The following is a 60,948-nucleotide window of genomic DNA, read 5'->3' as shown; positions in this document are numbered from 1 at the left end:
AGCATTTCTAGAAATATATCATAACCAATTAATTTTAGATGTGAGCAAGGATTTAGCTACACAAATATTCATTAAAGCATTGTTTATACTAGCAGAAGTTGGGAAGTAACCAGAAAACTCAACTGGGATTGGACAAATGTTGGTCCATCAATACAATACATATTTTTAAGTTTATATTAAAAATTATTCTTTGGGGAAACCTGGGTGGCTCGGTCGGTTAAGTGTCCAGACACTCAGATCTCAGGGTTGTCAGTTGAAACCTTAATGTTGGACTCCACACTGGCTGGGTATGAGCCTACTTAAAAAATAGTGATAAATAAATAAATAAAAATGAGTCTTTGGAATATTATTTATTTATATGTGTTAAAAAACAAAATTCAGCCCAGTAAATGAAGATATAATTGGCTTTATTAAATGACTCATGAATTGGGCGGCATCTCATCTAGCAAGCAGAGGGCAGCTCCTGCAGTTGTATAAAATGGAAGGCTTTTATAGGAACAAGGGTGGGGCAAGAAAATTACAAGCAAAAGAAAAGAAAGGATTGTTTCAGAAGGGATCACCTTCCTTAAGTGGGGAGGGCAAGGGGTCTTATTATACCGATTACCTCATTACCTCACCTTCCTTTGGGAGATAGAGGAGGTCCAAGAGACAGTTTATCTCCTTAGTGGTGTTCAGAAAATTCCTGACTGACGGGTTCAGACTCAATTTCTGAGGGAGGTTGAAACTACAATTAGATTAGGTATTAAGCCCTGGTTTACCGACTTGGGGATTTAACTCAAGAGAGGCTATTTTGTGGGCGCCTGGGTGGCTCAGTGGGTTAAAGCCTCTGCCTTCGGCTCAGGTCATGGTCCCAGGGTCCTGGGATCGAGCCCCATATCGGGCTCTCTGCTCAGCGGGGAGCCTGATTCCTCCTCTCTCTCTGCCTGCCACTCTGCCTACTTGTTCTGTCTGTCAAAAAAATAAAATCTTAAAAAAAAAAAAAAAGAGAGAGGCTATTTTGAGTCTGTGGTTTTCCTTTTAATCTATGGAATTGTGTCCAACAATTTATTAAGTGGGGGGAAAAAAAGAAAACAGGTTGTAAAACTGAATGTGCATTATGACTACTTGTAAATTTTAAGAAATAAAATTAAATATATGTATACACATATTTGATATATATACATATACCTAACACACACATACAATATACATAGAAAAGACTGGATATTTATACACAGCAAAATGTTAACATTTGGTGATTATCTCAAGAGATTTTTGGATTTTTTTTATGATTTATCTAAACTTTCTAAGTTTTCCAAATGAATATCTGTCACTTATTAAAGTTTTTTGGGGTGCCTGGGTGGCTCAGTTGGTTAAGAGTCTGCCTTTGGCTTGGGTCATAATCCCAGGGTCTTGGGATCCATTCCCACATTGGGCTCCTTGCTCAGCGGGGGGCCTGCTTCTCCTGCCTCTGTCCCTCTCCCCACTTGTCTGTGTGTGCGCGTGCATGCCCTCTTTCTCTCAAGTAAATATATAAAATCCTTTTGAAGATTTAAATTTTTAAAGATTTTTTTTAAAAAAGATTTTATTTATTTATTTATTAGACAGCGAGAGGGAGAGAGCACAAGCAGGGGGAGCAGCAAGGGGAGAGGGAGAAGCAGGCTCTCCATTGAGCAGGGAACAGCTACGGGGTTTAATCACGGGACCCTGGGATCACGACCTGAGCCAAAGGCAGACTTTTACTGACTGAGGCACCCAAGCGCCCCTATTTATTTATTTAGAGAGCACCCGTAGGGGTAGAGGCAGAGGGAGAATGAGAGAGAGACAGAGACAGAGACAGAGAATGAATCCTCAGCAGGCTCCAAGCTCAGCACAAAGCCTGATATGGGCCAGATTTCATGAAGCTGAGATCATGACCTGATCTGAAATCAAGAGTCAGAGGTTTAACTAACTGAGCCACTCAGGTGCCCCAAATATTTGTCACTTATAAGAAAAAGAACAAAGTCATTGGGTAGCATATAATGGAACTTACAGAATCTTAAAGTCACATGGGTGAAAAGCATAAATAAGTTCAAAGAATGAAATTAAATGAAATAAATTTATGGCTAATGACTCCATTGGAAGTAAGAAATGTTCACAGACTGCCTCAAATGTGGCTGAAGTAGCTATGGTAGGTAGCTATCATAGACAGCTACTTCATAGGTATCATAGGTGCAGCAACCCCCTTTTATAAAACCTCATGAACAGTGCAGAGGGAGAAAAGAGGAATTGAGACAAGAAAGGGACACAGAAATTGCTGTCACTGTCAAAGACTGGAAAAGAGACTAAATGAATTATCACTCTGACCCAACAGGACATTTCTGATGGTCTTGTTTTAAAGTACTCCACTCACTCACTTATCTGATCCTGATTGTGCACAAGGCAATAAAACAATGGAACACCACCTAAGAACCTAAGACTGTATTTGACATCTTCTAAGATATTCCATTTTTTCTATTTATTTGTACCAAACAACTCTGAGATGGGCCATCCTTGTTTTCATTTTCCTCCTTACAGCATCTGTCTATAATTGTTGTGCTTATCTTTATCATCTTACTCAAAATGCACTCTGGTTACCAGTGATTTTTCCTTGGGTAAATACTGTGGCTTTACAAAAATGTTTCCAATTCATCTTGACCTATCTATGAACATAGACGTAATCACTAAGGCGTGATTGCCCCAATCTCCATTCTACTCCTTTTTCTAATTCCTTTGGTTACAGGTTGGGGTTCTAGTTCTTTTTTTTGCTATGAAGACCAGTGTGATCTTGGACAAGCCTCTTGTGTCCTAGTGGACACAACTGATATGTGTGAAGCCACTCTGTACATTGCAAAGCATTTCAAAATATGATAATTAAAGCAGATGATCTCTAAGTTTCCCTCAAGGTCTAAAATTTTTAGTCTATATTTTTGGTTATATTTTTAGTGAATTCATGTGATCCAAGAATTGCATTTTGGCACATTTTAGAAGACTCCTTCCATTACACCAAAGCTGCTGCTGATTCAGTAAGTACAGAATGATTTGTACCTTTAATAGTAACACCAAAAACAGGTAATTCTTCAATTGCTGAAGTTGAAAATTACCAGAAATGATGCATGATTTTAAGGAAAAGGCTGAGTTATAGTCTGTGCCTAAAAGCTTTATTTTCTATGTTAACCACCCTTCAACTTTTGCCCTTCTAAAATCTGACAAATTTAAATCTTTTTTTTTTTTTTTGACAAATTTTAAATCTTAACATGGAGGCAACTGAAATCACATTTGAAAAGGGTATGACTACTCATACAGCATTTTGGAGCATTTTGCTGGATATTGTCAGTGTTGGAATAGTGACTACACCAGGCAGGAAACAAATGAGGAGGCTCACAACATATATACGTAGAATCATCAACAAATCTCAGAGGTGGAAGGGCTTCTAAAAGTCATTTAGACTGGTGGGTCCCAGAGGGTTTGATTTCAAAAGCTTATAAAAGTTCAAAACAAACAGCAACAACAAAAAAGAAGGGCAAACATAAAAATGTCAGTTTTTAATTTGACAAATAAGTATACCAACAAAAGAATAAAATAACCATCTATCATCAGCGCCATTTTATAAAAATGGTCGCTTAAATGATATGTGTAGGATAAACTCTCAGAATAAAGTACGATTTGAAATTAAATAAATGAAGGTGCACCTGGGTAGCTCAGTCCTTAAAGCATCTGCCTTCTGCTGGTCATGATGCTGGGATTGAGTCCCAGGTCCAGCTCCCTGCTCACTGGAGAGCCTGCTTCTCCCTCTGCCCCCCACCCCTTGTGCGCTCAATCAATCTCTCTCTCTCTCTCTCTCTGTCCCTGTCAAATAAATAAAATCTAAAAAAAAAAAAGAAGAAGAAGAAGAAGAAGAAGAAGAAGAAGAAAAAATGCATTATACAGCTCATAGTTTTCCAATATCTTTATGGAAAACTGTTAGACTTGACCCTCTCTGTACACATACCTTTGGGAATCCCTAATCTAGTGCATTCTATGCACACCTCCACCCCCCCACCCCATCCTATCTCCCACAATGGAGCAACTGTATCCTCACTACACCAAAAAAATCCCTTTAAAGGTATACCCCACCCAGTGTGGGGAACTCCTCAGGCTTTGTAGTCCATTAAATTTTGGAGTCTGTGGTAGAAAATCAGCATAAGAGCTGCTATCCCTGGGAACTTCAAGATGCTTACACTGGGTTTTTGTTTTTTTTTTAAGACCAGACTCTTAACAGCAGAGATTTTTAAGTAGGCCAAACGTGCCTTAGAGTCACTAAACAAAAATGTCTAACAGTGCTGATTTGGGAGTCAGGAAGCCTGGGTTTTGGTAGTGCATCAAAACTCCATTCTAAACCTTAGGGGATCTGTTTTCACATTCAACACATTTGGATTAGAGCTTTATGAATTAGAAGTATTTAAATCGGCATTAGAGTAACATGGAGGAATTTCAGTTATCTCTCAGGATGAACTCCACTAATTATTCGATAGCTTTCAAAGCTGCAGTTAAGTCTACATTTTTTCCACTTCCATTTTAATGAAATTATTTTGAGAGATTCCGTTTAAATTTTTACAACCGAGGTTTGATTCATTCACCCGGGGTTTGATTCATATTACAGACGACAGCATCAACTACAAAGCTTTCTTTTGTTATCATTACTACCAGGCCATTTCTTCAGGTCAAATTTTGTAAACCAAAATGTGGTCAAGATTTGATTTTTTAATCGATTTTTAGTAAAAAAAAGAAAAAAAAATTACTGTATAAAGGTTAACAATAACTTTTAACGTTTACTGCTTCAAACGTTATCAATTTTATTTTGTAACGGTTCTTTCCATCCTGTTTTTTGTATCAGTACTGCAGTTTTCAACATGACCAAGATATGATTATTTATAGAGGTTTCTTTGGGAGGGTTGGGGCGGGTGGGAATAATTTCTACTATGGCTTTTTCAGGGTTGTAAATTTTATTCTGTTGAGACATCTGCTACTAAAATAATGAATCGGGCATTAGGGTTTTTTTCCCCTTTGGGGACCAAATTTATCAGTGGAGCAACAACACAAAGGCATAGGATAATTCCTGCTTTCCCTCTTTTCCCTTTCGGTAAAACGATTCTCCAACACTCTGTGGAGAGCAGAATCCTAATGCTTAAGACTTCATCAACCGCTCTCCGCTAAAACCGGGAGCCAAGACTAAACCGAGCCCGGCCAGGGATGCTTTTCTCTTCCTCTCCACCAGAGGCGACAGCCTCTCGCAAAACAGAATTGGGCTGGAACAGGCTGGTCTGAGGGAGTGGCCCAGAAAAAGATCAAAGGTTAAAAATCGCCTTAAACAAAGAGCAAAGGGCAAAACTCCCAAGGAAGCCAGAAGTTCCCATCCTCCACGAAGAATGAAGGTGACTCCTCCCTAACATGCTCTCGGGGCCCTAGGACGCGCAGCCTTTCAGAGACCAGGCGGGTCGGACGTGACTAACAGGTAGCTGAATCCGAAGAGCCAACAACCGGAAGTGGAAGTGAGCCCCCGGGCGGGGGTGAGGAGAGGCCACCTCACGCCTGCGCAATCAGCAGGTTTGCAGTACGCATGCGTGGTTGGGCGGTGACGGGATGACGCTTGGAGCGTGGGCCGTGACTCTCACGGATCCGGTTCCGCCCTCCCTCTCGTTGCCGACCCTCCGGGGCTAGCGCCCGAGATCCCTTTCCCAGAGTGCTTTGCGCCGTGAAGAAGCGGCTCCCGGGGACTAGGGGCATTTTGTGTTGGCTGGAGCCGGAGTAACAAGATGGCGGCGTCGGCGGAGTGACAGGGGTCCCTCCGGGCGGGAGCCGGCGGCAGTGGTGGCAGCGGTATCGCCGCCCTAAACCACCGCGCCCCTTTTCCAGCCCGCGACGTCGCCGTGAAAGCGAGCCAGCGGCGGCCGCCCAGAAACAAGTGGCCCAGGCTGGTAACCGCGAGAACCCCCTCAACAAACTGCGGCCTGGCGAAAAGAAGCCTGAGTGAGCGGCGGCGATCAGGTTCCCCTCGGCCAATTCTGGGCCCTGTAACGCCTTGAAAGAGCCAACGTTTTCCGTTTCCTGCCGCCCTCCTCCGCAGCCTTGTTCCGCGGACGAGCCCCAGAGGCCTCCGTCCCCCCCTCAGAGGTGTCGGGGCTTGGCCCCAGCCTCCATCTTCATCTCTCAGGATGGCGAGCAGCAGTGGCTCCAAGGCCGAATTCATTGTCGGAGGGAAATATAAACTGGTACGGAAGATCGGGTCTGGCTCCTTCGGGGACATTTACCTGGCGATCAACATTACCAACGGCGAGGTAATTACCCGGGGTGGGGTTCACGACCACGCTGCGCCAGTCCTCACCCCCCCACCCCAACCCCCGAAGTGCTCGGGCTTTTCCCCATCACACGCACGTACTGGGGAGGGGAGTCCAGAGAGAGGGAGCCAGTTTTCTTGGCTTTAGGAGCCTCCCCCGCTCTCTTTCCCTAAAAGGCAAAAGAACCCGACAGAAGGGTTGGGAGAACCCATGAAGTTTCACAGCTTGTTAAAAATGGACCTTAGTCGAACTTTTTAAGCTGTCGTTTAAGGTGAGATCGGCAGAATCGTATTTCTCTAATCCCCATGTTTCCCCACTGTATGGATTTATTTCATTGGGGTTCTTGATTTCGATCGTCAGTTTCCTTCAAAACCTCTCATTACGTTTTTTGGATGAATCATTTTTTTGCACCTTGGAGGACGTGCCGATTTCGTCACTACCCCCTGAAGAGGCCTTTGAGGCTAGTTGCCTCGTTTTATAATTACAAGGAGAGTTTTCTCTTCTGAGCCTCTTATTTCTCCTCCTAGTCTCGAGTTTGAGCTTTGCTAATGTCTCCCCTCCTCCCAAGTGACATTGAATCATTGAATCCTTAGGGATGTTGATGCCATCATCCCCTTTCTCCCCTGCAGGAAGTGGCAGTGAAGCTAGAATCTCAGAAGGCCAGGCATCCCCAGTTGCTGTACGAGAGCAAACTCTATAAGATTCTTCAAGGTGGGGTGGGCATTCCCCACATACGGTAAGAACTCGTGAGCACACAGGCGGTGCACCGAGGGAAGTACGGCATGGGGGTAATGGGTAGAGGCAAGCAATAGCACCAGCTGAATCCGGGCCTTGTTATCTGAGTTCCCTGGGTTTACTAGCGCTGGTGGTTTCCTGAGAACCGAAAGACACCACAGTCACTGAGTCAATTTTTAGTTTGGCAACTTCGTTTAGAATTTCAGTTGGTTACACTCTGCTCCATGTAGCTTCCGTCATTCTTCTCGAGGCTTTCATTTGCAGTTAAGTATGCGGGTCATCTTTGATCTCTACGCGGCAGGGTTGTCTGCTGCTTTCTTTACACCGGCACCTCTGATGTTCTTAGGTTTATCCAGTGAAGTGGATTTGAAGGTGCCAAGTGACCGGGTTCGGCCAGTTCTGGTTGCTATTGGAGCTGGCTTGGGAAATGGCTGCTCTTTTGTTGTGTTTTTGTTCCAACATGTCTTCCTCCTCCGCTTAGAAAATGGCGGAACGACGTGACTCAACCGCATATTCCTGCCCTTTTCTAGGCTTGGGTTCACAAGTTACTCTTCCTTGATTGGCCCTTTAGCTGCTCTGAGTGGATTAAACCTTTGAAAAGCCAAGAATAAAGGTTCGGGCGGCGGTGGGGTTCAAGGAAAGAGATGGCATAATGACAGTCTGTTTGTGATCTCTGCAGCAGATGCGACGTGAAATTGTTAAATTATACTATGCAGAATCCGTCATAGTCCATTTAAAAGTGTTAATTATTTTTTCTTGAAGGGTAATGTTGGCTGCATTTCAGCTTGTGTACTAAATTTTTGTGAGTAATGGCAGAGGCAGTTTGACTACTACTGTGTTGAAATTGACTCAAATCTGATGTGTTAAAAAGATTAATCACGTAACCACAGTGTGATAAGTAACTTTAACCTGTTGAGTTACTTGTTCAGTAACTCCTCACCTCGGGGAAATTGTGGCCTTTGGGGGGGATGGGATATTGGTGAAGGCAAACAGCAGTAGTAATCAGGATAAAAGATGACCACAAAAACATAGTGGTTCGTTAAATGGTTAACTTTAAAGATTGTTAGTTTGACTTTGAGATTAGAAAGCATCTTCCTTGAATAGGGACTAAAATGTACTGTAAAGCCAAGCAGTTTTTCAACACACAAAAATAACATTTGTAAAAAAGTACCAGAGACAGTTAAGAATTAAGTGGAGCAATAGTTATTGTAATCTCTTTATCTGCTCGACTTTGTTTCTAAATCTTGAGTTAAGGACTAAATTGCATATATTAATTCAGATGTGGAAACAACCAGAGTACAGTGCTGATAGATATTTTTAATGGAGAAGTTGAATGATAAAATATTCTATTGGTTGTGAGAAATTATTTAGAAGAAACTTCCAGGTTTATTTTGTAAGGTAAATTAATGTGAAATCCAAGATGATGGGAGATTTTAAATGATTCCTATCCCTCCATCCCACCCCCCAAAAAGCTGCTGGGAAAAATGAATGTCATTCTGGGAGAATGAAAAAAAATTTTAAAGAATGGAAGTCTTACTAAAATGTCTAGCTTTTTATTCCTTCAAAGGAAAAAGTCCATTGCATTAGCCAAAAAATTAAAACGTCTTTTCTTTTGCCTTTAAGCATAATCTCTCCATCCCTGGCCCTCATTGATTTGCTTTCCATCACTAGTTTTCCTAGAATTACACATAGATACAGTCATACAGTATGAGTTCATTTGTGTCTGATTTCTCTCACATAATGCTCTTGAAATTCATCCATGTTGGGAGGTTTTAGAAATTTCACAAATCATGTGGAATTTAATGTATTAGAAATAATTTTCAAAAAGCATTAAAGCATCTGGCATTTTCAGTGCTAAACCCTTTTATCTGGTAGCTTTTATTTAAAGGCAGTGCTGATACAGACCATCAAGAGCTGTAGTTAATACACTGAGTAAGCATGAATAAATGAAATTAACTTGTGAGCAAAATAATAGGCATCTATAATAAGATGTTGAGTGCAGAGAGAGTTGTAGTTATAAACTGTGGGTGGAGCTAAAGAGAGATTAACCTGGCTTTCAGAGTAATGCTTCCTGGGAGAGGAAGTGGGTTTTCAGGATCAGGCTCTAAGGAAGAAAGCTTGGTTGAACTGGTTGGGGGAGGGCAGCCAAGAATACCGTGTGGCTTCCTGGAGTAGTCTCTATTGCAAAAGGTAGTAATTGCATGAGGGTGGGGAAAGAGTAAATTTGCTTTAGGAGTGGTAGAGTATGGTACACAGAAACAGTAGTGGTTCATTGGTTGTAAAGGGTGAGAACTGTTTTTCTCCTGAAGTGAAAAGGGTAGGAAGGACTTTACATAAGCATTCTTTATTTGGCTGGCAACGTCCTCTTGTCCCCTCAGTTTGTTCTCCACTATTTCCACATCACATCTATATAGCATACAGGTAAATATTTATTTGGTAAATACTGGACTAAGTTGACTTTAGTTTATCGAGATTAAATGAAGCAGTCATGTGTTATTCATTGTTTTAGATGGATATAAATAATAAAAATTTTAAATTTGGGGTGCCTGGCTGGCTAAGTTGGTAGAGTATGTGGCTCTTGATCCTGGGGTCATGAGTTCAAGCCCTGTGTTGGGTGTAGAAATGACTTGTAAAAAAAAATTTGGATTTTGCTGCAATTACACTTAACTCCATCTTCTCCCCTGCACCCCGCAGCCCCTTGAATTTACTAAGGTACTTTGGGATATCCTAAAACAAGGGCTGAAAAATGATCTGCCCGCGGAGCCTAGCTAATCTTTACTTGGTAAGGGATCTATTGTTATGCAGAAGCATGACACTCAGTGTAAAGAGCCGAGTAAGGGTGGTGTTCAGACTCCATATTTTTAGGAAACGGAGGACATTGTTTAGTTAAGAAACTGAAATCTTCAATTGACTTCTGGAAGCTCATTAAAAATCTCTGTATTTCTGTTACAACCTTCTCTTATCTTCGTGGTGCTCATTTTGAATTGAATTCATGTGATCTCTAAAGAAGCATTTATGATAGCAAGCTCTAGATCTATCATATGGTATTGACAATGAACTTGGGTCAGTTAGTCCTTCAACAGTTCTTTGGGCCTGTCAGTTAGTTTGCTGATCTGTTAAATGCAAAAAGGATTTTACCATGTTACCAATTTTCTAATTCTTACGCAATAGAAAAGAAGGATACTCGACAGAAAGGTTTAGAGTTTCCTACTCTTCTAGAAAAAGTTTTGCATACTGAGCTTTTGGATAGGGTTTTATTTGAACAGAGTTCCCTACGTAAGTCACTGGCGTAGTTGATCTCAGAACTTCTGGCTCTGAAATTTTGAGACTTCTTTTTGGATGATAGTAGCTAGAAAGCATTTCATCACAGTTTAATGTTAGGTCTAGATCTTACTTTTAAATCTTATATTTTAGTATAGAGACCTCTCTCAAGACTCTAAAAAATGCCATCTGCATCAGATAAAGTTACCAGTTACCATTTAGAAGGAATTAAATTAATGGAATATATTTTTATAGGGAAATGAATAAAGAAGATGGGAGGGGGAATGGAAGAATTGTTGCCTTTTTGCCCTTTCAATGTCAAGTATTACAGAAGATATTTATAAAGTACTAGTTAATCCTTTTTCAGTGTTAAAAGCAGCTTAAATTTTAATACTCGCTTTTTGGCACTGAGCATATATCTTGCAGATAAGTTATAACGCTTTTATCAGAGAACAAAGATGACATCTGCACTGGATATGTATTTATTACAGATCACTGGGTCCTTGAGAAATGTGATTCTTAACTCAGTAACTGAATCCCTATAGATACACTATATGTAGTGTGTATATATATATATACACAATATATTAAAGGTGCTTTATATCGGCATGTAATGGATTTCTAGTTATTGAATAACGTAACGATGCTTAAGTAGCATTTGTGAGCTAAATGAATCCTGAATAAAGCCTAGTATCTCACAAATTAGAATTCTGTCTCTGAAGGGTTACTAGAGTCTCCTAACTGCTCATTTTCTCAGCCATTTTCTGAGCCATTTTCACCTTTTTGTCAAGGTCAGCATGCCTGCTCACATACCCCACACCTTTTTTATTTGATGCTACAGAGCCATGCTATGCCTCCTTCACTTAATGGCATTTGTCCTCATTCAGAGAAAATGAAAAACTCTTCTGTAAATGTAAGTAACTTGTTTGTATTATTATTTAATTGGATGCTTGTAAGTTTTTCAGTAAATTTGTTTTTTAAAAAGATCATTTCTTTTAGAGAGAGAGCAGCAGGGAGGGGCAGAGGGATCCCCATTAGACCCCCTGTGGAGCGGGAAGCTCAATGTGAGGCTCAGTCTCACAACCTCAAAAGCCATGACCCTAGCGGAAACCAAGAATTGGACACCTAACTGACTGAGCTACCCAGGTGCTTCCCTCTAATAGTTCTCAAAATATAAGTGAATACCTAGTTAAAATGAAGGGTTTTGTTACTGTTTTTGTTTCCAACGCAATCCGAGGTGGCTCTTGAAATTTAAATGACCGGTAATCACATAACATGGACTAATGCATGTTTTAATGCTTTTTTTAATGAGATGTAATTTATATATAGTGAAATGCATAGCTTTCATTGTGCATCAGATGAGTTTTGACAAATGTCAAATGTATACACTGGTATAGCCCACACTCCCTACTGAGATAAAGAATATTTAATTTTTTTGAATACTGCTAATCCATGGTAAACTGCATTTTGTGGTAAGATAGGGTTTTTTTTTTTTTTTAAGTTGGTCTTTTGGATCATATTACATGTTTTTTGTTTTGTTTTGTTTTGTTTTTTTCTGGATGTGATGTTGAGTTGTCCGTATGCAAGACTGTAGGTTAATGTTTCTATCTCCATGAAGTACACTCCAAGTACGCCCTACGACTTGCCTAATAAAATAATCAGGTGGGGGTGGTGAACAATGCGTGGCAGTTGAGATCTTTGCCTCATTTTCCCTTGTAGAACAGGGATACTGCCTTTTCCTTGTCTGAAAGTCCTCAGTGGGGTATGTTTTACGGGGACTTTGGAAGTGTTGTCCAAAAACGAGTTAGCTGGAGAGTACATTCTCATCCTCAGTATAAAAGGAAATGGTAGGAGCATTGTATCAGAGTCAAGAGTTAGGGATCCGCCTGCCACGTCATCTAGATTTCAACGTAGAATGAAATTTGAAATTTGTAACGTCAGCTTTCATTTAGAAAAGGGATTCTTAAGATCATAAGGTCTTGGGAAATTTTTTTTTTAAGCTTTTATCTATTTATTTATTTGATAAAGATAACCCAAGCAGGGGGGAACAGGAGAGGAGAAAGATGCTAGTACCTCACAGAGCAGGGATCCGAGGGAACCTGACTTGGGACTCAATTCCAGAACCATAACCCGAGCCAAAGGCAGACGCTTCACCAACTGAGCCACTAAGCACCCCTTAAGGTTGTTGGTTTTTTTTTTTTTTTTTTAATGCATTATATAAATTGATGAAATCGGGGCCCCTGGATGGCTCAGTTGGTGAAGTGTCTGCCTTTGGCTCACTCATGTCATGATCTTGGGGTCCTGTGATCAAGCCCTGCATCAGGCTCTCTGCTTGCTCAGCTGAGAGTCTGCCTCTCCCTCTCCGTTGTGCTCTCAAATCTTTTTTTTAAAGATTGTATATCTATTAGTGCTTGCACAAGCAGGGGGAGCAGCAGGCAGAGGGAGAGGGAGGAGCAGGCTCCCCGTAGAGCAGGGAACTGATGTGGGGCTTAATCCTAGGACCTTGGGGTTATGACCTGAGCCGAAGGCAGATGTTTAACCAACCAACTGAGCCACCCAGGTGCCCCTCAAATAAATAAAATCTTTAAAAAAATAATTGATGAGATCAGTAGGATAAACTGGCTCTTCATTCTCTGATATGGTAACAGTTTGTTATGACTTGAATATATAGTTGTCTTTTATTTATAATGTTAATACATAGTACTGAAATAAGTGAGTAGTTGGTTGAATACAGTGTGGCTAAACATTCTTTTTTCCATGAATGTGCAAGAAAGAAAAGTAGAATTGACCATTCAGACATTGCACAGGATCTTAATTTAATCATTACAACAATCCTGTAAGTTGGGGTTTCATACAAAGTGTGAGAATCAGAGTAGTCAATTTGCCTAAACCCAAAACATTTATGTTGTTATCAGTGTGTTATTTAAGTAGATCTTAACTGCATCTTCAAAATATACAGTGGTTCCCAAACTTTGCTGCCCATTGGAATGATATGGAGTAGTTTTAAAAAACGACATATGACTCCTAACCTTACATACTTTACTTTAATGGGTTTGGGGTAGCCTTAGGCATCAAGTGTTAGAAAACTCCCCCAAGTGATTCTGATACACTGCAGAGTTAGGGACCATTTTACTGTCGCATATTTCCAGGTTATAATGGTACTTTCCTGCCCACACCCACCCCCTCCCATCTTTTCTAGAACTATAATTTGGTAAGGCTAGTTTCTTAACTTAACCTGCTGTGAATTAGGAGGTAATTCAGGAAATCCTATACCAGGAAACATGGCACTGGAAAGTACACTGTGATCCCATATAATCAAATGCTTTGATTTCTGGATAGTATCTAACACCAATATTTGAAACCATCCCAGAGGCATTCCTGTAAGAAAGCATTCTGGAAATTCCTTGAGGGGAAAGAACCATTTCTTGCTGATAGAAGTATCTTTTACGTTTCTTGGCATAGTGTTGGGTAAAAAGGAACTAATGATTCTTAATAAGGAAATTCTGCTTTTATTTTAACATTCATTCATTCATTCATTCATTCATTCATTTTTTAGAGAGAGAGTGAACAAGTAGGGGAGGAGCAGAGGGAGAGAGAATCTTAGGTAGACTCCGTGTTCAGCGTGGAGCCCAGAGTGGGCCTCTTATCTCATGACCTGAGCCAGAACTAAGAGCTGGGCACTTAACTGACTGTGCCACCCAGGTGCCCCTGTTGTGTGCATTTACTTTTTAATAGAACCCTGTAGAGAGTTTGGCGTCTGCTACATATTTACAGAACTTTGGGGATACCTGATGTATGCATAGTTCCTAATGGGAATATTTGTCATCTCTGTAGTGCTTAGTTTTTTGTTTGTTTTAGTTTTGTGGTTTTTTTTAAAGGTTTTAATTTATTTGACGGAGAGCACAAGCAGGGGAAGCAGCAGGCAGAGAGAGGGAGAAGCAGGCTCCCCTACTCAGCCTGAGCAGGGATCCTAACTCGGGGCTGGATCCCAGGAGCCTGGGATCATGACCTGAGCTGAAGGCAGTCACTTAACTGACTGAGCCACCTGGGCACCCTGGTGTTGCCATTTTTGAACTTCTGTAAATATTAATACATTGTATCCCTCTGTGAATAAGGTTAGCTTCTACTCTTCAAACAAAAGCTCAGATGTTCAAATGTGTCTTAGAAACTTTGTACAGTTCCTCCCACAGTACTTTCTAAAGGATAAGCAAGTATTTCTTTTATTCAGTCAACATACCTATATGAGTGTGCCTGTTAGGTGTCAGGCATAGTTAAGATACTGGTCATATTTCAGTGAACAGAAAAATTTTGTGAGACTTTTAATTCTTTTTGAGCATATGCCATGCATTTGGCAGGTAGTTGTGAATTGGTCTCTTTTGCTGAAAATTAGGAGGAAACATGTGTAAATCTCAGACAGTGTGAAGACATGTTTCCTTAACATCAGAGGGATGAGTATAAGTCCTAAACAGTATCCTGAACCATCTAGAGAATGCTTTGATTGGTCAGGTTAGTGGGACCCCCATTAGGGTTCTCTGTGAATCATACTTAGCATTTCTCAAACATTAACAATGCATAATAATTACCTACAGAGCTGTAGCACTTATTTGCAGTTTCAGGCACGTAGTAGGTTCAGTTAAGTGTTGAATCAGAGATTGGAGAAACAGATTTTGGGAAAAGGTTGTGGGTTTTTTTTTGTTTTGTTTGGCTTTTTTTTTTTTTTTTTTTTTTTTAAAGATTCTGTTTTTGGGACACCTGGGTGGCTCAGTCAGTTAAGCAGCTGTTCAGGTGTCAAGTCCTACATGGGGCTCCTTGTTCAGCGGGGAGCCTGCTTCTCCCTCTGCCTGCCACTCCACCCTGCTTGTGCACACACATGTTCTCTCTCTCTCTGGCAAATAAATAAAATCTTTAAAAAAAAAAAAAAAGATTTTGTTTTTGAGTAGTCTCTGTACCCATTGTGGGGCTTGAACTCGCAACCTTGAGATCAAGAGTCTCATACTCTATTCTGACTGAGCTAGCCAGGTATCCTTGGAAAAGGATTTTTTTTTAAACAGCTTTAAGGAGATAATTGACATACATAAATTGTCACCTATTCAAAATATACAGTTCATTGATTTTTAGTGTGTGTTCAGAGTTGTGCAGTCATCACCATAATCTGATTTTACAATATTTGTTAACTGGTAAACAAGAAAATAAAGTGATCTTGTTTTACTATGTCTCAAACATGCTGGCTTCTTTGTAAGTTTGTTGTGAATACCAAACTTCAGGCACACTAACTCCCATCCATCCCTCTACCTGGCCATCTTCCATTTTATACTTTCAAGAATTAACCATGCTTCTTCATCAGAAAAGCTTTCCTTAATGATTCTGTCTAAAAGATGGATTGGGTTGCCATAATTTGGACCTTCTCAGAACCAGTCTCTCCTCCTCACTTCTGTTTTGTTTGTTTTTAAGTAGGCGCCATGCCCAGTCTGGAAGCCCAATGTGGGGCTTGAATACAAGACCTGAGATTGAGACCTGAGCTGAGATCGAGTTGGCTGTGGGGCGTCTGGGTGGCTCAGTCATTAAGCATCTGCCTTTAGCTCATGATCCCAGGGTCCTGGCTGGGATTGAGGCACCCCCCCCCTCAACACACACACCACTGGGCTCCCTGCTCGGTGGGAGCCTCTCCCTCTCCCACTCCCCTAGCTTGTGTTTCCTCTCTCACTATATCTCTCTGTCAAATAAATTAAATCTTTTTTTTTTTTAAATATTTTATTTATTTATTTGACAGGTCACAAGTAGACAGAGAGGCAGGTGGGGGGGTGGGGGAGACATGGGGAGCAGGCTCCCTGCTGAGCAGAGCCCATTGTGGGGCTTGATCCCAGGACCCTGAGATCATGACCTGAGCTGAAGGCAGAGGCTTAACCCACTGAGCCACCCAGGTGCCCCAAATAAATAAAATCTTCCCAAAAAAGGAAAAGAGCCGCTTAACCAACGAGCCATCTAGGCGCCCCCATCATGTGTTACTTACTTGGATGCACACACTGCTGTAAGCTGTGAGAGCAAGAATTACAAAGTTTTATCTTGTCAGGTACTATAAATACTGAATGGATCAGTAATAGTAGCTGGATAGTGGTATGGCCATATATAAAGCAGTACTGGATAGTGGTATGCCCATATATAAAGCATATTTTTTGGTTTTTTGTTTTTATAATTTTTTGGGTTAAGGAATGGTTACATATCTTTAAAGGCAAAGGGCAAGGCACAAGGAGGCTAAGGAGTTTGCAAATGTTACAGCATCAATTCAAGGCTGTATTGTGATCAAAGGATTAGTAGTAGTGGTTTTGGAGGATTGGGATGAGGAAGGAAATCCAATTACCTTAGTTAATGTTAGTATTGATGAATAAAACACGCATTTGATGCCCAACTTTCAGATCTCACTCTGTGGTCTCTTCACCTTAAAAATTAGTTTTGATGGGTGCATGGGTGGCTCAGTGGGTTAAGCCTTTGCCTTTGGCTCAGGTCATGATCTCAGGGTCTGGGATCGAGCTCCACATTGGGCTCTCTGCTCAGCGGGAAGCCTGCTTCCCCCTCTCCCTCTGCCTGCCTCTCTGCCTACTTGTGACTGTCAAATAAATTAAAAAAAAAAATTAGTTTTGAGGATGGGGGATAAGTGATGGGGTTTAGAGAGTATACTTACCATAAGAGCAATGTATAGAATTGGTGAATCATACATTGTACACCTGAACCTAATACAACACAGTATGTTAACTAACTGGAATTAAAATTAAAAATTTAAAAAACAAAAAATGTTTCACAGCAGGGATTTATTTATTTATTTATTTAAGATTTTATTTATTTATTTGACAGCGAGATCACAAGTAGCAGAGAGGCAGGCGGTGGGGGGGGGAAGCAGGCTCTCCCTGCTAAGCAGAGAGCCCAAGGTAGGGCTCTATCCCAGGCAGAGGCTTTAACCCACTGAGCCGCCCAGGCGCCCCTCAAAGCAGGGATTATTAACCTGGTAGGGATATCCCCCATTCTAACCTCACAAGGGGTGATAGGAAGAAAATTACATCTTTTTTTTTCCTTTTTTTAAGATACTATTTATTTAGCAGAACACAAGCAGTGGGAGCGGCAGGCAGCAGAAGAGGGAGAAGCTGAGCAGGGAGCCTGATGCAGGACTCAGTCCCAGGGTCATGGAATCGTGACCTGGGTTGAAGGCAAACTCTTAACTGACTGAAGCCACCCAGGCACCCCTACATCTTATCTTCATGAACTTCTAACTGAATCTAGTAAGATGGTCCCAGACTAGGATGGTTCGTTGTATGGCTTTTAGACTTTATGGTGCTGTGAAAGTGGTATGCATTCAGTAGAAACAGTGCTTTGAGTTTTGATCTTTCTCCAGGCTAGCAGCGTGTGGTAGGACACTCTAGAGTGTCCTACCACGAGAGTCGGGAGGCAGCTCCTGGTCAGTCAGGTTATCACAAGGGTAAACACCTGGTGTATTTACAACCATTTTACACCCATACAACCATTCTGGTTTTTTTTCCCTTTCAGTACTATGTTTAATAAATTGCATGAATTACTGAACACTTTATTATAAAATAGGCTTTGTGTTAGAAGATTTTGCCCAACTGTTGTCCAATTTTAAGTGTTCTTAAGTACATTTAAGGTAGGCTAGGCTAAGTAATGACGTTCAGTACATCACGTGTATTAAATGCATTTTTGTCTTAGATATTTTCATTTAGGATGGGTTTAACAGAAAATAACCCCATTGTAAATTGAGGAAAGTCTGTATATGTATTATAAATATTGGGCACCTGGGTGGCTCAGTTGGTTAGGCAACTGCCATCGGCTCAGGTCATGATCCTGGAGTCCCCAGATCGAGTCCCGCACCGGGCTCCTGGCTCCATGGGGAGTCTGCTTCTCTCTCTGACCTTTTCCCCTCTCACATTCGCTCTCTCTCTCTCAAATAAATAAAATCTTAATAAATAAATAAATAAATAAATAAATAAATAAATGTAGGCGGGAAATCTCCACTAGTTTAGCAGTACCTGTGGCTTTGTCACCACTAGAAATCACAGATATTTCCATAGCACATTATTGTTGCAGATATCTCAGAATATTGTTTACACTCATAATTTTCATAATTAATAGTCCTAATTAGGTCTGTCCCTATATCTCATTAATAATGAACATGTACTTTACTGTATCAAAATTAAGTAATCTTAGTGTGGCTGAAGTTCCCTGTAATTGTTCTCTTTTATAATGCTATGTATTTTATTTTCTGCATATAAAATATTCTGAGAAGGAATCTATAGGTTTTATTGGACTAACAAAGGTGTGAGATCTATGGTAATCTTTCTGAAAAGATTCAGAAATAACTGGTATAGGAGTACTTTACCTTGACTCCCCAAATTATTCAGACAAGTTCTTTGTCGTGACTAACTACATTTGATGCAAGTTTGGTCACTCATTTGGTAGATTTCCAATATTTATTTTCTTTTCCCTTCCTAGCCTTGTTTAAGTCTCAGTTACTTACATGCTCACTAATGCTCTCCCCAGGCATGTGAGATTGTAAAGATGGGAAAATCAGCCAGTTAAAAAAGGTTGAACAGTTTGAAGAAAGATTTAAAAGTGAATTAAAAGATGGGATAAATATATCTAAAATTTCTTGGTATCACATTTATCATCATTATTACTTTGCCATCCCTACAGCTCAAACTGGTCTTTTCTTGATTGCTTCATCTTACAAACAGTTGTCAGTATGGAGAAATCAGTCTGATCTGTGCTTGTGTTTATAGTTCTAGGTATTCCACAGTGTCTGTTGATTAAACCTGATCCTCCACTTCCTTAGAATAGCCAGATAGCATTGAAGATGCCCTGAATCTCGAACCATTTCAGAGGTATTTCTGCAAGTTACAAATCCAAAGGATTATGGATAAAAATTATGTGTTACTGACCTTTTAAAATCTGAAGTGTGTTTTTTGCTTATTCTAAAATTTTTTTTTTAAAAGATTTTATTTATTTATTTGACAGAGAACGATCACAAGTAGGCAGCGAGGCAGGCGGGGGGTGGGGAGGAACGCAGGCTCCCCACCAAGCAGAGAGCCTGATTCAGGGCTCGATCCCAGGACCCTGGGATCATGACCTGAGCCGAAGGCAGAGGCCCAACCCACTGAGCCACCCAGGCACCCCTTTTAATTTTTTTTTAAATTAGGCTTCATGCTGATCGTGGAGCCCATTGCGGGGCTTGAACTTAATGATGCTGAGATCAAGAGTTGGATGCATAACTGATTGAGCCATTTAGACGCCCCTGATTTGTATTTTGAATGTGATGTTGCAAGAGAAGGAAATAGATTGATCCTCTTAAATTTTTGATGACAGGCGAAATCAAGTTTCAGTTACTAAGTTCTAGGTACCTTGTATTCAGAGTAAAATGGAGACCACAAATCTAAGGAGCAGTTATGGGCAAGGAAAGTTACGGAGATTGAGAGTTAACACAGCAGTCTTGTTTATTAATAATTAATAGAAAACCAAGAGGTAGCCCATATTTAGTCCTGTGTCTAGTTCTCTTTGAAAAGGGCTGAAGATTTACCACGAACCAGAATGTACTTGAAGCTGTCTTGCATTGTTGGTTGTTTTCGTAATGAGTGCTATTAATAAGATAGAGCTTCATAAGTACTGACAATTTTAGGTTAGAGGTTATAGTGCTAAAAACTCAAGTCTTAGATTTCTGAGGCTTTCAGAAGTAATCAGATGAATGCAGTACCAGAAGGATGTGAGACTCAAGTATTCAAATTGAGAGTAGAGGGGTTCTTTTGTGGTTGAGAGTGGCCTTCTGTTAAAGTCTGGTAATTTAGGGGGTGGGTGGTGGTGGGGATCAGCTAGATTGTACTAAACCAGATCTTATTTTCTACCCTCATGAAAAGGAACATAAAGATTGGATGATGATGGCTTGGCATGAAAGTAAGTTTGAGAGATGGTGTCTTGAGAATGGAGATGCTATTAGAGCTCTGATTCAGTGTTCCTTCTTTTTAGTTGTTCAGTGAAGACTTTGACATTAATGACGTAAAGATGGGAAGATAAGCGCACAGGTGTGCCTGTTAAGAATATCACTTGTAAACGTCTATAATTACTTGGCTAATTTAAATCAAAGATGAGTAGGTGCTTCCTGATGATTTTATACTTCAAGTACTGAGTGGTTTTGTTGTCCTTGTTTCGTTTTCCTTGTGTGCCAAATCAAGCACTCCCCAGGCTTTTAGAGCCTCTAATCTGGCTTTTTATTCTTTAATTCAGCAAATGTTACTGAGTATTTCTCGCAGGTAAGACATTGTTCTGGATGCTGGGAATATGGGGTTGTGAATGAGACAAATGCAGTGGCTGCCCATGTTGTATTAGTGAGGACTCCAGAGAAACAGAACCCATGGGTGATACAGAGATAAGCAGAAAGATTTATTATGATGCATTGGCTTACACCTGGAGGCAGAGAAGTACCATAGTTTGAGGTGTGCAGGCTGGAGGCCTAGAAAAACAGTGGTGTAGTTTAGGTCCCAAGCCTAAAGGCCTGAGAACTGTAAGCATGGATAACTGAGGGCGGAAGGTGGATGTCTCAGCTCTAGCAGACGAATTTTCCCTTCCTCTGCTTTTTAGTTTTATTTCCTTTTGTTCTGTTCAAGCCCTCCACTTGGGGGTAGGTTATCCTCTTTACTTAGTCTGTCACTCAAGTGCTAATCTTGATTCAAATGCTGATCTCTGGAGACACCTTCACAGACACCCCCAAAAAATGTTTTACCAGGTATCCTATCCCAACATTCTTACTTAGCCCAGGCAAAAGATTAACTAACCATCACACCTATCAAACTGACAGTGTGAGTGGAGGACCTACATTAATTAAACAAGTCTTCCGTTATTATTATCCTAGTCATAGAGATGAAAAACATATTTTAATGCTTTAATCTGAACTGCATACTTGTTTATTTGAGAGGGTGAGAAAGCATGAGCACGGGGAGCAGCATGAGAGAGGGAGAAGCAAGCTCCCAGCTGAGCTCAGTCCCAGTACCCTGAGATCATGACCTGAGCGGAAGGCAGATGCTTAACCGACTAAACCACCCAGGTCCCTTAAACTGCATATTTATGATAATTATACTAATTTATGGTTCTTGGAAGCCCTTAGGTCTCATAGTAATACTTAAAATATTTCAGTCATTTTATTTCATTTCTAAGTTTTTTTTTTAATTTCCATAAAGAGATAGGCAGAGAAAAATCCCTAACATCAGATCTCCAACTATAACACTTAAAAAAAAAAAAAAAGATTTATTTATTTATTTGAGAGGGAGCGTGTGAGAGGACTAGTGGGAGAGGGAGAACGAGAGAGAATCTCAAGCAGACTCTGCTGAGCATGGAGCTGGAAGCAGGGCTCGGTCTACCATATATACTTATTTCACAGGTGACAGCCTCAGCCAGAACCGAGGTTTGGTCACTCAACTGACGGTGCCACCCCGCACCCCTCCAGCCATGACACTTCTAATTGGTCACTATGTCATTCTCTTCCTTCTCCCACTCCCCCATTTCTACAATGAGTATTGATGCCAAGGCTAATCTTAAAATGTTGATTGAATTATATTGTGTCCCCCACCACACTCTACTGATAGTTCGCCCAGTTATTTAAAGAATTTAAAGCTCTTCAGCTTGGCTTTAAAGAGTCTATAATGAAGCCTTGAATTATAAGTCACCTTGACTTTCCTCTTAATTAAGAGCCTGGAGTTTATTCTTGCCCCTGCCTAGCATGCCCCTTTACTACTTTCCTTTTCAAAGTATTATCCCTTTGTCAAGATCTAACTGGTAATAGACCATTTTTACAAGGCTTCTTTGGATAAATTTAATTACCATTGATCTTTTGGGTTTCTGAATTCTCTTAGCACTTTTTGTCAGGCCCTCTTACATTCTCCTTTTCATGTGTCTTAATTTTTTAACTAGGTTTAGTTTGGATATGGGTTTAGAGGAAGGGAAATAGGAGCAAAGAGGTGGACCTTGCCTTTTTTAGCATCCTCTTTAGAACTTAAGGTAGCTTTCTTAATGCTTTAAGTAATGACAGTTATATAAATTTTAAATTCATTCTTTGGCCTTCGACTTTGATTGGTCAGGCAACTCTAGGTCTGAAAGCATTAATTTAAAACAAGTAAGTGGGGCTCCTGGGTGGCTTAGTGGGTTAAGCCCCTGCCTTCAGCTTGGGTCATGATCACCGTCTTGGGATAGAACCCCGCATGGGGCCTGGGGGGGGACTCTGCTCAGAAGGGGGCCTGCTTCCCTCTCTCTCTCTGCCTGCTTGTGATCGACCCTACCTGCTTGTGATCTCTCTGTCAAATAAATAAATAAAATTAAAAAAAAATAAAACAAGTAAATGGAAAATGAGACTCTTGTACTTTTTTTTTACTTTCATCCATTAAATTACTTGGTTTTTCTGCTTGTTTTGAAACTTTGTAAGAATAAGGTCCAAATCAAACCAGAGTTCTTTCTTTAATTGCATAGATATTTGAGTACCTACATTGTGTGAGGTGAACGTGATAACCACTACACTACGGAAACTGAGTACCTACATTGTGTATGTACATCACTTTATCATATACTAGCAACATACACCATACATTAAAAAGGTCTAAAGATAATATCTTGAGTTTTTGTATTGGTTGGTTTCAGATTTTCTGCAGACTTAAATGATCTCAGAGAATCAGGTTAGTGCTTGCTTGCTCATTATCCAGGTTCTTTGAAGACAATTTCAAACAGTAAGGTCTGACCTATGAGATATGGAGACAGAAACACCACAAAATGACAGCACCCGCATATTGTATTGTCAATACAATATGGTTTGATTGTGTATACAATTGTAAAGTCAGAAATGGAGCAGTGTGGAACAGGCTACTTGAGGAAGCTTTCTTTGGTGTCTGGGTGTTAGGACTTTGGGGTTGAAAGTAGAGAGTTAGAAGCTCATTTAGAATAAGAGTGGAAAACACAGAAGTGAGGGTAGAAACTGAATTAAGTAGGATTTGGATGAATAGTAGACTGTTCTTGGCTCTAATCTGTGTGTAATAATGTCTGGATGAGTTAGAGAGGTGGAAAGCACAGATGGGAGAGTTGTGGGTTAACTTTAGAGAAATAAGCTATATATTCCTTGAGACCAAAAGGAAGTATGAAAGATAGAAACACACCTGTCACTTAGGTTTAAGGGGTTTCGGTACCAATCTCTGTACAACAGGAAGACCTAATTCAGAAATACATGGTTTTTCTGTGGAGAAAATGCGTTCGAACATTTCTGTTTTAGCTGCCTTTTATGGACTGTTTATTTATTTATATATATATTTTTGATGTATAGAATAGCAGATCTGTCTTATACACTTAACGCAAGTAAGGAGGAAAATGCCCAATAACTTTATTCTTTAGCATGTTTCTGAAATTCACCTAATTCTTTCCAGTTTCTAATTATTACGAGAATATTCTGTTAAAGGCTAATTTTGCAGATGACTTCTCAGAGTTCTTTATGAAGTCCCGTGTAATTGCATGAAGAAAGGAAATGGGAATTTTTGCCTTTTACATTTCGGGTTGGTAATTGGGTTAGATGGATGGTTCTAAAATTTGCTCAACTGTTTTAGTTTTCTTAGTGAGATATCCAGTGGAAATCTGTTGTGGAGAGATGAAATGTGGTCTAAGGAGAGTTGGTTTTTGCTTTCCCCTTTTACCTTTATCTTTTTGTGCCCTCTCACTGCCTTAGCTCTTTCTGGATTTGGTGGTGGTGTTTTGTTTTGTTTTTGATGCTGAAAAATGGTTTATTAAAGCACAGGGACAGGACCCTTGGGCAGAAAGAGCTGTTGCCTGGATTTGGTGTTCTTGTATGGAATATTTCTTGAAAAACCTAGATAAATTGGGGACACCTGGGTGGCTCAGCCATTGACCATCTGTCTGCCTTTGGCTCAGGTCATGATCCCAGGGTCCTGGGATCAAGCCCTACGTGGGACTCCCTGCTCAGTGGGAAGCCTGCTTCTCCCTCTCCCACATGCCCTGCTTGTGTTCCCTCTCTATCTGCCTCTCTGTCAAATAAATCTTTGAAGAAAGAAAAGGGTCTTTGCTTTGTAAGATTGGTAGTCTCCTCCATTTCTTTTTAGGAAGTAGTATCAGGTGAGATTAAGGAGGTCATAGGAGTCAGTGGCAAATGGATATAGAATTCAAATGCTTTGGTAAGAGGAGTGTCAAGGTGACCATGCAGGTTCTGTATTCTATCTTAATATGGCAGTGGGACCGCTTGACAGAAGAAACTTTTTTATTCTTATTTTGTGTTGGGCAGTATAGTCAGTCAATGGACTCATCATCTGAATAGAGGAAAATTTAATCTTTTTTTTTTTTTTTAAGATTTATTTATTTATTTATTTATTTGACAGAGATCACAAGTAGGGAGAGAGGCAGGCAGAGAGAGAGAGATAAGGCTCCTTGCTGAGCAGAGAGCCTGATGGGCTTGATCCCAGGACCCCGGGACCATCACCTGAGCGGAAGGCAGAGGCTTTAACCCACTGAGCCACCCAGGCGCCCCGAGGGAAACTTAATCTTAAATAAAACCTAACTGGGGCACTTGGCTGGCTCAGTCAGTGGAGCATGCCACTCTTGATCTCGGGGTTGTGAGTTCCAGCACCATTTTGGGTATAGCAATTAAAATGTAGATTTAAAAAAATACATGGTACCTTTATTTGTTTACTTACTTTTAAAAGATTTTATTTTATAAGTAATCCGTTTACCTATTGTGGGGCTCAAACTCTCATAACCCCAAGATCAAGAGTGGCATGTTCCACTGACGAGTCAGCCAGGTGCCCCATAGTAACTTCAATAAAATAAATAGATAAGGAAAACTATTATGTTACTAGAGCTTTTTAGAAATTTAGTGATAGTAAGTGCTAATCACCTTTTCATAAAGCTCTCCCTTTCTGTCTTTTGTTAGGTGGTATGGTCAGGAAAAAGACTATAATGTGCTAGTCATGGATCTTCTTGGACCCAGCCTCGAAGACCTCTTCAATTTCTGTTCAAGAAGGTTCACAATGAAAACTGTACTTATGTTAGCTGACCAGGTATGTGAAATTTTGATGAAAATAAAAATTGAGAATACTAATAATTTAAGTGTAATGTAAATTTTTATAAACCAGAGTGCTATGTAACCTTATGTTCAGCAAAAATAAAAAAGACATAATAGGTATGTATACTCATTCAAGTGTACTACTTTAATTCAGTTTAATAGAGGTTTTCCTGTGGCATAGGACAAAAAAGGGTTATATTGGTTGCTGACCTGTAGAATAGTAGTTTTCACATTGTTTTATCAGATGGAATCTGTATTTTAGTGAAGAATATAGCAGGTTTCTTTATAAGATTTTTGAAGAAAGGGCTTGATATGTAAAAATGCTGTGGAAGAGAATAACATTTTTAAAATTTAGATTGGACGTCAAAATAAAATGAGATGATACACTGGCATTTGAGGTAGAACTTTTAAAAGTATAAATTCAGGGGATTAGAAAATAGTGTTCATTCTCTGTAATCAGAGCCTGATATTCCAGTAAGATTAACATAAAAACACTGAGTGGCTCAAGGAAATATTAGCAGATTACGTTGTTTTAATTGTGGAATGTTAAGAACTCAAACGTTGAAAGTTAAGATCCTCCTCATACGTAACATGTAAATGAATCCTAATAAAAGAGTTTATATTCCATAGGTTCTGTAACACATAGGTATTCATAAGTGAGCATTTATTCAGGGCCTTCTGCTTTACTTAGCATCGGAGGGTGCAGAGAAGAGTAAGAACTCTAGTCCCTTTGCCCTAGGAGTGTATGGTTTAGTAGAGAAAAAATGGAAAAGGTACAGTGTTCAAGGTTTTGTGATAGAAGTCTATACTGGGTACACTGGTAATAGAAAAAAATGTATTTCAGGGAAGGGGGTTGCAATAAAGCAGTGTTGTGGTTTAAGGAGTTAGCTGCTAAGCGTTGGCTCTGTAGGTGATAGAGAACACTTGAAGGTAAGTAGTTGGTGCCATTTATTATCTTTGGCCACACCTTTTCCCAGTGAATCAATGATCCTGGTTTAATGATGGGTCTCAGTTAGCCTAGGACAACTAAGTACATTAAGTGAGAGAAATGTTCTTTTTTTCTTCCTTTAATAAAGTACAAGTTGCTGCAATAACTAAATGTGCTGTTTGGACATTGCATATATATCTGCTTCCTTGAAATTATAGTTTAAGTTAGAGATTATAGATTTAAGAGACATTTTGTCAAAGTTCAGAATCTGTATGGTATTAAAAGCTCTAGAGAAAGTGGGGACAATAAAAAATAGAATCCTGACAGATATACTGAGAAGAGCAAGAACATATGGGTAGAAAGATAAAGTTAGTCTTTGGTTATTGAAAACATTTTCAAATACTTTTAAGTGTCTCCCAGAAAAGATAGACATATTTGATAATTTGACAGTTTATTCTAGAAGTGATAGGGGAAAAAAGTGATGCTGTAGTAACAAGACAGTTTTTTTTTTTTAACAAGGCAGTTTTTTAAAATTGAAAATTATTTACATAACAGATAAAAAAAGATTGTTATATGCAAAGAATTCTTAAAATTGATTAAAAAAGGGACAAGCCAAAAGAATGGACAGAATACAGATTGGCAGTTCCAAATAATAAATGACCAGACTTTCAAACTGTTAGCGAAGAAGTGAGGTCAGTACCTGTCATTGGCAAAATTTAGAAGGAACTAAAATAAGTTTGCCAATGGGAAAAGGAATATTCTGAAGTACTGCTAGAAACTGAATTGTTAGAGCCTATTTTAAGACAGTCTGGTGCCACCTATCAGAATGATAGCTGCATCAACCCAGTCACTCTCCATATAGTTGTATGGGGTTTATAGCCCTTAGAAATAAAAGCAGTAGTAGGTAAGGATATATTTAATTTAAATATGTTAATAGCATTATTATTCTTTACAGTGGGAATAATGGTTGGGGAAAACTTAATCTATACCGTAGAATATTTATGGCTGTTAAGAACTGTGCTAGGGCCTACACCATTTAACTTGGCAGAATTTCTAAGAAATTAAGAAAAGGTTGTAAGAATGACACTCTCATCAGTTTTTGAATGTGATTACTTGTGTGGAGAAAAAAACATGGGAGACTTCAAAAAGCATCTAAGAAGTAAAACCTAGCATGTGTATGTCCCCATGTTTTATGTTTTTGTTGTATGCTACTAACTTCCAGGAATGTTAAGTTAATAAAAAGAAGCAGACAAGAATAAAATGAATAGGATGCTTTTATTTCAGTTTAAAACAATAACAGCTTATATCTTTGAATTGATCAACATCTCCATGCCCATATGTGTGCCTTGAGTTCATCAGTGTGTGTAAATAAGAGCGTGGAAATGGGTAATGGCATGCTTTTGTAACACAGGTTACCTTGGGGCAGAGAATTGGGTGTGGAATGTTGATGACTTAGCTCTAACTGAAACAAGTCTAAATTTATTACTTTTGTAAATTAAAAATTGCAAACACCAATCCTTCCTGCCAGATTAGATGTTGTTATGTTTGTAATCAGTACTAGAACATGCCAGAGAACAGGGCAGGTTTATACTTGAGTATTCATCAAACTAGAGATAAATGAACAGCCTGTTTTCTCTTTACACAAAAAATTTTGTTAGTCAAACAACTCTAAATGAAGTTGTTAAAATATACATGTGATCTTGCAAAATAATTGAATTATTTGAAATAATTGAGAAATAATGCGTTGCTTTCTTGTATCATAATTCAAATTACATAATTATCTCTCACCCCCTCTTTTTTTTTTTCCAGATGATCAGTAGAATTGAATATGTGCATACGAAGAATTTTATACACAGAGACATTAAGCCAGATAACTTCCTAATGGGTATTGGGCGTCACTGTAATAAGGTTAGTCAAATGTTCTTTGCATGAAAGAACAAAGAGTTAAAAACTCCCAAGAATTGCTTTGGTAAACTTTCAGTCTTTAAAAAGTCATAGGAAATTGTCTTTGCTTTTGATGATTGCTTTAAAAGATTGTGCTAGAAGGATAATCAGCTAACTCTATTAACTTAGTAACTTGAAGTAAATTTTCTCCCAACTTACCCAACCAAGGTTAATTACTTGTATGGAAATAAAAAATTCCCAAGGGCTTTATACTGAAATGTAATATCTGTTATTTAATTATTAAACAGTTGTATCTGTTTTTCACTCATTCAAATAGTAAAAAACCCCATATTCTTTTTTTCCTGAATGCTAAAATCAGATTTTAACCTTTGTCTCTGAAGTGTGGGTTTTTGTAATATATGTGCTTGTGCCAGCGTGGGAACCACTGACCCATCTGTCACCATGGCGTTAACATTTGCTGACTGAGCATGATCATAATGAGAATTCTTCAGTCCTTGGATTTGTGTATTCAAAAGGATAACTTTTGGGTCTGCTTCAAAAGTAGTTGACAGTTTCTTACTTGGGTGCCAAGTTGGGTAGATTCTCCACCCCACCTTCCTTCCCCTTTCAAAGGAAAATATATAGTCAAGTGAAACAAACATTCATACAACAAAATTAGTGTTCATTGGGGTCTCAGAATGGTTAACATACGGGGTGATTGGGTTTTAGCTAGTGACGCATGACTGCAGTTAGAAACTAACTGTGTTGAAATTTTTTCTGTAATGATTAGTTTTATTGAGTGAATTGCTTTTATTTATCGATTCAATGTTGAGCTCGGGCAGACAGGCAGCATTGGCAATGCACTAAGCATGTTATGATCTGATGATCTGATAGAAATTCTCAACTTCAGGACAACTTGGGGCTTTTTGGTTTTTGTGGTTTTTTGTTTTGTTTTGTTTTGTTTTAGAAGGAAGATTCCCATTTGTTTTATTAAATAACTAGGAAATGTTTGGTGTTTTTAGGTCTGGCTATAAATGTTTACCTTTGTTTGCCTGTATGAATGCCAACTTGTAGCCATTACCATTAGAACTGGTGTTACTTGTTAATGTGTGAGACATTAATGTTGATCTGACCAAGTTTTAGGAAATTAAATTTTTTTGTTGAAAGCTAAACTTTAAATAATGAAAGGTGTATATATCTACATATAAGTTATCTTGCCATTCCCAGATTGCTGCTGCTGCTTATTTTTCTTTTAATACTATGTAGCTTCTGTCTCTGAAGCATCCAGGTTCTTAATTGTTATTGCAAAACCTGGTAATTAAATTGAAAAAAAAATTACTAGTCTTAATTTTTTGGGCAGTTTTGTTAGTTTGACCCTGATCTTTTGGCCATTTCCCAGCCCTCTTTCCCCATTTTCTTCCTGCTAAAGACCCGTTATCCTCTTGTGATCTGTGTTCTGCATGTCGACATTGCAGTACATGGTTTTTGTCTTTAAATGACCTAGATAATACCTCTTTGCTTCCCCCCCCCTTTAAAAATAGCTTGTTAATTACATAGTTGTGTTAGGATATCCAATTTGCCCCGTGATGAAAACGTTTTTAGGATCTTGTGTCCTCTCGAGAGAGAATTAAAAAAAACAAAACAAAACACTGTGGAGCTGCTTGCTGTTAATACAGTTCAGAGAGACCCTAGAGTAGAAGTGTACTGTTTCACTTAACTAAGATTCAAATTCTAAATGTTGTTCTTGAACATTTTAGATTAGTGTTTTGTTTATGCAGTTGGTTTTTAGTGTTTTCTTTCTGTATCATAGTTTGAAAAAAATGCCAGTTTTATGAGACTGGATTCTTTGGTTGTTAGCTTGTTGTAGTATTCTATTCATGGGGGAAAAAGAGTGGGGGGCTTTTGAGGTGTTTTTGTTTTTGTTTTTAAGTCAAATTTCTTACTCGGAAAATTGTTCTGAATTTGATATTTTAGGAGTGACCACTCCAATCTTAGTGAATTTGTTCATCTCTTCCAGTAATCAGCCCTGCATGCTTATGAAAACCAATTTTGAGGTGACTAAATGCCTTCTACCTCTTCCTTACTGAAGATTTTTTTCCCCTGTACAATCTTTTTTGGGGAAGGGCAGATTGTGATACCAAATATTGCAGAGCCAAATTCCCCATTTTTGATTAAAAAAATTAAAAGAGCCAAATGTCACCATTGCTATCCCTGATTCAGGCAGTGACACAATATAGTGGCATTAAAAACTTGAGTACTTTCCAGAATTCAAATGTTCTTGAGCATGTGATTCTTATTTGGAAAACTGAGAAGCTACAGTGCTTGGTGGAAGAAGGATGGCATTTGGCTACCCTGTTCTTTCTCTAATGCCTCGGTGTTGCCTGTCTGCGCCGGCCATTGTTGCAATGTAAGCAATACTGTTTGATGCACTGCCACCCTCTATTGTCTGTTTAGTGTTTAGAATCTCCAGTGGGGAAGAGGAAAAGAAGCATGACTGTTAGTACTTCTCAGGACCCATCTTTCTCAGGATTAAACCAGGTCTGAAACTGTCTCCTATTCCAACCTCAATCCCAAATTCATGTGCTTTTCTTTTTTATTGTTTTATTTTGATTATTTTTGTTTTGTTTTAATTCTGGAGAATGTAGATCTTGCTCAAGCTCTCTTACGTTGGCATTATTCAGACATACTTGGCAAACATATAACATTACTAAGATTTTTTTTTTGTGGCTTTTGCTTAAAATTTGTAAAGTTTAGAGAAAACCTAAATGAAAATAGGATTATGTTTAGATCTCTAACATCCTACATGAGGAAATGATATGTTGGTCTAGTATTGAAATTCTTTGTCTAATGGTAAACTTGAGATAGACTGTTTAGTTTTTAAAAATGTATTTGGAGTTGAAGAACTTAATGCATGAAATATATCTAAATTCAGTTGCATCAGTGCTGTGTGATGAATATATTCTGCCTCAACTCTCTTCCCCTTCCCTAGTGAACTTCAGGTAAGTGTAGATCAGATTTGAGATCTAGTGTTTCTAGAATTGATTTTCCTCAATCTGTGAATTCTCCCAACTTCAACCAAATAGCATGAGATGATGAAAGAGCATTATGTGCCCTGGAATTAGGAGACATTGCAGTCTGACAGTATAACAGTAACATCACTAAAGCACTTATCAAATAATTGCCAATTAATAACACATAAGATAAATTAAAGGAATGCATAACCTGATGATTTAGTGTTTGGCAAGCTAAATAAACACCTAGTAATTTTCTTTAAAATATTTTTTATGTAGGTAGAACTCCTCACATTTTCTTTTACTTTCATAGAAGTTAATGAGCTTTGTTAACTTCTTGAGCAAATGAATCTTCATCATACAATTTAGTGTATACTGAGAAGGAAGTATATATTGGCATGAGGAATCAAAAGAGAAAAGTTGTATCTGGTTTATGAGCATACTTTGTAATTTCAAACTATGTTCTATACTTTGTACCACATACATCATCTGGGTGATCATTTAATCCTTTTCCATACTGCCCAGCATTATTCCAGGTACCATTTTCTGCTGTTAAATAGGTTTCCGAAATTCAAACTCAACTTTCATTCACAAAGAAATAATAATTGTGACTGATTCTTAATTGGAGGTAGGGAGAGGAGTTGCTGGGTAATTAGGCACATTATAAAGCACCTAGTGCCCTATGTTTGCTTATCCATTCATTCACACATTTAATTTATATTTTGTAGTAGAATCATTTAATAATTTCCATAAAATTGAATTGTTTATTTTCTCTACATACAGGTTAGCTGGGTTGTGAAGAAAAGTTATCTTGTGTGTGAATTTTTGGGGAGGTCAGAGAAATGTGGCCCTTGGTTAAGAGAAAAATTGCTCGATATACTAAAAAATTAGAGATAGTGTTTCTGAGAACAGTGCACCTCTGCTGGATGGAGTTACCCCAGTATGTCCAACATTAATTCATCCCCACATGCCTCGCATTCTATAAGACAGGCACAGATTTTACTTGGAACACTAAATACAAATGCACAGAAAAGCACCTTGACCTACCAAAAAAATTAGACTTCTTTTGCATATGCAAACCTATGAAAAATACATTATCTTACAACTTACTGAATACTGACTTTTCCTTGTTTGATTCTTTATGTATTTGCGGCTGTTTGGTTGTATCTTTGGTTGTATCTGCTGGTGTCATGTAAACACTTCCATTATGTTTATATTCATTTTTAAATTCAAAGCAGAGAGGGCTGCTAAAGAAGCTTGATAGTACCAGATGATGAACTACCAAGAGATTTAGATTTTTTTTTTTATTTTAAATATTTTAAATAATCTTCCTCTTCAGTTGTTCGCTCTTAAAATAAGAGAGCTCTGTTTAGCAGTTTAATTCTTTTTCCTGACTCATTCATTCTCAGTTTTTATAAGAGAAAATTTAGAGTTGATTTGGTTTGTAGCTTTTGTTTTGTAATAAAGTTGGAGATATTTGAGAAGATAGTGTTTGTTTTCTTAATAAACTACATTTTATCCTTTAGAGTCGTGGAAAGAAAGAACTCTAGTAAATGCTGAGTTTTCATAAAATAATCTTTTATAAAGTTATTAGAAAATGTCTGGTTACTGAGTTGCAAATGGAGCTGCTGAATATAGACGTAGACAGGAATGAAACTATCAGGTTATAGTCATGGGAGAGTTGTTCCTGTCTTCTCTGCTTTGAAGTACTAAAAGAAGCAATCCCAGAAAATATCCTTTAGAGGAGGGTCTGTGTCCTAATCATCTTTTGTTTAAAACCCACATAATTCTTAGGGGTATTTTTAAAGATACTGTGAAGCTGGATGTCCTTTTGTATTTGTTTTGCCTTGTTTTCTTTTCAGTGTGAATCTGGAGAACTTAAGTCATAATTTTTGGTTTGCTTAACAGAAATGTATTTTGCTCATTTTAATATTTGTATGCTGAGCCCATTTGAGTGTGAGCTTAATTTCTCTTTGTTTTGTAAGACTTTCTCATTGACATATAATAATGCAATTGCTGAGGAAGTGAATTTAATCTTACTAGTGAGCCCTCATCCATTTAAATTTTATTAAAAATTTAATCTTTATTCTTTTATAGTAGACCAGGTGAAAATAAGTATCTCCTTGTTACACTGGTGACACAAGCGCAAACCACAATGTCTTTCCCATCCCGATGTCCAGTTAAAGGCTAGGGTACAATGCCTGCCTGATACAAGTGTTTTTTTTCCTCTTCTCTTCTTCTCCCCCCCCCCTTCCCTTTCCTTCCTTCCTTCTTCCTTCCTTCCAAGATTTATTTATATTTAAGTACTCTCTGTGCCCAATAGAGGGTTTGAACAACCCTGAGATTGAGTCTCATGCTCTTAAAACTGAGCCAGCCAGGAACCCCTTGGTCAAAGTGTTTTTCATCCTCCTAAGAGAGGCAAATATTTGATCACATCTTTTCTCTAAATCAGTCATTTTATTTATTCTTATACAGACCCTAGTAGGCTAGGTAACAGGTTTCCTAGGACATCACAGTTTATAAACTGGGCAGAAGGGATCCAAAATTTACTTAATGGAAAGAACTATAAAATGTAGGTATAACTAGGGAGAAAAAAGTCTAGGGCTGTATACTGTAAGGCCACATAGACCTGCCTTGTTGGATAATTTTTGTAAACATAACTTTTTAATAAGTGATTTTATGATCAAGACTAAAAATTGAAGATTATTTTGCTTTTAGAAGGTAGGTAAATATGAATGTATTTTGGATTTTTTTTCTTTTTGATCAAAACCAGGTTTTTTCCTCCTTTTAAAGTGTTAATCGTGACGAATAAACTTTAGTTACTTTTTAAAATTAGCTACATTATAAATGAGTATGTTACTCCCTGTGTACCATATAAATAAGACAGCACTAAACATTATTTTGTTCTAAAATATTAGTCTGGTTTTTAGTTATTAGCTCCTTTAAACTAATTTTAAGTTCTCTTGATATAAGCAAATACTAAGTACTTCTCAAAGATTTTTTGTCAACTTACTGTATTTCCCAGAAGGTTAACTTGATACATGGATAAATGTCAGTGAGAAGTTGTAGAATGTAATGCATGCTTTTTTTAAAAAGTCCTTATTTTTTGTTAATAAAAATCTTGGTTTTGTTGTCAGTATCAAACTTTGAGTTGTCTAATTTTAAATAATGAACATTCTGTTGTCATACTGAATGAAGAATGGCCTTTGTAAAATGGAAGAATTCCACATAGTTTTATGTTTAGTTTTTGAAACCTCATGCTTGTTTACCAACAGTAACAGGATGACAGATTTCATCATGGCACACAGCACTTTTCATCTCTATCAAACATGTATATATTTCTCCGTTACTCTTCTAAAGACAGGCTCCTGAGTGTGTAGTAACTGGGCCTGTGAAGTTGATTCAGCTCACAAGGATCAACCACTTAACTGTTTTCTTTTAACTTGTTCTATTGATGAGGACTAGTAGAAGCCTGTTGAAGTGTTAAGTTTATTCATGTTTTCTGCCTGTGATACTTTATTTTGATACAGTTAAACTAGAGAGTATAAATGCCATTTAATGACTAAAAAGCAGTTCATTTGAACAAGGTTGGAAGCCTAATACCTCTTTATTTTCTTTTAAAGTTATTCCTTATTGATTTTGGTTTGGCCAAAAAGTACAGAGACAACAGGACAAGGCAACACATACCATACAGAGAAGATAAAAATCTCACTGGCACTGCCCGATATGCTAGCATCAATGCACATCTTGGTATTGAACAGAGGTGAGTTTAAAAAATTAATGAGTTAATCAGCTCCATAGCAATAGTCACTAAAGGGCTTTTGGAAATATTTTAACTAGTTTCTTTTGATATATAAAGATGTCTCTTGGCTGAGGATTTGAAGGATGCTTGTTAATCCTTTTACCTGTTGGCTTTAGTCCCTGCTGAGAAGCCAATTAAATGAGAGACCTTTTGTTTTTGTTAAAAGTTAAAGGTTTGTTAAAAGTTGTCTCTAGGGGAGAAAATATTACCTGATGGAAAGTTAGCATCATGCAGTTTTATCTTGATGTATATTTTTTTCTTGCAGCTGAAGATAGTACTTACTTTCTTAATGCTGATCTTGGACTTTTTTTCTGTTTTAGTAATATAAGTTAAGTTTTGGAGAAGAATGCATTAGTTTCTTATTTTTACAAGGAAAATGTTATCTGAGTCCTGATGGACCAAGAGGGGGTGGTTGGGCCATCATCTCATGTTTTACCCTTTCACTCCTATGTAAGTTAATAGGATCTGGATTGAGGTAGACGTTGTCATGATCTCTTTGCTGTTTCTGTCTTCTATTTTCTATTTCTGGTTTTTTGTCGTTGTCTTTTCTCAGTCAGTTTTTGCTCCTTAAAACAAGCATAGAAATGATAAATGATAGGCTTCCAGGTTAGGGAACTTGAAGAGAAGAATTTTAAGCTTAGGAAATGTTCAGTGTATGTGGGTATATATATTCATATAGATGTTTGATTAGCTTTATTTTATTTTAAAGATTTTATTTGTCAGAGAGAAAGAGCACAGGCAGGGGGAGCCGCAGGCTGAGGGAGAAGCAGACTTCTCACTGAGCAGGGAGCAGGATGAGAGACTTGATCCCAGGACCCTGGGATCATGACCTGAGCCAAAGGCCGACTGAACCACCCAGGGGGAGCCTCTCCCTTTGCCTACCACTCCCCCTGCTTGTGTTGTCTCATCTCTGTTTTAAATAAATAAGCAAAATCTTTTTATAAATAAATAAAATGTTAATTTATTTCAGGATTCCTCAAGTTTTTATTTTATTTTATTTCATTTTTTTAAAGAGTTTTATTTATTAGTGAGAGAGAGCATGAGAGGGGAGAAGGTCAGAGGGAGAAGCAGACTCCCCATGGAGCAGGGAGCCTGATGGTGGGACTCGATCTCCGCAATTATGACCTGAGCCAAGGGCAGTTGCTTAACCGAGCCACCCAGGCACCCCCTCAAGTTCTTTTTTATAAGCTTCTGCAAAACTTAATAAAGTATCCTGCTACTTTGTTCTTCCATCTTCATTAACTTCATTTAGAAAGTTGTTCAGCTAAATCCTTTTTGTTCTTTAGAAATCAAATTGCAGGACTGTTGGATTTTATGATTTCGTGTTCTGTGAGAAAATTTTGTTTAGAAGTAACTCTTTATGAACTACTACTTCTTCTTCTTCTTTTTTTTTTTTTTTTTTTAAACTTTAAGCACCTTCTTTCACAATTCACCAAATTGCTCTTTCTCCTCACTTGGGAAAACTTCTTGGGTACCTGCCTGCCTTTCACATTTTCCATAAAAATTCCAATTCATAACTTTACATTTTCTTTTCTAGTCGCCGAGATGACATGGAATCATTAGGATATGTTTTGATGTATTTTAATAGAACCAGCCTGCCATGGCAAGGACTAAAGGTAAATGAGGCTTTCGTTACCAGTTTTTTGTTTTAAGAATAAAAATACATATTGGAGATGAACTTTAAGATCCCTTTCAAACATGAGGCTTTCCGAGAGTGAATTATCTTTACTCTTTATCTTTTGGAAAATAAAATACAATCATTTTAGCAAGAATATAAAGTTAATCAAATCCTATAGTCAGGCCTAAAGAATAATTTCCTTTAGAATAGTAAGCAGGTACCCATTGTTAACCAGTAGTTTTCTCTGAATGGAAATTGACATGGGCTAATTAAAGGTGGAGATGGTCTCATTTTGATGTATTGCCAGTATGTTGAAAATGTATACTTTTATGTGTAGTAAAACTGGTTCTTCTAGTAATACTAGCTATCTTACTTAATTATCCTAACATTTATTTCTATTAATTAGGACTTTCATCTTGACTTCTGTGAGTGTCTGTTAATGATAACTTACCGTGTCCTAGAATTTAAAGGCTATTTTGACACTTTATTGGCCCTTTATTTATTTATTTATTTATTTACTTATTTATTTATTTTTAAAGATTGATTTTATTTATCTGAGAGAGAGACACACATAGTGAGACAGGGAATCCAAGCAGAGGGAGTGGGAAAGGATTCCTGCAGGGCAAGGAGCGTGACGCAGGGCTCGATCCCAGGACCCTGGGATCATGACCTGAGCCAAAGGCAGGCGCTTAACGACTGAGCCACCCAGGTGCCCCATTTTATTGGTCCTTTAAAGGAAAATGGTCTCTCTATTTATTGAGCATCTGTGAACTAGACAGTTGCTCCATGCTTGTGTGGGTAGCTCTATCCAATATTAATTATTTTTACATTGGAAAATTATTTTCACTTCACATACTAATATTACTAAATGATGGGCACTGTTTTTGGTTATTTATCTCCTTCCCTCGTGTTGAATATGGGTTGTGAAAACTCATTTCAGATTTAACTTCACCCATTAAATCATGTTCTTATTAACTCACTCTTTCCTAACAGCTAAAAATCTTTTTGAAGTAGAAACTCACATAAAACTAACAGCTTAGGGTTGGAAAATTTTTGTATATTGTACTTTGATTTCTTTTTTATTCTAGGTTATGATTTCTCTTGTCTCAAGTTTACATTTATGTCTAGTGGGTTAAACTCAAAAGGTTCTTCTCAGTAGTAGTAAATATGTCTCTGTTTTGATTCTTTTTTTCCACAGGCTGCAACAAAAAAGCAAAAATATGAAAAGATTAGTGAAAAGAAGATGTCCACTCCTGTTGAAGTTTTATGTAAGGTAAGTGTACATAATGGCTATTTTCTTTTCTTTTTTTTTTTTTAAATATAAATAATCCAAGAAGTCTGGAATTTAAACATCTTATTCTTACCTATTTGCCATTTTAAACGTATGTTTTGGTAATTCTAAGTATCTTGGAGTGGCTTGAATATATGGGTCATTTTAAATAAACCTTTTATGTTTCTCGTTTGTTTGGACCTTACAATCTGTTAAAAATTAGTGGAAGAAGAGGGCAGGTAAAGTTTTCTAGTGGAACCTCACCAATTTTTGACAAAATTAGGAAATATTCTCCTTAACCCTAAACTGGTGCTAGCAAAGAAGGGATATTGAAAATTGTCAGGGACATCAAGGAGTAGAGAAACAAAGGCAGATCACAGCAATCCAAAATAGCCAGTGTCCAGCAGTATAGATGACAGTTTGAGTCAGGCTCATTTCCCTGAAATCTCAGACTTTGTTAGAGAAGCCTGTAAGTTGAGAATGGAGACGGAGCTGTGTCATGATGAATAACCATGGTATTTTCCATTGAGAGAAAACCGCACGGTCCTCTCTGAGACAATTGCATACCTGAAATTATTAGGAAACAAGATATAATTATATAGTTGGGTGTTAGAAGGGGGAAGTGAACATGGTATTGAAACAGTACTTTGTGGAATGGGGAGAGGTGATGTTTTGTCCACAAATTTGCTTTTGCCATCTCTAGATTTACAGTAAAGGAGGAGGGGTTGGGGTGGGTAAGAGACTGTCATCTTTTCTGAGTCTCTTTGGGATTTGTTTTAAATTATGAAATACATTTTAGGTCAATGAATAAAATGTTGATGTGTTATAGTATACCCAGTTAACTTTAAAATCTGTATAGTTCAAGAAGCAAAATTTGTTTTCTGTACACTACTATATCTGTGCAACATCACAATTCATTTGGATTACTGGAAATGTCAGACGTTTTTACAGGAAAAAAGGGAGGGAGGGTTAGTACATTGTTTGCTTCTGGGTTATGTCTTAATTTTGATCTAGAAATAATGAACTAGGTCTTTACGGATTGGCCACATACAATTGATTGAGGGTGCAGTGAACACATAATTTTAGTGTTAACTATAAAGTAGTGAGATTATTTTTAGTCTCATAGTCCAGTGGTAACTACATATTTCATATCTGTAATAACTTATGATATTGGTAGTTTTCTTACGTTAATAAGGTTTTGCCTGTTTTCATAAGGTAGGAATGCATGAAGTAAACTATTTGACTTGTAGTTGTTTAGCTCTATTTGTGATACACATAAAAGCAAATTCATTTGATATATGCTGCTTAACATTAACATAGACCATGAATGTATATTACAAATTTTAAAGTCATGTTAAGAGTTTAAATAAAATGTACAATATATTTATCACTTCAGCTGTTCACTCTTGGAGCAGTGAAGTAGCATAAAAATTAAATCTGTTTATGTCAATGCAGTGAGTAAAAGTACTGCAAGTATGTCCATTCTATCCCACCTTAACCTCCTGCATGTGAGAAGTTTCGCAGAATTGGAAGGTTGTGGGAAGAGACTTTTAACTTACAACCCTTCACATGACCATGTACTCAAAGCAGAGTGTAGAGATTTTTGTTCAAATTTTTTTGCATTTTCTACATTGCTGCTGGCAAAAGCTTTTTGGCGGTTAATATCTGTAGGCTTATAGATGTGTTAAATACATTTTTGAGAATCCTAAGAAGCTGAGCATGTAAAGAGTTTATGCCCACAGCTGTACTTATTAATAATGTTTATGAAAGAAAAACTTTAATCGCCTAACTGTATAGTATAGGAAACAGTTAGGATGTGTTCACTGGTCTATATTATGCACCCATTCAGAAGCTTGTGAAGAGGTTGGAAATAACACAGAAGTATAATTGCAATATAATGTTAGTGGGAAAACAGAATATGTTATGCATGCATTATGACAATGTTACGGAAAAAACCCAAATCCAAACCCAGTCTGTTCATGATTGATCTGTATGACAACAGTGGTTGTGCTATATGTTTGTACTCTTGGTGATTTTACTTCTCTGTTTGTATAGGTATATACAGCTACACCTTACATAATTGGGGAGAAAGTGCCAGTTCATTGACCTGTTGTGGAAAAGAAACTTAAACTTGGTGGCTTTCATTTGGTCATTTCTTCATTGTTGCCATTGAATTATTAGACACTGACAGAATAATAGCAAGTTGGATATCCAGATTATTTAAGAATGTTATACTGTAGGGAAAGGATCCATGTTTCCCCTGCCAGTATTAAAAGATGTACATGATCAGGTGGTCAGGATTTATGAGGATACCAAGTCATATTCTAGTTTAGTTCTCAGATCTTGTGGCAAAGTAGTGAAACACTCTCCTCAAGAACACTTTTTACTTGTATTTAAATATTTATTTTCCTGTCTTAAATAAACTTCTTCTTGTTTTTTTTACTTTGTGTTTTAACTCTTGAATTTGTAGGGGTTTCCTGCAGAATTTGCCATGTACTTAAACTATTGTCGTGGGCTGCGCTTTGAGGAAGCCCCGGATTACATGTATCTGAGGCAGCTATTCCGCATTCTTTTCAGGTCAGTTTTTTGTTTGTTTTTAAGATTTTATTTATTTATTTGACAGAGATTACAAGTAGGCAGAGAGGCAGGCAGAGAGAGAGGAAGGGAAGCAGGCTCCCCGCTGAGCAGAGAGCCCGATGCGGGGCTCGATCTCAGGACCCTGGGATCATGACCTGAGCTGAAGGCAGAGGCTTTAACCCACTGAGCCACCCAGGCGCCCCTTCAGGCCAGTTTTTAAGGTGTTTTTAAGACTGTAGACTCTAGTGAGGGAAACTAGTTAAATCCACCAACACATCTGTTCTGACAAGTAGCAAATTAAAAGCAGGCCTAACCCATATGAATAAAATTTTAAGAAACTGAGTTTGGAAAAAACACTAAAAGAGGGGCACCTGGGTGGTTCAGTCAGTTAATAAGCATCTGCCTTCGGCTCAGGTCATGATCCTGGGGTCCTAGGATCGAGCCCCACATCAGGCTCCTTGCTCAGTGGGGAGCCTCCTCCCTCTGCCGCTCCCCCTGCTTGTGCTCACTCATGTGCTTGCTCTTGCTCGATGTCTGTTAAATAAATAAATAAATAAAATATTTTTTTAAAAAATAGACTGAGTTTGGCATGTTCCCATTTGTGGTGCAAATGTGCTTAGAATTTTTTAGTTTGGGATGGAGAAACTGTTGATTCAGACTCAAAGTAGAATCTAACTTTTCCACGATAATTGCCATTCATATTAGAAGTGATTATTGGTGGCCCTTGGAACTCTATAGCTTTGCTACAGTTGTTTTGTTAATAACAAAATTAACTAATTAAGATAGTTATGGGGCCTATGATTGTGTGGAGTCAGGCCTCAGACTCTAGGGTTCCCTCGGTGCAACCCAGAAGTGGTCTTGAGCATGGAGGGAATAAAGTATATGTGGCCTGAAGTCTTAGTTGGAAGAGGGTAAGAATTGGGGGTAATTCTCTAACCCCAGAAAAGTCGTCTTTGCAAGCCACCAGCATACACGTCTCCCCCACAAGCTTGTGTTCTTAAACTTATCTGATTAGTTCTTAGGAGGTACCTCCTGGTTGGGTGGTTCCCTAGATAATTGACCGCTTGACTCCATGTTTTTGTTGTTATGCTACGGTTCATTCTCACTCCCCTGCCTCTTTCAAGAAAGTAATAAAGGTGGCTTCTTTTCGAAAAAGATTATTCTTAATACATCAGACTGAAGTGGTGACATCATTCTCCTTCAGTTGTGACTTGTAAAAAGTGGAATTAATGCACTGAACAGTTAAAAAGTCATGTATATGGAATGAAATCTTCTAGAAGCTACCATACCTAAGAGAAAATACTCTGATTTCCTTAGAAAGTGCCCTCACTGTCTTGAAAGCTCAATAGAGTATTTAACTAGACTATTATTAAAGGATTGACATATATCATTTTATGTTTTCCAGGACCCTGAACCACCAATATGACTACACATTTGATTGGACAATGTTAAAGCAGAAAGCAGCACAGCAGGCAGCCTCTTCAAGTGGGCAGGGTCAGCAGGCCCAAACCCCCACAGGCAAGCAAACTGACAAAACCAAGAGTAACATGAAAGGTTAGTAGCCAAGAACCAAGTGACGTTACAGGGAACAAATTGAATACAAAATTGGGTAATTCATTCATTTCTAACAGTGTTAGATCGAGGAGGTGGTTTTAAAATAAATAAAAATTTGGCTCTGTGTTTCTAAAAAAAGACGTCCTTGGAAAATTTGACTACTAACTTTAAACCCAAATGTCCTTGTTCATATATATATGTATATGTATATACATATATGTGTGTATATATTATATCATTCTCTTGGGATTTTGGGTCATTTTTAACAACTGCATCTTTTTTACTCATTCATTAACCCTTTCCAAAATAAACATTTGGTGTTGGGAATATGGTATAATCAATCAATCCAAAATCCTAGACCTAACACTTGTTGATTTTTAATAATGAATCTGGTTAGTTATGGTATTTGGACTTTATTTCAGACTAACAGTGTTAAGAATTTTTTTCTGCATGTTAATGTTTTAGCATTTAAAATGGGAAATTGTGAACATGATCTAATTTCCGGAGGTGAGTCTGGCATTGCCCCCAAAGTGTCTATCTTCTCAGTTTCAGAGCATCTCCTTTGTGCTCTTTAAATGCTCAAATAACTGAAAAGCTTGACGCATCTTTCCTAAGTCGAAAACCAGATGTCTCTTTTAGTGGCTATTTAACTACATAAGGTTCTTAATGTCAAAACAATTGTTTTGTTTTGGACTCTATTTTATAAAATCTTGCAAATATTCAGGGTCTGGGGGCTCGTTATGGAATTGAATTCTGCTGTTAGGCTTTGCAAAATGAAAAGAAACTTGGGGCAAATGCCACCAAACTACTACTAGTCTGTTTCCTGTTTGTCTCTGGCACTCTCAGTGCTTCTAAGGAGTGGAACTGTTAGGGCACAGCTCCATTCTTGTCACTGTTGCCATACAGTTTGACTCCTCCGTTTCATTGTTTTTGTTTTTCTTTCCGCCCTTTCTGGGGCTTACCTCCTGATACCTGCCTACTTTCTGGAAGTGGTGGGCAGGTAAGGTTTGGTCTTTGGTTTCTAATTATTTAATTTCTGAATGACTGCTTTAGTCTGAACTTAGTCTTTGGGTCTATATTTTTAATATTGTGTTTTTTTAAAAATTCTGTAATTTAAAAATAGACACTAACCTGAGGATACTGTTCAGGAAGTATAATTCACTGATGTCATCCTCATCCCAGCAGCTCATCTATTAGGAAATGAAGTTGAGATTCTTCTCTTCCATGTTTGTGTATTTGGGAAGGATTCACAGTTGAAGGCTTAATGTAATGGGGTTTCTTAGATGATGAAATTTCAGCTCAGGATAGCAAACACTAACGCTTGCCTCTGTGTCTCAGTTGGGACTTAATTGTCCCTTTTGAGTGTTTTAATCATTGCATGACTAATCACAGTGCCAAACTCTTAATGAGGTAGGTTGCTAGGTAGTATCTCTCAGAAATGGTCATACCAGTGTAACGTTCTAGACTTCGGACTTGTTACACCTGATATCTATAGGGTATTTGCTTTTTTTCATAAAATGAAACCAATTTTTGCCTAAAGCTAGCTGGGATAATAGGATCATCACGAGTTGCAGTTTCTAGAACTAAAATTAGATTTAAATCTTGTCTGATGTAGAACATTTCACTTCAGGCATACAGCAGCTTTCAGAAAGAATTCCCTTATTTTGAGTTGGTTCCACTGTCTGTGTCTTTCTCAATAAACAAGAAGAATTTTTGTCCTACCTTATCTAGGTCTTAAAGATGAGAAGTTGGATCCACTGAGTTAGTATGTTTCCTTGGAAAGAAATTGTAATTAAACTTAAGTTTAATCCTTAATTTTGTATTGTAACTATTTTTCATAAAAGCAACATAAAAATCTTACAGGGTGTTTGGGGTGCCTGTCTGGCTCAGTCAGAGCGTGCGACTCTTGATTTCAGGGTCATGAGTTTGAGCCCCACATTGGGGATAGAGTTTAATTTTTTTCTAATTTATTATTATTTTTTTTTAGAGTTTAATTTTTTTAAAAAGAAAGAAAAGGAAATCTTGCAAAATTTTCGTAGCAGTGTTAGACCCAGGGTTTATACAAATTGTTTTTCATAAACACCAACCTGTAAAATTTTGAAGAATTGGACTTTGCAGAAAATGTATCACTTAACATTGACTACTTTCAGAGAAACATTTGAAGTAGTATATTTTGATTTCAAGTGAAATACTGCTTGCTGCTAAAACATTCCATGCCACAGAATACAAACAACAGAGTTGTATTTGATCTTTTTACTTCTTGAAAACATTTATTTTGGTTATAGAGCTTAGTGTCCCAAACAACTATCACATGAAATCCCCTAGGTATGAAGCTAGGAAAAGTATAGCAGGTTTGAGAGTGGCATGGAATAAGAATGGAGAGCCCATTTCCTTAACTCCAACCCCAAATCTTGAGGTCTGGAGTTTGAAGACAGTCACTCTAGATTACTTATTCCTGATTTCAGTCTCTAATTAATAAGAGTGGTTGAAAGCACATTCTGTCAAGGTCCAGTACAGTAGTTTTTTATTCAAGGAAGAGTTCATTCAGCTCAGCTATTTGCTGATTCCAAGAAATCTGCTTTCAGTGATGATGATAACACCATAGTACATTTTCTAATTAAAATTTTAGAAGATACTTTTTAAATACATCATACCAGTTTCCGTTCATGGTGTTACAGTCTCAGGTTTTCCACAGAGAATTGAGTTTCTTAATGAATCTTCAGTAAGTAGGGCTATATATTGTAGGAATATGTATTCCTGGAAAAATCCCCCAAATGGTGGTGGTAACTAACATTTATATTACTTCTATTTTTTGATAAATTTATATCAAATGTGTCTTCCATGGAAAAGTGTAGATTGTTTCAGCAGTTCACTAAGAATGGCCAAAGACTCTTTAAAGTCTGCCTTAGCTGAGATGGGCTTGTTATATGTAATAGACTTCTTTGCTAATTACTTTTCTAAAGAAAAGATCTTTTGAAATACTCCATTCCAAAGCCCATCGAAAGACTAAGAAACAAGGCATTTCTTGTAAAGCCTACTATGGTCTGTACTAATCTGAAGTGCTCATGTGCCGTGAGATTATGATTACTTTTTTGTACATACTAAGGAGAAAAATAAAAGATTAGTATCTGAGGCACTTACAAATTCATTTCACTTCCTTCAACTATATGTGATTATCAGGAGAGTACTTTTCAAGACATTAAGAAGTACTAAAGGAAAAGGAAATATTTTTAGGACATTCAGAATCCAGTTAAATCCACCATTTCTTTAGTTGAGGTCAGAGATGGGGAGAATTTCGGAAGGTAGTGAAGCCAAGTTGGTTCCTCACATTTCTTTTCTCATCATCTTAATCCATCTGTTCACTGCTCCAACCATTGATATCAGGTGTAGTTTTATCATAATATAGATGGATGTCAGATTGCTGATAGAAGATAGGAGTATTTTTCCATCACATTTTCCTACCATGTCCGTGGTCTTCCGTATTTTTCCATCACATTTTCCTACCATGTCCATGGTCTTCCTTGAATTGCCTTCCAGTATTAACTGGGATTCACCTACCATTTATCTCTAGCTTAACTTTTTCTGACTTCACCAATTGCTGCTAGGAACGTGGCTGGTCACTCAGCAACGTAACCCAAATCACAGGGGAAGACCTTGAAATATCTGGAAACTGATCTTCTCTGAATACACTCAGTCTAAAGAAGTGCCAGGGAGCTACTCTGCGTGCTGAAGTTTTTGTCAGCTTTTTTCACTGTGGACAGTACAACTGGAGAGGAAAGAGCCCAGTAACCCAACAGGAAGTGAAGAGAAGTGTGCAAGAATTGATTTGTGGCGATCTGAAGCCCACATCTTCAAGGCTTGCTGGACCTATCAAAAACTTCAACTTGTCAGATTGTCTGGATGGAGACCACAACAGTTGGAAGACCTAGAAGAGTGCAGTGTTGCTGTGACTCAGTGGTGTAGAATGCAGACCATCTACCAGTTGGGGAAGGACTCAGTTGTAACAGGTATTTTAAAATTCGACAACCTCAGAATTCTGTAATAGGGAAGACAAAAGAAAGCAGATCGTTAGTCTGGGTTTTTTTTTTTAATGCATTTTAGCGGTAATGTGTATTTGTATACTTAAGTTGTTTATTTGTAGTGATAAAAGTAAAATCTATCTTCTATCTTTCCCAACTTTTAATACATTTTTAGTTTAGTTAGGAAAAGTTACTGTAGTTGTTTGTTTTTCTTCTTTAACGTTTATAGTGCCAGTCTGGTTCAGAATTGTCCAAGCCTGATTCTGATTTTTGTGCAACCAAAAAACCCACACAGGCATGTTGTAGAAAACTTGACTGATAAATGACATTGCATTTTAAGAATGGATCTTGTCTTCAGACTCCTTTTAAAAAATTGTTTTCTAGAAAAAATAGTTTTCTGCTGTGAAAGGATCCCGAAATTTCAAAGGTCCATCACAGACTTCAAGCCATACTGTTATATAAATAGCTGTTTGAACTAGTTTGTGGTTCTATTTTTTAAAAAAAGAAAAGAAAATCAGGGACATCTGAAGTGAATTCACAAATAAAAGCCAATACATACTCTTCAAATTTTGGAGTAAGGGATAGAAGGGGAGAATCTCCATAGTGAAATAAATACAAACATTTTTTTCCTTTTGCAGATTTGAAAAGAAACTTAAATGTAGCTATTAACTCAGTGGTCCCAGTGATCATCCAACTCTGTTTTAACTTTGGTTTTTCCTCCTTTTTTTTTTTTTTTTTTTTTTAAAGGAACAAAGGGATCCATTCCTTATTGTAACTGTTGTTGCAGTGAAGATGGGTTTTGGGACTTTTAGAAGCCAGAAGCCAGGAGAGACCACCTAAACCACAAGATAAAAACCAAGGACTCACGCACACTGGGAAAAAGAATACCAGCACTTGAAGATTAAATGTTGAATACCCACTGAATGCTCCCATTGAGATTTTTCTTAAACTTCAGTAACATCTTAGGACAGTTCACTGGAGAAACATTGATCCCTGGGTGGAGTATCCTACTATTGACCAATCTGAAGAGTTAAATCTGCGTTTGACTGCTCTCTTCTACCGGGAATATTTTTAGGCTAGCCTATATCTTATCCCCTAAGCAATTGTAATCATTAATTGACCCAGGAATCTCTAAAATATCAGATTAAAAGATGAACAGTACAATTCTTATCTAGATATAATTTTTATCCCTATTAAAGTTGAGAGTTTTCTAATATTTTGACAATATAACTTAAGCCTTCTTTTTAGTGACAGTGGTTTCTATTTTGAAGCTGTTTGGATATTCAACATAGTAATTAAATTGCTCAATATAATGTAATTGCATAGCTATGATAAATCATTTTCGTAGTTGCGTAAACATTTTTCGTTAACCATATTTAAGAATAATTGCGGGACTTAAATGCTCATGTGGGTAAGGGTCATTTCTCTTTAGCTAATTCATAGTTTTAATCTGCTTTATAGTACTCTCTTCTAACATTGGCATTAGGTTACAGAATATGGTCTTACTTTAAAATTTAATTCAGGTTTGGTTTGACAGGGTTCTCTTTTTATGCTTACCTTGGTACTTCTTTTTAGTGATAAACACCAAATAGATAATATTCCTTGTGGCAAAGTACATTTTTAGAAAGTTTCACTGTTTTTCATTTTTGGCATTTGCTTTATGAATTTAGTACTTGGGCAGGCAACAAAGGTCTGTTTTGTACCAACTCCCATTAGTTAATGTGGAGAGAGAAAGAAGTGTTTTGATACTTGTTTGTCCTCAGGTCTTTAGCCCAATATATTTTTAAGTGGATGAAGAGGACTTTCTGCCCTCAGATGGAAAAATTTAAGTTACCAAGTCAGACAGTATTAACCAAGAAATGGTATATAAATGTCTGATGTTATCTTGGAAGAGAGGGGCCTACATTCATGCAAAGTAAATTATAGAAGCATAGTATTTTTATTTATCCCACAAAGCCTGTTGGAGATGGTCCAACAAATGCTTGAAAAGCACAAAAAAGGGGGAAGGTTATTGATTAACAAAAACACGGTGTCAGTGCTGAAGAAGTGAGAGATCAAAGTGAGCTACAAGGAGCGGTAGTGAGGCAGCTCTAAGAGTTTGCTGGGGGAGGGTGCACCAAGGGGTACAGACACCTAGAAGGATGGCTGTTACAAGAGAGGTGGTACTGATGGGATTTTGAAGTTGGTGAGAAGTGGGCATATTTCCTTTCTTCTGCCTTTAGCCATAGATGGACCTTGCAGGTAATAGAGATCAGCATTTCCTCTAGTAGTCTTTAGCCACAGATGGAATATGGAGCTATTACCTGAAGCTGTTTTTCTATTCAAATCTCCTTGGAGGTGGAAGTCTCAGAGTCTAATTGTGTGGGAGGAGGTTATCGTTTATAGGGTGGGAAGGCTTTAGTAAATAAAGACACACCATCCCCCCCAACCCTCCCACCCCCGCCCCAAGGCCTTATTTGTTTATATTTTCAAACCGGGGCAAAACATCACCTTTGTAATGTGATCGATGAAAGCAAAGAATTTTGAAAGGTACATGGTTTCAGTATAAAAGTCATACGCTTACTAGGATTGTGTTCCGTGGAATGATTCGATTATTTGTTGAGTATATTTGTTATTAAACCTTACTGTTGCTTACTTGTATCAGAAACAATGTGCAGAAAGTTTCTTTCTTGCACATAGTACAATTAAAACATTACATACTTTCTAGTTTTAAGGCAAAGCTATCTATTTTTCATTCATTTGATAGATACTTAAACACATAGGTACTAGAAATAATGGAAGTAAACAAAACAAGCTCATTGAAGTCACCAGTAATTCTCTAGCTTGAGAATTATATGCTGACTGGGAAGACTGACTCTGTACCCCTCCTACCTAAAGGCATCCGGAACAGAAAAGGGCTTTTTGTTGTTTTAAAAAATTGAGCTCTAGTCATCTTCAAATAGATGAGATTGTAACATGAGTCACCACTCTAAAATTATTAGCTCAGTTTCACCCAATTTCCCGATTTTGGGTGTAGTTTTTAAAAAATACATATTTTTTAACTTGGAATTTTAACATTGTTTTTTCTGTTTTGATTTTTTTTTTTTTTAAACAGGTTTCTAAGCATGAATTGAGGAACAGAAGAAGCAGAGCAGATGATCGGAGCAGCATTTGTTTCTCCCCAAATCTAGGAATTTTAGTTCATATGTACACTAGCCAGTGGTTGTGAACAACCATTTACTTGGTGTAAAGAACTTAATTTCAGTATAAACTGGCTCTGGGCAGCATTGGTGATGCCGTGTCCCGAGTTGTAGCCGCTGTAATTGTGAATATTAACTGAGATAGTGAAACATGGTGTCCAGTTTTCTATTGCATTTTTTCAAGTGGAAAAGTTAACTAAATGGTTGACACACACAAATTGGTGGAGAAATTGTGCATATGCCAATTTTTTTGTTAAAATCTTTTATTTTGAACTATACTGCTTTGAGATCTCATTTCAGAAGAACGGCATGAACAGTCTTCAGCCACAGTTGTGATGGTTGTAAATGCTCACAATTGTGCATTCTTAGGGTTTATCCATCCCTGGGGTTTGCAAGTTGTTCACTTAAAACATTCTTAAAATGGTTGGCTTCTTGTTTGCAAGCCGGCTGATATGGTAGCAACCAAAGATTCCAGTGTTTGAGCATACGAAAGACTCTGCCTGCTTACCCGTGCTAGAAATAACAGCATCTAAAGTGAAGACTTAAGAAAAACTTAGTGACTACTAGATTATCCTTAGGACTCTGCATTAACTCTATAATGTTCTTGGTATTAAAAAAAAAAAAAAAAAGCATATTTGTCACAAATTTAGTTAACATCTTACAACTGAACATGTATGTATGTTGCTTAGATAAATGTAATCACTGTAAACATCTATATGATCTGGGATTTTGTTTTTATTTTGAAATGGGAGCATTTTTTTGTTTACAAGTTCATTAAAAACTAAAAACTGTTTCTGTAAGGAAATGAGATTTTTTTTTAACAAAAATGCCTTGCTGACTCACTATGAAATCAAAATCTCCCCAGTTTTTTAATAGACTACTTCAAGCCATTTGTTACATACTATTCCTTTGCAAATCATTTTAGATTTAGTGTTAATAACTTTTTCCTCAGATTTTTTTAATTTAATCCCCCCCGCCCCCTGTCTGAAGGGGAAAGGCATTCTTCCATTTTTCTTTTTTTAGTGACTTGCAGGCACAGTACCTAGTGCTGCAGTGGCCAGGGCTTAGTGGTGTTAACTCCTGCAGCCTCAAACTACACAGCTGGACTGATTTTGAGTAAGAATGAAAGCATTAAAGGGTTTAACTACCATTTTATAGTTTTTCTTTAAATTCTGTGTTAATTGGAGTTGAGCAGATTCTTAACCTTGGAGAGCATCCCACCGGGTGAGGTTCATGTGATTGCTGACCCTCCCTGAGCCCCTGTTCTTTTCCCTCCGTTATCTGCGCTTCCTCTCAATCTTAAATGCACTCTTTTCTTGCCTCTCTCTGACACAAGAGAAAGAAAAACTTATTGACAGTAATTCTTTAAATAGTGTAATTTATTCATTTATAGCATGTCAAGATAAATTAAAAGAACCTTTGTCTGAAAATGCTGCCAGAAGCCTGTTGTGTAAATGTAGGTATTTTGTAAAAATTACCTTGAAACTGTACATTGACACATGTTTGGTCAGATTGTGTCAGGTTTAAGTTTTATTTTTTTCTCTTTTAAAACTACTTTAGCAATAATTAATCCCATGATTACCACATTCTGCTATTAAAGGATCTGTTAGCACCATCACACTGCAGAAATCTTAATGAGTGCGAACTTTTGGGGTAGGCAGCTTACTTGTTTCTTTTCTATCCACCTGTGTCAGTTAAGGTATTTGTTTCTTGACTAATAAACCCTTTGATACTTTTAGCCAGAAATCAGTCTCATAAAGCTATTTTTGAGTATAGTTTGTGTAAAATAAAAAGGTTTAGCTTTGGTAATAACTTTTCCAAGCTGAACTCCCTCTAGCAAGATATTTTTCAGTGCTTTTATTTACTATGCACTTAGACTATGCACTTTTTCTGAAATATTTTTGTAACACTTAACTTTTTTGTATTTTTGCCATTTGAAAAGGTTGTGGTGTAGTTGGTCTGTAATTAAGTTGCAGATTTAAAACTGCTGTTAGCTTTGTAAATCAAAATATAGGTGTTTTTGTCCTGGTATATCTTCATTCCACCTGCAGCTGGAGCTGGAATCCCATTGATCTTCTAGCTACCATTCATTTTCTTCACAGTTCACAAAAGAAGAATGTGAAATTCAGTGAATGCTGTTACTAATCCTGTCGGGAGATGAATCTCATTTCACCAAAATTAAATTATGTATTTCCACTAATATGATACAAGTTGAAGACACATCACTCTGAAATTGGAAGACCTCACCACTTAAGGCTCCGCAGTGGCTTACCCAGCTGAACTCTAGGTTACCACTCTACTTTGTTCACCCATTGGGGGGTGCAGTTTTTTTTAAATGTTGGGAGATGGCCATTCTAACTACTGTTGAATGTCTCTGTTTTGGGAAGGTATAACAAGAAAATAAAAAAGAATATATATGAAGGGAGAGACTGGTTATCTCCTCCCATATGGTTGTGCTCATGCTCCTATGGCCTACAAATGACATTTTGGAGGTTTGTGTAAACTTTTTCCATCAACAAATAGCAAGAGATTTTCCTATTTCTACTAGTCCTTGCAACACTATTAAAATGTTTCGAGCAGAGAATACTGTAATGATTATAAGCTGAATTCTATTGTAATAGGAATAACAAGATTTAGAACCCAAGGCAATAAGCTAGTGTTCCCTAACGTTGGCTGAAATAGAGAATGGGTTCTTTGACCTTGAGTAGAATGAACTGTCGGACTTCTAAGAAGGGTGCCTTAGACTCCCAGCTCCTGAAAATTCAGTAGTGTGCTATAGACTATCCTGAGCAAATGGGTATGTAGCAACATTTTAGGTTTTCTCTTAGTTTTTAAATGGGTAATTTGATCAAAATGTGAGTAGGTCTGTATGAGGTATAGCAGAGTGTCCGTTTAGCTCAGATACGCTGTCCCCTTTAAAGTGAGACAGAGCCTATACCTTGACAGAGTTGGCTTGTGTATTTATTTTTTTGAAATGGCCAAAGATGGTAATGAGTCGCGAGTAAGGTGATCTTATCAGGCTGTGTATTACCAAACAGTACACTGTTGAGGTAAAATGACTTGGTTTTCTGAAATGGCTTGTTCGACAAGTTTTGAGGACGTAGGCAAAAGTGCTGAAAATGTTAAGCTATAGGAGAGCCCTTAGACTTAAATGATGCATGTTTCAAGTTGTGGTCGAATGGCATTGTGTCTTGCTGAGGCTGTGGACCCACAGTAACTAGAATTTGATGATGAGAAGGAAAACTTGCCAAAGCTGTAGAGACCTGGATATTCCTACTTCGTTCAGTTGTTCGGTCTCTGCCCTTTATCAGCCTGGCAGGGGGAACTGATTGCTTCTACCTTTTACCTTTACCAAACCAGATCCCTCGGAGTTTCTTGAGGAACTGCTACTATTGGCTACTGTGTACACCTATCTGGATCAAAACTTAGGAAGACATGTTTGTAGTGGTGATGGTTTTAAGTACTAGGAGCAGTTCGTTGGTGTCAGTACCACGGAAGACCTGAGCCAGAGCTCCTGGCTCCCTAAGTGACTTCTGAATGGAGAGAAGAGTTAGGTGGAGATGGACGAAGTGTTTAAGTGACCAGTAAATGAGATGTATGTCCTTCGTAGTGGGGAGGCCAACCAGAGTATGCAAGAGTTGTAGTTGAAAGTAGAAGTGTAGACAGATGTGGGAGCTGATAGATGAGTGGGGAGGAGCAAACGAAAAATCTGAAAGATGGGACTATGGAAGGTAGAGAACAGCTGCAGGACTGGAAGGGGATGGGTACAATTCAAGTGCTCTTTGGAAGGATCACAAAGTACTCTGAGGAGTCAAGTGGAGGTTGCAATTAAGCTCTAGCCTAGAGACTGGGGCTGTTTGTGAAAGCAAAAGGGCATGGAAAACCTGCGAGTAGGAAACCAACCTATTGAGAGTCCACGTAAAGAGCCCTATAAAGTTCATTTTAGTATAGACAAGAACAGCGGGGGAGGGTTGGTAGTGAAAAAGGATAGTGTGGAATCTGTAGGTTATACCCTATTCTGTCAAAATGATGAAAAATACTGAAGCATACTGAAGGAGACTTTAGAGAAATTTATGGTTCAGGTCCAAATCTCAAGTTCTCCCAATATAGTATCTTATTTGGAAGAAGTGGGGAGAGATTCCATATTAGGATGAAATTTAGCAGCTGTATGAAACTACTTTCAGTTACTGGTTCCCCAAAGACACTTTTGTCTGTAACAAAATAATAGATGTTTTATATATACATTTCTTTGCCATTAGAGATGGATTTATTTTAGACTGCGGGGGGGAGAGAGTATTAAGCAGACTGGTTGAGCGTGGAGCAAAATGCTACACCAAGTCTCATGACCCTGAGATCAGGATCTGAGCTGAAACCAAGAGTAGGATGTTTAACCAACTGTGCCACTGGGGCACCTGGGTGGCTCAGTGGGTAGAGCATGTGGCTCTTGATCTCCAGAGTGTGAGTTTAAGTCCATGTTGGGTGTAAGGCTTTACAAAAGTTAATACATGTAGCTTTATTCTCGAATTAAGAAAATTTTTGTTCCTTTTCATTGATAAAAGCATGACTTGCACAGCTACCCATGAAATACCATGGTTCAAACATTAACAAGGCCAGAGCTAGGTCACCTCCGTGAACTGAGTCAGTACCTGCAGAACTAGTCTGTGTTTTATGTAGGCCTTTAGTCTGCAAGGTGCTTCTTAAACTTTTTATTTTTGTTACTTTGGTATCATTTAAAGGGCACCTGGCTGGCTTGGTCCTTAGAGTGGCATGCAGTGGCATGAGATCAAGAGGGATCTCAGTGGTGTGAGTTCAAGACTCAGGTTGGGCATAGAGTTGACTGAAATTACAAGAATAGTACAGTGGTTTCTCCTTTGTGCTCAACATTGTTTATGTTGTTTACATTGTGCCCCTTTATTGTGTGTGCGTCTTCTTTTCAGACATGCTCTTGAACACTTCATTTCTTAAAACTGGGTTGGGGGATGCTTCTGGGAGGGAGCGCGAGGCTGTGGCACAGAGGGAGGGAGGGAGGGAGGGAGGGAGAGGGCGTTCTAAGCATGCATGATACCTGTCCTGGCGCAGGATGCTGCAGAGCCGGCTGCGGGGCTCCATCTCACAACCCGAGATCACAACCTGACCTGGAATCAAGTCAGATGCTTAACTGATTGAGCCACCGAGGTGCCCCTGTACCTAATATTTTAATGTAGGTTTTTGTAAGAATAGACATGTGTGGGGCGCCTGGGTGGCTCAGTGAGTTGAGCCTTCAGCTCAGGTCATGATCTCAGGTCCCTGGGATCGAGTTCCTTTTCAGGCTCTCTGCTCAGCAGGGAGCCTGCTTCCACCTCTCTGCCTGCCTTTCTGCCTACTTGTGGTATCTCTCGCTCTCTCTGTGTGTCAAATAAAATCTTTAAAAAAAAAATAGAAATGCTCATACTAACCATGGTGCAGTATCAAAATCAGAACATTTTAAGATTGACCCAGTTTTCTAGTCCAGCCTGTTCCATCAGTTATCCCAAGTGCCTTTTGTAATACTTCAAATTGTCCAGGGCAGAACACAGGTGCCATTGATTGTACTTAGTTGTGTCTGTAGTGTTTTTTAATTTGGAACAGGCCCTCACCCTTTTGTCTTTAATGACTTTCTGTGTGTGTGTGTTTTCCAGCTGTGTTCACTGAAGGTCTGGAACCTGTTCTAGGACAGTAGCAGTGAGCACACCTGAGCACCTGTTCTTCATTTCTAAATACTGAAAGGAACCATGGCTCCTTGGAGAAATGTTTAGCTTTAGGGCTGGGGTGGAGAAAATACAAGATGAACCTGGAACATTCTGTTGTGCTAGAAAGAGAATTCTCAAAAAATGATGAGTGCATGTCAGACCACTGGAGCCTCTCAAAAGGCTCTTCCTGGCCAAATGTGTATCAAGTAGGTTAAAGTTTTGATTACAATATAACACTAATATCCATGATTTCTGTATTCATATAAAAATGGGGAGAAGGGAAAACTTTTTTAAAGTATCAGCTAAGAAAAGTAATGCATTTGAAAAGTCATTTTACTAAAGGGAGAAAGCGTGTTTGATGAGCAGGACATTTACAGTGTCCTAAAAATATTACTTGCCGTGCAGTAATATGCATTACTTGCCAGGGGATATTATAAAAGAATACCTAACCTGGACACTCAGTTGGAAAGGTGGTGTGATCATCCCATTTTAAAGATTGAAATACTAAGTTTCATAGAATGTCTTGCAGATTTAAGGAATTTGAATCCATACAGAACTTAACAGCTGTCACAATTCTGTGCATCATCCGACTTCATCGCTCTGACATCATGGAACAGTTACTATTCCTCGCATTAGAAAAGAATTGAGAAGGATGCTTGGGTGGCTCAGTTAGGTGTCTGCCTTCGGCTGGGCTTGTGATCTGAGTCCTGGGATCGAGTGCCCCTCCAGCAGGAAGCCTGCTTCTCCCTCTGCCTGCTGCACCCTTCGCTTGTATCCTTTCTGGCAATTTTTTTTTTTTTTAATTGAGAAAAGGATTAGTCAGGATGTGGCATCTATTAAGTTTTATTAAAGAGCCAGAACCAAAACCTGATTTCCTTTAGTTTTTATATGGTTAGACCCAGTGTCCTTTCCTTTTTAAATTTTATCACCATTCGAGAACCAGAGGTTGCTAATATTAACCATTTATTGAATACTTTATGCCAGGCGTGTTACATGTATTAATTTGCCTAATTGTCACAACTTCCCAACAAGGTGAGTCCTGTCTCCCTTTTACTTGTGTGGATCCTGAAGCGCAGGGCTGCAGGGGGGTTACTTCCATTCTCCTGGATTTTCAAACAAGAACTTCCCCCTTTAGAATAATCTATGTTGTCTATGTATCTTTAAAGTAACATCAAATAGGATGGCAACTTAGGAGTTTAAAAAGTCCAAGACAGCGTCATCAAAGGTTTTCATTAAGTCCTCTCTCAACTTGGGATGTTAGTAGAGTGGGCGTTGAGGACCAAGTACTAGCTCTTGTTTTCTTTAGTCTCTTACAGATAAGTTGGTAGAAGTGAAGCCCCAGAAGATGTACAGACGCGCGGAAATTGCCAAAACCAAGACTAGAACCCAGGCCAAAAAGAATTTGCTTCCCCTGGTGGCACTGGCCATCAGCGCATTTATCAACTAGCTTTTACCTAGCTACCACCAAGTACCTCATCTGCATGCTAGTGATAGCAAGAAGAACGTATCCGTCAATTGTGCTACTCTCCAGTCTTAACTAAAAATTGAAATTGGTTTTTTGAAATCACCTAAAAACGATGAAAATTTAAAATTAGGTATCAGTGTTGGATAGTGTAAGATAGGCTCTCCATGTCTAGTCGAGAGTGGAATGCATTAATAAAATTGCATTCTGCTAGAAAAACAGGAAATTATTTTTCCTTGCGGTTGTCAATATTACCTGCACATTTTTGGAGCATTTTCACATAACCCGGTTTGTGCAAGTTATCCTAATAATACTAGTACATTAGGGGCACCTGGGTGGCTCAATGGGTTAAGCCTCTGCCTTGGATCAGGTCGTGATTTCAGGGTCCTGGATTCGAGCCCCGCATCATCGGGCTCTACTCAGCAGGGAGCCTGCTTCCCCCTCTCTCTGCCTGCCTCTCTGCCTACTTGTGATCTCTGTCAAAATCTAAAAAAGTAATACTAGTACATCACTGTCACTGAAAAGGGTCTTCTCCCCCCCCCCAGTTCTGTAGTACTTTTATAGCCCTCATGATGACGTAGAGGATAATGTCTTAAGTAGAAAAAATGTAGCCCTCTCTCAACATTACCATATTAAGTCTGAAGTGTTACTGACCCAGAGAAGTAAATAGTTTGAATAACCATTGGAAACCATTTCTGTGGGATGTTAGGCAGCCATACATTGGTTCTCTGCCAGTGGACAGTGGCACAAATCTTAGTGGTGATAAAGTGCCACATTAGATATTTAGGATTGGAAGAAAGGGGGAGGGGCTATTTTTAGAAACTGCTCTCAACAGTTGCTAAGTAAATATTTTTTATTAATTGCAAAATTGGTTTGCACTGTGGTAACCTGCAACTCCATAAAGAGTGTAATGTTTTAGTCCAGGTTTAGAAGCACAGGAAAACCAGAAAGTTAGCCTCTAGATGGGTGTGCGTATGTGTGTGCGCTTGCACACGAGTGCTCATGTGCAAGTGTGAGTATAAAGACCAAAAAACATGAAAACATTTTTTTAAAGATTTTATTTTTTCATGAGAGGCAGAGGGAGAAGCAGGCTCCCTGCTGAGCGGGGAGCCCGATAGAGGACGCGATCCTAGGACCGCGAAATCATGACCTGAGCCGAAGGCAGATGCTTAACCATCTGAGCCACCCAGGCGCCCACATGAAAATACTCTTGGACTATTTTTGACATTTTGGCCAGCCTGCCCCTTGCAAAATGGTGAGGAAAGTGTAAGTTGCTGCTGCTTTATCTTGAATTTTGTATAACAACCATGTATGGGGTTTTTTTTAAGTGCACTTCTTACAAAAGTGCAAGTTGTGCACAAATAGCAATAGGGATTAATTTTATTCACAAATAGATCAGCAGTTAAAGAGCATTTACTGAGTCCTTAAGTGCCAGGCGTTGGCTACTCCCTGCGAACTCATGAGCGACAGCTCGTAGTTGACCGTTCACATGAGATTCTGTTGCCAGAATGAGTGCGCACCAGTGAAGCAGATGGAAGTCAGAGGAGAGAATCTCTGAATTGCATTTTGGAGGATGAGTAAGATTTCATCAAGCGCAGGAGACTCCTCACTTTGAGAATAAACGTGGAGGTATGGCAGCAAAACACCCCCACATGAATAATTTAGTCTGGCTGAACACCCAGCCCTTTAGCACAGAGCCAGATGAGTGGTTCAGGCCGTGTGCCTGCTAGAGGTTTGCATCTCTTACAGTGAGGTTACCTGATAATACATAAGCTGTACAGAGGTTTTTACAAAAAGTTGAAATAATTCAGAAGTAAAGGCAGTCTCACTGGAGTACAAGTCCTTGCATTGCAGTCAAGGAGGACATCTGAGCACAGGAATAATGAGAGAAAATGACCTCGTGTGGTAGGGGCAGAGGAGGATGACAAGGTGCTGGGAAATCAAGCAGCAAGCGTAACCCGGTAACCCGAGGTTTCAGAGACGGTGTTGAGCAGGGGTAGGTGGGGGTGGGGTTAAGGTAGTTCTCAGAGCAGACAGAGTATCCTGATCCCCTTGCACCCAGTTCCACGCCTGTCTACAATGTCATGCTCAGGGTGCTAAGAGTTGCTTCAATTACCTCCTAAATTGGTGATGGTGATTAGAAGTCCTTGGGTCCTGTTACATACTGAAGCAAGTCTTTTGTTGGGTTTTAAGGCTGGTAATCTGCCCTAGTGGGATAAATGTATTCAGTGTCATTTTAAGTGCCATTTATCTATCTTCAATGTCTGTCTTTAGAGGAAAACATGCTGTGCTATAACATCAGGAAGGACAATATCATACATTAATTTTACTCTGAATGTGTCTTGTCACCAGGAGAATATTAAGACGAATGGGGGATTTTTGCTGCTTGCAAAATCTGGAGAAACCCAATGCTCTGGTTTTTTGTCTCCAAACACTACATATGGAATGGTAACAGAATAACAGTAAATGGAAAGTAAGATCACTGAAGCCTGAAGCTGTGAGCTTCCTTTGGAATAAAGCCCTGTTCAAGGTCACAGAGCTGATTAGCGGCTGGTCTAGGAAAGAATCTGGCTGGATACTTTTTGCCACTAAACTGCTACTCCAGGCACAGGACAGTGATTGTCATTAAGTATAGTTCCGGGGACCAATAGTAGTGTGTGGGAACTTGTTAGAAATACAAATTCTCGGGCGCCTGGGTGGCTCAGTTGGTTAAGTGACTGTCTTCAGCTCAGGTCATGATCCTGGAGTCCCGGGATGGAGTCCTGCTTCAGGCTGCCTGCTTGGCAGGAAGTCTGCTTCTCCCTCTGACCCTTCCCCTTCTCATGCTCACTCGCTCTCTCAAATAAATAAAATTTAAAAAAAAAAAAAAAAGGAATACAAATTCTCAGGCCCTGCTCCAGACCTACTGAATCAAACTCAGGATGGAGCCCAGCAGTCTGTTAAGAAGACCCCTCAAGTGATTCTCATGCTCACTAAAGTTTGAGCAGCACTGGCAAAGGAGATCGAGACCAAATGGGAAGCAGAGGGAACCTGGAAAGGCATCTGGGTGTAAGATGTATGATTTGTTTCCTTACCTATAAAAAGGGAGTAACTCCTAGAACGTCACCCTGCTGGTGGCTGTGAGCATGGAGTGAAGTCAGAAACACCATGTAGGTATAGAGATTTGCCCCAGACAAGGGAAAACTGAAGTTGTGTGCGTCTCTTCCCAACTCCACATTTGGTGGCGTGTTAGTAGCTAGGAATGAGCTGTGAATGGAAATTGGAAAACCTTGCTCAGGACTTTGCTGTTTATCTACAACAGGTTCCAGATTACAAAGCTCATCACGTTTCTTTGTCCTAGTTTGTAACCCTCAGAACTTGAGTTAAAATTACTTCTTGAATGATTGACATAAAATCCGTTTACGTTGCAAACTTTTAGAGGGGAAACCTGAGTTCTACATCTTAACAGGACTTCATTTTCTGTCAAAACCCGTTATCCATGAAGCCCCACATTTTGCATAACTTTAAGGCATAGGGTCAGAAATACCCCAAGCCAGAGATGTAGATTCGGAAGTTGTCGACATAGAGACTATAGTGATAGTTGAAATCCCAGGACTAGGTGAGTTTTTCCAGATCCCGTTTTGATCTGTATGTGAAGAGTGTTGAACACACAGCCCCAGGGGCATACAAAGGTAATGGGTAATGAACTACCGAGGAAGAACAGGAGTCGTCACAAGGGCACCCTGAAAGACAGCAGTGCCATACGGAGAGGTCAAGAAGGAAGCTGCCTGGTTTATATTCGTCAAGAGACCTCATGCTAATTGTTGCAATGGCCAACCTTGAGAATAACGGATTTATGCAAGATGTATCTCTCACATTAAGGAGAAATACATCTCCGCCTTCCAGGCTGACGCAGCAGGGAAAGATGCTAGAGATGAGTCAACAGTGAATGGGGTCAAAGGGAGTGACGTGTATCTTTTTTTTTTTTTCATCAACCATTGGCCAGAACCAGGCAGGCCCACTCCATCTGCAAAGGAGACTTACAAATGTAGGGGAGAAGATAGGTGTTTAGGTAGCTCTTAATTTTCTTGGTCCCATTGTTTGCAAGTACTGTTGTGGAGGAAGTTGGATGTGTCAGAAACGGCCTCTGGCTGTTCCTACCCTCAGGTATCCAGGCTAGGTTTTCCAGGAAGGCAGAGCCCAGAGCCAGTAAACTCCCACGGCTCTCTGGCACAGACTCCTTGCCTCTTTCAGGGCTTGTCACATAGGAAAACAAGCATGCAGTCCCCGTTGCTAGGAAATCTATAAACACAGCAAGAAATAATCTGCTGTCTGCTGAGGGTTTAGCGTTGCAACTCTCCCATAAATGACCAACAGTTGTCTGACCTTTGGTGGGGTGGGGGTGGGGATAAGTTGGCATAGAAATACGAAAGGAGAGAGTGTGTATTTGCCCTGCCGGAAGAGGAGTTTCTTTTAGGATAGAAGCCATAATTTTTTTTTTTCCTTTGTGTTCAGACAGTCTAGCCCAAGAAGGTGACCAGGAAAACTGCTGT

At 38.6% G+C, this 60,948-nt stretch overlaps 1 protein-coding gene across 10 annotated transcripts; it reads left to right on the top strand.

Moving 5' to 3' along the window:
* The first annotated feature begins 5,667 nt into the window (after window positions 1-5,667).
* CSNK1A1 (casein kinase 1 alpha 1) lies at window positions 5,668-50,037 on the top strand. 10 transcript variants are annotated; one of them, XR_004381965.1, is made up of 12 exons: window positions 5,668-6,314; window positions 6,944-7,050; window positions 25,273-25,399; window positions 28,142-28,240; window positions 30,671-30,754; window positions 34,851-34,990; window positions 36,567-36,645; window positions 37,846-37,920; window positions 40,388-40,494; window positions 41,900-42,048; window positions 45,654-46,055; window positions 46,815-47,385. XR_004381965.1 is itself a non-coding variant. In XM_032851508.1 (11 exons), exons 1-11 carry the CDS (start codon window positions 6,192-6,194, stop codon window positions 43,812-43,814), a joined length of 1,089 nt encoding a protein of 362 aa, XP_032707399.1. In that variant the 5' UTR covers window positions 5,668-6,191; the 3' UTR covers window positions 43,815-43,863. The 10 variants fall into 10 exon arrangements, 7 of the variants coding, with proteins under 7 accessions (XP_032707399.1, XP_032707396.1, XP_032707400.1 ...); XR_004381966.1 differs by having other exon boundaries at window positions 5,669-6,314; window positions 45,620-46,055; XM_032851508.1 differs by lacking the exons at window positions 45,654-46,055; window positions 46,815-47,385 and adding an exon at window positions 43,780-43,863 and having other exon boundaries at window positions 41,900-42,012.
* Window positions 50,038-60,948: the final 10,911 nt, after the last annotated feature.

This window comes from Lontra canadensis, unplaced genomic scaffold (genome assembly GCF_010015895.1).
Source record: "Lontra canadensis isolate GAN:19392208 unplaced genomic scaffold, GSC_riverotter_1.0 scaffold5, whole genome shotgun sequence".
NCBI lineage: Eukaryota > Metazoa > Chordata > Mammalia > Carnivora > Mustelidae > Lontra > Lontra canadensis.
The sequence above is the reverse complement of the archived record's forward strand: the minus strand, read 5'-3'. Positions and strand labels throughout refer to the sequence as shown.

Coding starts and splice junctions, on each gene's coding strand:
- CSNK1A1 (XM_032851505.1), top strand. CDS start 6,192: ATGGCGAGCAGCAGTGGCTCCAAGGCCGAATTCATTGTCGGAGGGAAA. Junction 37,921..40,387: donor CTGTTGAAGTTTTATGTAAG/GTAAGTGTACAT, acceptor TTGAATTTGTAG/GGGTTTCCTGCAGAATTTGC. Junction 42,049..43,779: donor AACCAAGAGTAACATGAAAG/GTTAGTAGCCAA, acceptor TACCTTATCTAG/GTCTTAAAGATGAGAAGTTG.